Raw genomic sequence first — 72,089 nt, forward strand, 5'->3', positions numbered from 1 at the left:
AATGGAAGAGTTAGCATAATTTAGTTCGAGATAGCAGAAGATTTAGTCGATTAGACGTAAAACAAATTTATTTGTTTGTTCTCTTAATATTCTCATGATATGCTGGTCTTCAGCTTAGTGGATAATCGTTTGTTATTTTTAATATTATGAGAATATAATTAATTAACAAAAGATATAAATTAAAAATATTATGTCATATATACATATGTCATATATACATAACAAACTAAAATCATAAAAAAAAAAATGAAACATGGCCTAAATAGAGGCAAATCAAAATTTCAGTAGAGATAGAGGGGCTATATGCTATTTATCTTAGACAAAAATTTATGTGAGACAGTCTTACGTATTGTATTTTATGAGAAAGATATCTTATTTGAGTCATTCATAAATAAATATTATTTTTTATACTAAAAATATTAATTTTTATTATAAATTTCGAGTTGGCAGATAAAATTTGTGAGATGTTTCAAAATAACCTGCTAACTCCCCCCACAGCTGGGACAATAAAAAATATACGACTCATTTTAAATTTAATTAAATAAAAGGGATTTTGACTTCTATAAATCAAAGAAAGGGAGTTGACCGTTGTTAGTTAGGTGAGTTCATTTATTAAGTTAAGTGAGATCATTTATTAGTTTATTAATTAATTAGTTATTAATATTTTATTTTTTAAAAAAAAATTTTTTATTGATATCGGCGATTTCGATTCAGGGTTTGGTTTAGGGTTTAGGGTTTGGGTCGAGTTTGGGTCGCGTTTGGGTCGAGTGGTAGAGAGATTTTGAATTTTGATCATTTCATAATACATAAGTCATTCTATATATGATTAGAACGTAAATATATATAAAAAATTTATTTGTGTAAACATTTTATTATGAGTTATATATTATAATTTAAGTGTGTTGGTTAAAAATTCATAACAATATTAGACGAATGTATCTCTTATCGGGTTGAATTTATGCTCGACTAAAATTCTTAACAAATTTTTAATTTCAATAAAATTTTAACAAATTTCGTAATAATAGAACCTAAAAAACTCATAACATGTAAGACTCGATTCAAATTAAACTACTCTACCCAAAAATTGAGTATATTGTGTGGATTGACCCACGCAACCCAAAATACGCAACCCACTCAACTCAAAATTGGGTTGAGTGGGTTGCGCCACAGGGTTGTGGCGCAACCCACTCAGGCGCAACCCACTCAACCCAAATTTGGGTTGAGTGGGTCGCGCCACACATCAACCCAATTTTGGGTTGAGTGGGTCGCGCCTCAACCCAAAATTGGGTTGCGCCTGTGGCGCGACCCACTCAACCAAATTTTGGGTTGCGACCCAAAATTTGGTTGAGTGGGTCGCGCCTGGGTTGCGCCATAAGTTGTGTGACTAGAAACAATAATCCTAATACAATTCAAATCACAACTCGCTTTCATTTTTTATGATGTTATATAATTGATCAATTGATGAATCATTCTCTAAATATATTTTTTGTATGAGATCGTTATTAGATTGAATGTAGTAAAAAAATATCACATAAATTAACTAAAATCAATGCAAAATATCATATAAATGTTTTAATCCAACTATCATATAAATGTTTTAATCCAACAACTATAATTCATCACAAATACAACAACAACAATAATGCCTAAATTCTTCAATCTTCTGATAGTTCAATTGATAGGCATTTTCCCTGAACATGGTATAACCTGCTCTCGCTAAACAGTAAAGTCCACATTCACCGCTGCAATGAAAAAACAAACATAAATTATACATTGATGTACATTAAACAATAATGAAATAATATTTTTTTAAAAAAATTAACCTGATTTTTTGAGTAAAAAAATTATTTGGCTTAATTATTGGGTCGTGCTCTTCTTGAGTCAGCACGACCCAAACCCAATTGAGTCGTGCTTACTGATGAAAAAATTAGTTTTTAAACAAATTTTAAACAAAGGATAAAAAAGTAAATTACATTGACTCCCTTTCTCTTAATAAACTTTTCCGTGACTCCCTTTTCCCTCATCCCCCATCCGTAGATAAATTCACCGCGCGAACCGAAAATGGCGGAATTTCGGGAAGCAGCCACTTCCATGACCATGGCTTCTACTTTGCGAGGTAGAAAAGAGCTTAATTTCCTCTCGTCCTTAACCCATCCTCCGCCGCCGGAATATTTTCTCTCACCGACAAATTCAAGAACCCAAAATTTAAAATCGCGGAAACTCCTCAAGCGCTGCCTTTCAGCGTCTTGCAGTATTCGGGCAGCCGTTGGTGACAAAACACCTTTTCCTGGAAAAGCTTGGGAGAATGAAGCTTCGATTAGGAACGGTAATGGGAATTTGCGCGATAAGATATCGAGAAAGAGGAGGGTGTTTTTGTTGGATGTGAACCCGTTGTGTTACAGAGGAAGCACACCGAGTTTGGAGTCTTTTGCTCATTGGATTTCCCTTTTCTTCTCTCAAGTTAGCCTCAATGATCCTGTCATTGCTGTAAGCCTACTTTCTTCTCCCCTATTCTAAAATTCGAAATTTCTGCATAATTTTTCTGTAAATGTACATAAATGCTTGTGTATATGATTCTTTAATTTGCTGCTTTAGTCAATCTTTTTCATACAAGTATGTCACATATTGATCTTGTGAAGTAGATGCAAGAATTCTTGTGATTGTATTTCAATTGAACGGTGTATCGTCTATATATATACACAAAAGGCATCCAAAAATACAAAATATAAATAAAAAAGTTAGTAAAATAATAAATTCGAAAAATTAAATAATAAATGGTATTTGAAATTCTAAGTCAATAAATACATGGAATTTGAAATCCAATGCAAGACATGTATTAATCTCGAAAATCGAGGCTGAAATATCCATCAAATTTAGAATAAAATATTACATACAAACCAATTTTTCTCAACAAGAAAGCAACTCGAAATTATGGAAGAAGTATCTCGTCATTTATGGAAGGAGCATATCGAAATTATGGAATGAGCATATCGAAATTATGTAATGATTATCAACGAATTATGGTAAGATTAACTCACCCCTCTAAATACCATCACCTCATTCTCAAAAATCACACCTTCAAATTCATTCTATATTTCGAAAATCATCTCCAAAGTGCTGTAGGATTTTACGAAGTTTTTACAAGGCGAAATTTGTCCGTTTTTTGAGTGATACATTCAGGTCAAGATTTTGTCCAAATCCGATCTCCACTGTTCATAATACACTATCATATGTTTTGAACATCATATCCAAAATTCAGCCAAAACCAACGTTTAGTTTTTTGTATACATTCTGTATACAGTCTACGCAAAAAACTGCTCAGATTTTAAGCGAGAACAGCATACCTACGGTTTTTGGTCCATAAATAGGTCAAAACCACTTACAGACCAGATCTCCACCGATCATTATTTAATTGACGTAATTTTGAACGTAGTGTGAAAGTTTGAGCCCGATCCAACGTGAAATAAGTCACAAATAATTCTGCAAGACGACTGATTTTCCGGTCGAAGTGCTGCTGCGTTTTGGAAGCGTCGTTTGCATGATTTTTCTGCTATTTTCGAATTCTTCAAGAAATACTAACGTAAGTGGGCTTGTTTTAAAATATGTTGTATATAAATTATTTCTTTTTTTGAAATTTCGGTCGGGCGCCGTTATTCTGTTTCTATCCCTTCTTGATACGATTATCGAATGTTATATGTTTTGGTACTGTGAAGATTCAATTGGATATTGGTGAGACTCCCAAAACATGATAAGTACGGCCCTTACACGGTTGGATTGTAATCGTTATACGGCCTTGCCCCTTTAGAGGAGTACAAATTAGGGGCTGATATCAGTAAACCATGAAAAGTAGAGCAATCTCAGTGCCTAGGTCTAGCCATGCTTATGTTTATGATTATGATATATGTTATACGAAATATGTTATGCATGATATTTTATTTCGAAGATCATGTATATTTGTTATGTATGTGCTCGAACGGCCCTCACTTACCGAGTGACGATCATATCACTCACCCCTTACTCTACCCTCCCCAGATAAGTCAGAAGAAGAAATCGACGAATATGAGCAAGACCCGTTTTGAGGTCCATAATAAGATGAATCAAGAAGTTTATTTTATTTTTTGCTTATTTAAATATTTTATTTCCTTTGTAAACTATTCCGTATATTCTTATCGTTTTAAGAATCTACGTTGTAAAGACAATTTTATTATGGATTTTGAGTGATAAACTGGTTTTTAGTTTATATTGTACTACGAGGCTTGTTGTTTTCAATTATGTTGTTATAAAACAACGTCGTTGTCGACTAACCCTGGTCTCGGGACGTGACAAAATTTCCTTAGCATGCCCCCTCAAACTGGGTTGTGGAGGTGGCGAAACTCCCAGTTTGTTGCGAAGATTGATGAATGATTTCTTTGGCAAAGCCTTTGTGAAGATGTCAGCTGGTTGAGCTGAAGAAGTAATACATCTAGTAATCAAAGTGCCCATCACGACCTTTTCCCAGAAAAAATGTAATGAATTTCTATGTGTTTAGTTCTAGCATGAAACATCGGATATACAGACATATGAAGAGCGCTGATATTATCACAAAATAACTGTGGTGGTCGGGATAGAGAGATACCAATCTCAAGTAATAATGAGACTAACCATGTTAATTCGACGGTCGTAAATGCCATCGAGCGATATTAAGCCTGCGAACTTGAGCGTGAAGCTGTTGGTTGTTTCTTAGAAATCTAAGAAACACAGTTGTCACCCACAACTACACTACAACCAGTTGTGCTCCTTCTCGTTGTAGGACAACCACCCCAATCAGCGTCACTGAATCCATAGTGGGAAATCGGGCTTTGAGAAAGATAACGAATGCCAAGAAATTGGTTCCCCGGAGGTACCTTAGTATGCGTTTCACAGCCTTGAGATCAGCCATGGTTGGATTGCTAAAACTTTGACAAACCTTATTGACGGGGAGAATATTGTCCGGCCTAGTGAAGTAAGATTGAAGCTCACCAACGATACTTCGGTATGTGAAAGCATTTTTTTGCTCATCATCTTGATTAGTTGATTGAGCTTTGAGCACCATTGGAATTGAAGTTGGTAAGCTTCCAATAATTTTTGTGCATTGAAGTAAATGATGCAAATCTGATTACGAATGAAAGGCAAACACGATCTAAACTCAGTCGTGCCCTCAATTCAATAAACAATAAGATTTTTGTAAAGCATGATTTTTATTGAACAAGTAGCATGATATTCACCTCTAAACAATGTGGTTTACTAACAAATAAAAAAAGAAAACAATTTATCCAATCCTTGTGAAAAACAATCGACAAACGCCACAAAGTATTAAACTTTGATAAGTTTGATTTAAGGATCACACAAAGGTGTAAACAAAGCCAAAGCTTTTGGAGAAAAAATATTCTTCACGCTGCTCCGCGCATGGTTCTGTCCTATGCGCCTTGCTCTACATAACGCGCCCGGGTGCGCGAGGGCACATGCCTCACTGCCTCGGTGCGTGCTTGGATGCTTCCGGAAGCGCGGATTGAGCGTTCGTGCTGCGCGGGTGCGTGCAATTGCTATCTCCCGTGTCATTTTGCAATCAAATGCTTGGTTGCTCAATACAATTCCACTAAGTACTTCCTTGAACTCTTTTAATCACTTGAATATACTTGATACTTCATCTCCAATCACTATCAAGCTTGTACCTTCGAGACAACATATCTTCTTGAAATTCCTTCCAAATATTAGCATTTAATGCCCGGTCAGATTCATATCATACTCTCTTTCTTCAAAAAGATTTAACCTCAAATCTTCACTACTTACACAAAAACAAAACAAGTTAGTAACACAAAGAATTATATATTATCAACGTGCTTACTTTTCAACTCTAGTTTGTAGGCTCTGTGTTCCACCTGCTACATCAACCATAGAAATCCCAATTCCATGGTTTCTTTCGCCATGTCTTCATCAGTTACATCGCATGATAAATAACAAAAGACACCAAATGATAGTAATAAAACCTCATTAAGCATCATAAAAATTAAGTTCTTCTCCTTCTTAGACATAGTTAACTCCACAACAAAACCCATACAAGTGTACGACATTTGCTCTCTAGGATTAAGAATTAGTTCATGCAATATATAAGAATCTAACTTCCTTTCAATATCATTTTCATATATTCAATGCATGTTTCACCAACCCATTCAATATATCTCTTCGTATGTAGCCACAATAGAAATTCATGTAACCTATCCATGATCGTAGCTAGTCCATAGTTAAATATGAAACCACAATCATGTGTCTCAATAAGACGTCGCCCATATGATGGATGTAGAATGAAAATTTTATTCTCTTTAAACAAATACTCATTATGATCATAAAATTTTTCATATTCAACCATATACCTCTCAAAACCTTCACCAAACAAATATAGATCATGCAAATAGAATATGCCACATGTACTAGCCAAGCAATCCTTTGGTACATTACAAGACTTCAAATTGTTATTACCACTAAATCCCACCAATTTGGCAATGTGAGAAATTAAAAATCGCAATATTTACATGCAATTTCTCACTACTTTCAATCCCATAAAATTTAGACACACAAGTTAGAATTAACCCATATCTCCTAACTACCACATTCACACCGCTTCCTCCAAAATCTTGGAAACAAAATCTCATAGGATTAAGGTTTGGAAGTAAGACATACCTCATAGTCCTTGTGTTGGCAACTACTCTTACTTAACCTCGATTGCTTTCGAAACCATACGGATCAACGCATGGTATCCCTCCATCACCGAGACTCGTTCGCCTCCTCACACATCTCCAGAATCCTGTAAAGAAGAGATAACAATGCTTGAGATTGAACAAGCTGTATCATTTCAATGTGAACACATAAAGGGTTTATGGAAAAACTAGTATCTCTCAAATTCACTATTTTGGGTCATCGATTTATTTTTTTCCACCTCTTTATTGGGCTCTTTCCTCAAATCTTTTTCATAACATTCGGCCCCTTTTTTTCTTTTCTTTTTTCGGCTTCTCACATTTTTTTTACTCGCTTCATGAAATTCCAATTGATCCTCAAGAATTTTTCTTGGATTCAATTGAACAAGAGACATTTTTCTTCAAGATATGTATGAACCAAAGTTTCATTTTGTCTATTCTCCTCCTCCGTAACAAACATATTAGGAAGTTCTTCATTATCTACTGACTCACATTCCACCACATATTGTTCAACACTCACATCATCAACTGGTGGAGTATCATCATCCTCAGCTTTCTCAACTTCAACCTTGGGTTCAAGCTCAACTTCAAATTTTGATTCAAGCTCTAATTGAGAATCCGTCACTGTCATCGTCTCACTTGGACATTGGGTAACATCATATCCAAATTCTAGACACCAAATGCATCTAATATCACAAATACGAGTAATGAAAATTTCAGACGTACCTCGATATCCATGCTTAGGAGCTTCATGATTTGAATCCATCATTAGCCTAGCCATGATTTTCTCCTCCATGCTCGACCTCCATGTGGATGCCAACGACGTCTCATGCAAGCCACATTCATCTCTTCTATCAACTCTCATATCATAGTGATGAGGAACAAAACGTTTCCTCATCACCTTTTTCAGCTCATCCCACGTAACTATAGGGTTCTCTCCACATCTTTTCCTACCCAACACTAATTCATCACACCAAGTAGTAACATAGTCGACAAACTCGCTACAAGCTCGTTTTATTCCGGACCTCAAAGATACACTTCATCCTCTCCCCCAATCAAAATACTCCTTTGAATCGGCTGTCCCACGGAAAGAAGAAACTGTCATCTTTACACCATCACTCTGTACCACTCACTCTCTACTCTTCCCGATTTCTATATCTACTCCTCTTATCACACTGTATATCATCACCCCAATTCAGGTGTGATTCTCTATTCCTACTGATTCTATCATCCCTATTATCATCAACTTGCCTATCACATGTCTCCTTTTCTTCGCACCGCCTATACTTTTCACTTAGAGTGAGTATCATGTGAGACCGTCTCACGGGTCATAATTCGTGAGACGGTTCAACCCTACTCATATTCACAATAAAAAGTAATACTCTTAGCATAAAAGTAATACTTTTTAATGGGTCACCCAAATAAGAGATCCGTCTCACAAATACGACCCGTGAGACCGTCTCACACAAGTTTTTGCCTTTCACTTAAAGGCCTGAACTCCTTCTCCCACATTCTACCCAACTCTCAAACCAATGCTTGAAATTGTCGATCGTCAGACATGTTATACTTACAAGAAAATTAGTACAAATCAGAATAATAAGTATCTCACCCAAATCTTCACAGTCACTCCAAAGAAAATTTCACTCTCTCTCTTTCTTGATTTTTTTTGTCCTTACTACAAATACCTCACACGTCCCTCCAAGAAAGAAAACTTGCACTCTAGTATTTTCACTCAAATTTGAGGTCTCTCAATTAAGGGTACGCTTAGGCTTTGTAGCTTGTGTGCATCAAACTCACAAGTTCAAACTTCACGACACTTGCAAACTGACTCACTTGGACGGCACAAAAACAAATGACTTGGAAGACTCGCATATGTCTCAAACACTAAAAGGAAGAATTTTCGAAGCTAAGATGCTAGCAAGAAAATTTTAGCTTCGAAAATTCGACACACTTTCTCTTTTTTTGTACTGATCTATCTCATCTTTTTTTTTGTACTGATCGATCTTCTTTTTTGTTTTGATCGATTTGGTTTTTTGGACAATAACAAGAATAACAATTCTCAAGAACAATCAAAAATCTCAAAAACAATAATTAACAAATAAAGGAAACTTTCAATCCAAGAACGAAACTTGAATCGACAAGGAAGCATTCACTCTAAGATCCCTTTCTTGTAGTGCAAACTTCAAACTTTTCTCCCATTTTTTTTGTTCGAAAATTTTATTATTATTATTATTTTGTAAATTTCGTCCTTTTTTTTTACTTGCACAACAAGACACAAAGAAAAACTTGTGCTACAAGAAACAACGAATAGACCCGAGAAAATTCGAGAATCGCAAGATTCACGAACACAAGAAGACTAGAAAACAAGATTCCTAATAGAAATCTTGCGACACAAGAAAAACTAAGGACACAAACAATAGAATTAAGAAAACTCGTAAAAAAATAAAACATGAGAAAACTTACTTGTCTCAAAACCTTGCCATGATTATCAATTATATCAATCAGAGCAAGCCATGAATCGGATACAAAATGTTGCGAATTTGATTACGCATGAAAGACAAACACGATCTAGACTCAATCGCGCCATCAATTCAATGAACAAAAAGATTATCGTAAACCCCGATATTGATCTTTGAAACAAGTAGCGTGATATTCACCCCTAAACAACGTGGTTTAGTGACAAATAACACAAAGAAAACAATTGATATCAAGGGAACCTTCAAATAACTCGTCTTTGACAATCCTCGTGAAGAACAATCCACAATTGCCATAAAGTATTAAATTTGATAAGTTTGATTTTAAGGAATGCACAAAGGTATAAACAAAGCCAAATATTTTGGAGAGAATATTCTTCAAATATATGATCCAAGTTCTTAATTTTTGTGCATTACAAGATATATGTTAGAATTTACCAAAAGAACACAACAAAACTATGGAAAACTCTAATTCAGCCTAAAATCCGCGTCGCGGAGTGCCATGGCACTTTGAAAACGCGCTAAAGCACTCATGGTTCTCTCCTGTGCGCCTTGGTCTGCATAGCGCGTGCGGATGCGCTAGGGTGCGCGGTTGTGCACTGTGGGCACTGCTGCGCATGCCTTGCTGCCTCTGTGCGTGCTTGGATGCTTCCGGGCGCGCGGTTGTGCTGCGAGGCTGCGTGCAAATGCTGTCTCCCAGGTCATTTTGTACTCAAATGATTGGTAGCTCAATACGATTCCACTAAGTACTTCCTTGAACTCCTTTAACCGCTTGAATATGCTTGATGCTTCATCTTCAATCACTATCAAACTTTAACGTTCGAGACAACAAAGCTTCTTGAAATTCCTTCCAAATATTAACACGTAATGCGCGTCGGATTCATATCAATAAATCTGTAATGTATTTTGTTTGTGACAAAAACAAACCACCAGGAAATTGTCGAACTTCTACTCCAAGAAAGCAGTGTGAAGTACCTAAATCCTTTATTGCAAACTCATGTGCCAACTGATCAACTAGTGATTGAGTGAACTTAATCTCCTGCAGCAAGAATATCGTCAACATAGATAAAGATAAATAATTGTAACTGTGGTAGAGTGGAGGACAAATAAAGGAGAGTCCGAGTTGCTGCAATAAAATCCAAGGTGGAGAAGACATTGTGACGAGCGATCAAACCAAGCTCTAAGGGCTTGTTTGAGCCCATAAGAACATGATTTGGATACTCTTGATTAAGAAATCCATGTGGTTGTTCCATATATACTATCTCCTTAAGGTGCCCGTGCAAAAAAGCATTTTTTACATTAAGCTGCCGCATGTCCTGATTGAGAGAGATAGGAAAAGCTATGACAAGTCGAATGATGGTTGGTTTGACTACCAGACTTAAAGTGTCAGCATAATCAACCCCAGCCACTTGAGTGAAGCCCTTTGCTACTAATTGAGCTTTGTAATGATCAATCGACCCATCTTCATGAAATTTGATGCATTATACCCACTTTGAGCCTACAAAATTGACATTTGGTGGATGAGGAACATGTCTCATTTGAATGTAAAGCTTGCAACTCTCGTTCATTGCAGCAAGCCACTTTGGATCTTTTAGTGCACTTGTAAGAGTTTTTGGTTTAGAAGGATGATTAGTAGCAATAAAACATAATCTGTTAGATGTCTTGGAATATGACGATCACGATGCGGCCATATAGAAGTGGTATCATTTGATGACGGAGGATGAATTAAAATCTGCTCTTCATGCGGCGTCAAAGGTGAAACATTGCAAGCAGAATCTGTATGAGTGCTGGCATCGTTGGAACGTGATAGTTCAAGAGAGTTTATTTTGTCATTTTGATTCTTCGCAGCAGAATGTTGGAGAGATTGAGACTACAAAATTTTTGCCACATAATCATTAAATTGAGATGGACCTGCAAGAAAAAGAGGATCACCATAGTCTATATTTTGGTTAGGCAGAGAATTTTCCGAACCAGATTGCGGTACAATTTCTTCTGATATTTCTTCTTCATTAGATCTTATCCATTCATCAGTATATGGAAATTCGGACAAAATAAGCGCAGAAGTAGGAGGAGAAGAATTAGAAGGCTTGTAAGGGAACACCTCTTCATTAAAAATGACATGTCGTGTGATAAAAACTTGTCGAGTCTGTGGTTCTAAACAACGATTCTTCATTAGATAAATCGCTGCAAGAAAAGATTCAACCCAAAGAGAGAGAGGCATATTAGCATGAAAAATCATTGTTAACCCATTTCAACAACATGTCGATGTTTGTGTTCAGCAACACCATTATGTTTGGGAGCTCCGGGACATAAAACATGAAGTGCAATTCCACGTCTCGAGAGGTGAATTCAAAGATTTTGATTTTTCTCTTTGAATTTTGATTTTTCTCTCAAATTGGTTTTTGTAGATTAAAGTAATATACTTAGTCATAGGTTGTTAGTTTGTTACCTTATACTTAGGAACCTTTAGTTAGTTGTTATTTTGGATCCTATTTTCTAGCGTTTGTAACTCTATTTAAAGGTTTTTTACTGATTAATGAAATAAGCCATTTTTATTCTCTAAAACTACATGGTATCACAGCCAGCAAACTAGGGTTTCTATCCTATGGTTGACAAATCAGATTCTGGAACCACATCTATCTCTACATCTGTTCAGTCAAGTGTGACGAGTGAGTCTGTTCATTCATCTATGCAAGTCACTGTGCATAAATTGAATGGTCAGAATTATCTTGAATGGTCCCAGTCAGTGAAACTTGCCATTGATGGTAGAGGAAAATTAGGTTATTTAACAGGAGAAACCAAGAAGGCGGAGTCTAAAGATCTTGGCTACATATTATGGCGTTCAGAAAACTCCCTTGTTATGGCTTGGCTGCTCAATTCCATGGATACCTCAATTGCAAAGCCTCATCTATTTATGAAGTCCGCTCAGGAGGTATGAGACTCTGTCCGTGAAACTTACTCTGACTTGGAGAATTCCTCACAGATCTTCGAGTTGAAGACTCGACTGTGGCAATCCAAGCAAGGGAATCGTGACGTCACCAGCTACTATAATGAGATGGTGGCATGGTGGCAAGAACTGGATCCATATCATAATGATGTGTGGGAGAGCCAAGCGGATTTTCTCCGACAGAAGAAGCGTGAAGAGAATGATCGAATCTTCATGCTGCTCGCCGGGATTCATCGCAACCTAGATGATGTTAAGGGGAGAATTCTCGGCCGCCGTCCTCTTCCTTCCATCAGAGAGGTATTTTCTGAAGTTCGACTGGAGGAGAGTCGCAGAAAAATTATGAACAACAATGATCCTTCTGCAGCAGATCCCAGCTCCGATATGTGTAGGGTTTCTGGATCCGATATGTCTGCACTGTTTATCAAAAGAGGTGAAAAAGGGGCCGAGTCCAATGGTGACAAAAAAAAGAAGCCGTGGTGTGACTTCTGCAAAAAAATCTGGCATACTCGTGAAACTTGCTGGAAAATACATGGGAAACCACCTGGTGGGAAGTCACCTCGTCCTGAGCGAGCCCTTCAAACCATGGCTGACCCTTCTCAAGAGCACTTTATCAACTCTGGGCAGTCTCCATTCACGAAGGAACAAATAGAGCAATTGTTGAATTTATTGCCGTCATCTCAAGATAAATCTTCCTGTACTTTTGTTCACAATGGTAACACTAAGCTCTTGTCATCCTTTGTTTGTTCCCAATCTAAGACCACCTGGATTATTGATTCAGGGGCCTCTGACCACATGACTAGTTGTTCTAGTTTTTTCTTCTCATATAAACCCTGTGTAGGAAATCGCAAAGTTAGGATAGCAGATGGTTCTTTTTCTGCTATTGCTAGTATAGGCGATATAAAAATTTTTGATGTGCTAACCTTGTCTAATGTTCTGCATGTGCCTAAATTATCATATAATCTTGTCTCTATCAGTAAACTAACATCAACTCTTAATTGTTCTGCCATTTTTCTCTTCTCCCATTGTGAATTTCAGGATCTGGTCTCGGGAATGATGATTGGCAGTGCTAAGGAGTGTGATGGTCTTTACATTCTAGATGAGGGAATGTACTTGAAAGAGGCTCAAAAGAATTCTTGCCTGCAAATTGCTTCAGATTTCAGTAATGACGAGATTTATCTATGGCATTTTAGACTAGGTTATGCAAATTCCCTTATTTAAAACAACGGTTTCCTGCTTTATTTCGTCATAAAGATCCTTCTTCTTTTCAGTGTGAAATTTGTGTGTTATCCAAGCATCATCGCAGTACATATCCTTCACGGGTTTATACACCTTCAAAACCTTTTGCACTAGTACATAGTGATCTTTGGGGTCCTTCAAAAGTGCCTACTTGTCATGGAAAACGTTGGTTTATTACTCTAATCGATGATCACACTAGAGTTAGTTGGGTTTATTTACTCAAAGAAAAATCTGAAGTAAAAGTTGTTTTCAAAAAAATTTATCATATGGTTCAAAATCAATTTAATACGAGTATACAGATTTTAAAAGGTGATAATGGTCGTGAATATTTTTCCCAAGTCTTAGGAAAATTTTGTGACGAAAAAGGAATTGTTCAACAAAGTTCTTGTAATGACACTCCTCAACAAAATGGCGTTGCCGAGAGGAAGAATAGACACCTTCTTGAGATAAGTCGTGCTTTACTTTTCTCTAATAAGGTTCCTAAATATTTGTGGGGAGAGGCGGTTTTGCATGCCACTTATCTAATGAATAGATTGCCATCTAAAATCCTAAAGTTTCAAACACCAATCACTTGTCTTCAAAATCTGTGTCCACAATCTCGTTTGTTTAATAATACTATGTCCTTGAAAATATTTGGATGCACTGTATTTATTAGGAATGCAATCAGGAATACTAGTAAACTTGACCCAAAAGCTTGAAAATGTGTGTTTGTTGGGATTGCTCCGAATCAAAAAGGGTACAAGTGTTTTGACCCCACTTTTAAAAAAATGTTTGTCTCAATGGATGTTAAATTCTTTGAAAATATTCCTTTTTTTAATCCTAATCTTCAGGGGGAGAACTTGGTTGAAGATTCAAAGTTGAAAAATCTAGGAATATCAAATAATAGGTTTAATCTTCATCACAACCTCAGGAACATTGCAAATAACAAAAGTTGTGATCCCTTATTAAATTTATATTTTCTAGATTCTGATTCCAATAGAGAAAGTGAAAATATAAGGCAAACAGAAGAGATAAATGTGAAAGAAAATCTAAAGTTAGCTAACCAAAGTAACACTTCCTCAAGTCTAGATCATATTGAATCTCAACAGCTACTGGAAGCAGAATGCGATGATCAGAATAGAAAACTATTTGGGCAAAATATATGAAAGGAAGTTCCTTCATCGACAAATTGAAGCCGCTGCACCCTTGCCTTGTCAAGAATCTGAACCTGGACCGGAAAATGAAATTGGTAACTCTTCTGTCTCTTCTAACTCTGAGTTTGATCTACCAATAGCTCTTAGAAAAGAAAAAAGGTCTTGTGTTAAATATCCTATGTCTCAGTTTGTATCTAACTCAAAACTCTCATCTTCATTTGCTGTTTTCACAACAAATGTCTCAAGTGTTCAGATTCCAAACAACCTACAGGAAGCTCTAAATGTTCCAGAGTGGAGACAGGCTGTTCTTGAGGAGATGAATGCTCTTGAGAAAAATCAGACATGGAAACTTAAAGAACTTCCAAAGAATACACCCACAGTTGGCTGCAAATGGGTTTTCACACCAAAATTCAATGTCGACGGAACAGACACAAAGCTCGACTAGTAGCCAAGGGATTTACACAAACCTATGGCATTGACTACACGGAGACTTTTGCTCCGGTAGCCGAACTTAACACCATTCGAATATTGTTATCTATTGCAGCAAATTTAGACTGGCCTTTACGACAGTTAGACGTAAAAAATGCATTCTTGAATGGTAGATTGGAGGAAGAAGTCTACATGCTTCCACCACCAGGTTTCGAAAACAAATTTGGAGCTAAAGTATGCAAATTGGAGAAGGCGTTGTACGGACTCAAGCAGTCTCCGCGCGCGTGGTTTGAAAGATACTTTGTTCACTCGCTACTCGAACAATGGACAGATTGCAATCTTGATTGTTTATGTAGATGATATACTTCTCACTGGAAGTGATCAAAAAGAATTGGAAGCAATGAAGAACAAACTCTCCAAAGAATTTGAGATCAAATATCTAGGAGAAATGAAGTATTTTCTGGCTATGGAGGTTGCACGGTCTAAACAGGGAATTGTTGTTTCTCAACGGAAGTACATTATGGATCTCTTAAAAGACACAGGAATGAGTGATTGTCGTCCTATATATACTCCTATAGATCCGAACAAGAAGCTTGGTAATGTCAACCAAGGCAACTTGGTGAATATTCAGCAATACCAGCGACTTGTTGGAAGACTTATATACCTCTCTCACACAAGACCTGATATTGCATTTGCTGTGAGCATGGTGAGTCAGTTTATACACTGTCTTTATAAAGAACACCTTGAGGCTGTATATCGAATTTTGAGGTATTTAAAGAGTAGTCCTGGTAAAGGTCTTTTTTCAGAAAAGGAGATAATAGGAGCATCGAAGTCTTTACGGATGCAGATTGGGTTGGTTCCATCACAGACAGAAAGTCAACTTCGGGATATTGTACCTACGTATGGGGAAACTTGGTAACCTGGACGAGTAAAAAACAAGATGTGGTTGCTCGGAGTAGTGCAGAGGCTGAATACAGAGCAATGACTAATGGAATTTGTGAGATTCTATGGATAAAACGAGTTCTCAAGGAGCTGAAACTGGAAACCAATCTCCCTATTAAAGTTTTTTGCGACAACAAGGCTGCAATAAGCATTGCACACAACCCAGTTCAACATGACAGGACCAAACATATAGAGGTTGATCGACATTTCATAAAGGAGAAGTTGGAAGCAGGAGTCATTTGTATTCCTTTCTTGTAGTCTGAAGATCAGACCGCAGACATCTTAACAAAGGGTTTATTCAAACCTACATTTGATTTTCTTGTAAACAAGTTGGGCATGTATGATATTTATGAACCAACTTGAGGAGGAGTGTAGATTAAAGTAATATACTTAGTCATAGGTTATTAGTTTGTTACCTTATACTTAGGAACATTTAGTTAGTTGTTATTTTGGATCCTATTTTCTAGCATTTATAACTCTATTTAAAGGTTTTTTACTGATTAATGAAATAAGCCATTTTTATTCTCTAAAACTACAGTTTTCAACCAATTTTTTGAACTTTATGAAACAATCAAAAAATTCTGATTTTTTCTTCAGGGATAGAGCCACGTGAATCTTGAAAAATCATCCACAAAAAGCACATAATAACTGCAATTCTGATTTGATGGCAAAGACAGGACCTCATAAATCTCAATGAACTTTCTCAAGAGGATGATTCAAAGTTTTATTTAATTGTTGGAAAGGAAATTTATAGCTATTTCCCATTTGACAACTAACACATACTATAGGTTTAGCTATCCAATGGGTAATGTCAATGTTTTTGTTTTTATTTGAAGAACCTAAGGGGGGGTGAATAGGTTCTTTAAGGCCCTTTAGCGTTTTTAAAACGAGTTTGCGAAAATTGCAAGCGGAAGACTTGAGGGACAAGCACAAATAAGTACGATAAATGAATGCGTAAAGTAAGTGCGTAAAATAAATGTGTAATTTAAATGCAATAAAGTAAATGCGTAAAGTAAAGAGGGATAGAGATGTTTATGGAAGTTCAACGAAGAATCGTCTACGTCTCCCCTTCTCGATGAGGATCGAGGTATCACTATAACGACTTGGCTTTAGGAGCTCCAAGCTAGCTTTTACAACCACGCCTCGATGCGTCTACTTGGCCTTGAGGGCTCCAAGGATAGCCACGAACTTTACAACCCACTCGAGAGTATTACTTTCACTCTTTTTCTACAACTCTTTTGATATTACAACTCTTTTAATCAACGCACACAAGAGATAGTAGAAAGCTTTGTAAGAGACAAGAGAGAATGGAGTGGGATGATTGAGAATGCATCCTCAAAGGCCTGTTTATACTAGTCTTGGACGCCAAGGTTCGGATCTTCTGTTTATGCTTCGGAACTTCCGATCAATTTGCGTAATTTCTGGAATGACTTCGGATCTTCCGTTCTTGACTTCGTAGGGTCCGAACATATGCTTCGGAGGGACCGATCAAACTTCGTTTCTTCCGAACAATTCTTTCAGACAGTGTATGAACAACTTCGGAAGGTCCGAACTCCAGTTCGTATCGTCCGAACATTCCCGCGTTCCGGAGATTTGAAATCTTCAACACTTCGTAGCTTCCGATCATGTCCATCGTAGCGTCCGAAATCTACTCAATCAATAGTCAGATCAAATTATCTCCGGATTGAAGCGATTTGATTGCTTGTGTTCGGAACGTCCGATCCATTCTTCGGAACGTCCGAACTTGCTCCTCGCAGCGTCCGAACAGCTTCTATTTTGCTTCTGATTGGCATAATTTCGGAACGTCCGAACCAAATTTCGGAGCTTCCGAACGTAACCTTGATCTTAATTTCCTGCATGCCTCAATATAAAACATTAGTACATTTTTAAGCCAAGTTTTGGTATCATCAAAACAAAAACTTTGGGATATGTTACAGCATTAAAAACATTAATCTCATCCTCGAGATTTGTATGCGTTTAAGGCGTAACAATCTCCCCCTTTTTGATGATCACAAAACTTGGTTAAAAATTGAGAAACAATAATCAACATGAAACAATAATCAACATAATCTAAATGTTATTAAATAGCTCCCCCTTAATCAAATAACAAATCTAAGAGGTTGAATTAAGGCGAATTTATTTAATAACCATTTAATAGCAATTTTAACCAAATAAATTCTCCCTCTTTTTGCGATAATCAAAAAGACATAAGCATAAAGAGAGACAAATAAACAGGTAAAATATCCACTAATAAATGCAAGTCTTTTATACAATGATGCATAAAGATAAAATAAACAAAAATAACAAAAACATAAGCTAAGAATCCGCATCCTCGGACGATCCGAACACGTTCGGTGGATCCGAAGTGAAACGAAGCATCCGAATAAGGAACGGTGATTCCGAAGTAGCCAAGATGAGGAACACCTAAAATTTAAAATATTTAACACATAAATGAATGTTGAGCCATAATTATGGATAAATACAATTAATTTGTATTATCCGACATTATAATGCTCACATTAATAATACTCCCCCTCAATTTAACAAATATGTACGAGAGTATTTGACCAATGTTTACAACTCAATCATGCCAAGTTCACCACGCAAACGAGTAAAAGTAGATTCATATAGTGGTTTTGTAAAAATATCAGCAATTTGATTCTTGGTGTCAACATAGTGAAGTTCAACATCATTTTGCTCAATGTGATCACGAATAAAATGATGTCGAATGTCAATATGTTTAGTACGAGAATGTTGAACTGGATTCTTTGTTAGACATATGGTGCTTGTATTATCACAAAAGATTGGAATTTTTGAAAAAGTAACACCATAGTCGAGTAATTGATACTTCATCCAAAGAATTTGTGCACAACAACTACCGGCAGCCATATACTCGGCCTCGGTCGTTGAAAGTGCAACACAGTTTTGCTTTTTAGAAAACCATGACACCAAGCAATTTCCCAAAAAGAAACAAGTACCACTAGTGCTCTTTCTATCCACCTTATATCCTCCAAAGTCGGCATCACAGTAAGCTTTTAAATCGAAAAATGAGTTCTTAGAATACCATAATCCGAGATTTGGAGTATTTGAAAGATATTTGAAAATGCGTTTTAAGGCGAATAAGTGTGATTCCTTTGGACATGATTGAAATCGTGCACACAAGCAAACACTAAACATAATGTCAGGTCTACTAGCAGTCGCATAGAGTAGGGAGCCAATCATGCTACGAAATAACTTTTGGTCAACAGGTTTACCTCCCTCATCTTTGTCGAGTCTGACTGTCGTGCTCATAGGTGTGGATGAGGCTTTGGAAGACTCCATCCCAAACTTTTTGAGCATCTCCTTGATGTACTTCCCTTGGTTGACAAAGAAACCATCCTTGCATTGCTTGATTTGGAGACCAAGGAAGTAGTTGAGCTCGCCCATCATGCTCATCTCAAAGTGATCCTGCATAAGCTTAGAAAAATCTCTACACAAGTGTTCATTAGTAGCACCAAATATAATATCATCTACATATATTTGTACTATCAGCAAATCATTATCTTTAGTCAAGGTAAACAAGGTAATATCAACTTTACCCCTACAAAAACCATTAGACAGCAAGAAAGTAGACAATTTCTCATACCAAGCTCTAGGAGCTTGTTTCAAACCATACAAAGCCTTATCAAGTTTATACACATAATCAGATAAGTGCACATCTTCAAAACCAACAGGTTGCTCAACATACACTTCTTCTTTCAAATCACCATTAAGAAAAGCACTTTTAACATCCATTTGAAACAATTTAAAGTCTCTAGAGCAAGCAAAAGCAAGTAGCATGCGAATGGATTCTAGTCTAGCAACAGGGGCATAAGTTTCATCATAATCAATTCCCTCTTCTTGACTATATCCTTTAGCTACTAGCCTAGCTTTATTTCTAGTGATTGTACCATGCTCATCTAACTTGTTCCTAAATACCCATTTAGTTCCTATGACAGGTCTATCAGTGGGTCTAGGTACAAGATTCCAAACTTTATTCCTTCTAAATTCATTTAGTTCATCTTGCATAGCAATAATCCAAGAATCATCAAGTAAAGCTTCTTCTATGTTCTTAGGCTCTATGTGAGAAAGAAAAGCAAGATAATTGCACATATTAGAATAGCGAGTAGATACTCCCTTCGATGGGCTACCAATGATGAGGTCCATGGGATGATCCTTGTGCGTAGTCCACTCCTTCGGAAGAGATGCGTCCTCTTGATCTTTAGGAACATCATCTAGGCTTGTGGACTCAAACTCTTCGCCAAGGATATCTATATCATCATCATCAGAAACAACAGGTCTAGGCAAGCAAGGGTTAGTTTCATCAAATATGACATGAATAGATTCTTCAACTAGTAAAGTGCGTTTATTAAAGACTCTATATGCTTTGCTAGAAGTAGAGTAACCAAGAAAGATACCTTTGTCCGATTTAGCATCGAACTTACCCAGGTTGTCCTTACCATTGTTGTGGATGAAGCATTTTGATCCAAAAGCGCGGAAGTAAGAAATGTTAGGCTTTCTCCCTCTCCATAGTTCGTATGGAGTTTTCTTGAGAATTGGCCTTATTGATACGCGATTGATGATGTAACAAGCAGAACTCATCGCTTCAGCCCAAAAATATTTTGGTAGAGAATGCTCACATAGCATGGTCCTTGCAATCTCTACTAGGGTCCTATTCTTCCTCTCAACGACACCGTTTTGTTGAGGAGTTCTAGGACAAGAAAAGTTGTGACCAATGCCTTTGTTTTGACAAAAAAATGAAAAATTTTCATTTTGAAATTCCGTTCCGTGGTCACTACGGATTTGTTTGATCAAAAGATTTTTCTCATTTTCAACCTTTTTGACAAAAATTTTGAAATGATCAAAGGCATCACTTTTATGGGCTAAAAACAATGTCCAAGTAAAACGTGAAAAATCATCCACAATGACAAAAGCATAGGATTTACCTCCTAGACTAGTTGTCCTCGAGGGGCCACATAAATCTAGGTGAAGTAATTCAAGGGGCATAGAAGTGGATACAAAATTTTTATTTTTGAAAGATTCCTTTGTGTGTTTACCAAGTTGACAAGCATCACAAAAAGAATCTAATTTTAAATTCAGCTTTGGCATTCCGGAAACTAGGTCAAGTTTTAAAAGTTTTTCTATGGTGCTCATCCCAACATGACCAAGTCGTCTATGCCAAAGAATGTTGTCATCAACATTTAATGTTACAAGGCTTTTTATTTTTGAAAAAGATGAAATCTTTAAATCGACCTTGTAAACATTTTCACTTCTATAACCTTTGAAACTAATGGATTTGTCAGTTGTGAGTGATACAGTGCAATCGTGTGGTGTGAATTTGACTTCATAACCCCTATCGCACAATTGACTAATGCTTAGGAGGTTATGTTTAAGTCCTTTCACAAGAAGTACATCATCAATAATAGTAGAGTTAGATATACCTATTGAGCCGATGCCTTCTATGATCCCTTTGCTGTTGTCTCCAAAGGTCACCGATCCCTTTTCTTTTGGTCGAATGGATTGTAGCAGCTTCTTTTCTCCCGTCATGTGTCGAGAGCATCCACTGTCAAGATACCAAGTACTCGATGACTTGTCTCCCCTTTGTCCTTACAAGATTGAGATACAGTTTGATAGTTGGTACCCGTTTCTTTGGGTCCTTTGAGGTTAGTAGTAGTTGGGGATTTGGGGATCCATTTCCAATAACTATTCTTATTGTGTTGGTGTCTAAGTTTCTTGCATTTAGGTCTTATGTGGCCTATCTTACAACAGTAAGTGCATGTTGGTGGTGTTCTTAATTTTGCCTTTGCGATAAGACTAGCGAAGTTGACTGATTTCTTTTCATATCCTAGACCTCCTTTGTCGAAGTTACACCTTTGCATGCTCAAGAGGTTTTCTAGTTTACCGCTACTCACATTGAACTTGTTGAAGGCTTTCTCTAAGTCTCTTAGGTTTGTCTTGAGGCTAGTGTTGTCATGCATCCTAGCTTCTAGTTCAGTTTTAAGTTGCTTATTCTCATTTCTAAGTGACTTAGCCTTATTGTACATGCTAGTGTAAGCGGAGAGTAATTCATCGTAAGAGGGTACCTCGTCGTCATCCGAGTCGGTCAGATGATCTTCCTTTGCCATGAAGCATAGGGTGGACTCCTCTTCGTTGTCGCTGTCGCTCCACGTGGCTAGAAGGGCCTTCTTCTTGTCTTTGCCGGCCTTCTTCTTGGAGGGACACTCGTTTGCATAGTGACCCTTTTGTTGACAGTTGTAGCAGGTCACTTCCTTCTCAATCTTTTTGTCCTTCTTGTTGAAGTTGGAACTCCGCATGAATCTTTTGAACTTTCTAGTGAGGAGTGCCATTTCTTCATCGTCGCTATCTTCAAGTTGACTGGTCAAGGCGATCCCTTTCGCCTTTACTTTGTCGTCATCTTTCTTTGTCTCCTTCCGGGTAGATACTTCAAGTTCATGGGTCTTTAGTGTCCCATGAAGTTGATCAAGGTCGTAGGATGCCACATCTCCCTTGTTGGATTCAATGATAGCCGTGCGCTTTGCATCCCATTCCGTCGGTAGTGCTCGAAAGGCTCTCCTCCACACTTGTTTAGTTGGGTAGTTCTCACCAAGTTGGGCAAGCTCATTGATGATTTGGGTGAGCCGCCGGAACATGGTGTCGATATCCTCCTTGGGTTCCATCTCAAAGGTCTCGTACTTGAGTTGGAGAAGATCTATCTTCGTTTCTTTGACTTGATTGGTTCCCTCGTGGCAAATCTCCAATTTGTCCCAAATCTCTTTGGCGGAGGTGCAAGCCGAGATTCGGTTGTATTCATTCATATCTAGGGAACAATGAAGAATATTCATAGCTTTAGCATTTTGAGAGATAAGTTTCATAACGTCCTTGGTGAGGTCATCCATTCCCTTAGGAATTTCCTTATCATCCACCGTTATCATGGGGATATAGGGACCTTTCACCGTTATTTTCCAAAGGTCGTAATCGACGGATTGAATGTATAGAGATATTCTATTCTTCCAATATCCGTAATTAGTACCATTGAAAAGAGGGGGACGATTTGTAGATTGTCCTTGGGCATACTCGCTTGCTAGATTGGCCATTTTTAAAAGATTTTGAAAAACCTGGCTCTGATACCACTTGAAGAACCTAAGGGGGGGTGAATAGGTTCTTTAAGGCCCTTTAGCGTTTTTAAAACGAGTTTGCGAAAATTGCAAGCGGAAGACTTGAGGGACAATCACAAATAAGTACGATAAATGAATGCGTAAAGTAAGTGCGTAAAATAAATGCGTAATTTAAATGCAATAAAGTAAATGCGTAAAGTAAAGAGGGATAGAGATGTTTATGGAAGTTCGACGAAGAATCGTCTACGTCTCCCCTTCTCGATGAGGATCGAGGTATCACTATAACGACTTGGCTTTAGGAGCTCCAAGCTAGCTTTTACAACCACGCCTCGATGCGTCTACTTGGCCTTGAAGGCTCCAAGGATAGCCACGAACTTTACAACCCACTCGAGAGTATTACTTTCACTCTTTTTCTACAACTCTTTTGATATTACAACTCTTTTAATCAACGCACACAAGAGATAGTAGAAAACTTTGTAAGAGACAAGAGAGAATGGAGTGGGATGATTGAGAATGCATCCTCAAAGGCCTATTTATACTAGTCTTGGACGCCAAGGTTCGGATCTTCTGTTTATGCTTCGGAACTTCCGATCAATTTGCGTAATTTCTGGAATGACTTCGGATCTTCCGTTCTTGACTTCGTAGGGTCCGAACATATGCTTCGGAGGGACCGATCAAACTTCGTTTCTTCCGAACAATTCTTTCAGACAGTGTATGAACAACTTCGGAAGGTCCGAACTCCAGTTCGTATCGTCCGAACATTCCCGCGTTCCGGAGATTTGAAATCTTCAACACTTCGTAGCTTCCGATCATGTCCATCGTAGCGTCCGAAATCTACTCAATCAACAGTCAGATCAAATTATCTCCGGATTGAAGCGATTTGATTGCTTGTGTTCGGAACGTCCGATCCATTCTTCGGAACGTCCGAACTTGCTCCTCGCAGCGTCTGAACAGCTTCTATTTTGCTTCTGATTGGCACAATTTCGGAACGTCCGAACCAAATTTCGGAGCTTCCGAACGTAACCTTGATCTTAATTTCCTGCATGCCTCAATATAAAACATTAGTACATTTTTAAGCCAAGTTTTGGTATCATCAAAACAAAAACTTTGGGATATGTTACAGCATTAAAAACATTAATCTCATCCTCGAGATTTGTATGCGTTTAAGACGTAACATTATTCAATATAGATAGAATCTTAGCATTAGGGTGTTCAAGATGTTGATACCATATGTTTGCTGAAGAGCCTCATTTTTCTATTGCACTTAAAACCTCTTGAGAAGTTTCCTCCAAGGCCTCTGCCCCTTCTTATGGCCTCTCGCTATTGTCCTTTGGAATCGGTCCTTAACAACAAAATCAGATGCAGTTGATTAAAGAGTACACAAATTATCTGACGTAAGCTTACCAAATGACAATAAATTCTTTTTCAGTTCCGGGACAACTAGAATATCTTTTAGCTTTATCTTACCCATGTCGGAATCAACACATATATCCCCTATATGAGTAATAGGCAAACTTTCTCCGTTTCCAACATAAATGACATTACTTCTTTTATATGGTTTTATACATGAGAGTTTACCTGGATCGTTAGTCATGTGAGATGTGGCTCCCGAATCAACATAGAAAGTTTCATCATTTGAACCATTAATAGCCATGTCAGCAAGAGCTTGTGAGAGATCATCAAATTGATAGGAGTTATCAAATCTTTGCCAACAATAAATAGCAATATGGTTGTATTTACCACAAATTTGGCATGGTTCTTTTTCATAATTGGAGTTGTTTGGCCTTTGTGTTGGCTGTGCAGTTTGGTTTTTACCCTTGACTTGATTATTGTTGAAATATCCTACTTGTCTCCGGTTGTTATTTCGTCCATCTTGTAGATTTAACGACCAGCTGGAGTAAAGCCTCTTCCTCTAGAATTGAACTGGCCTCTACCACCTCTTCTGTTTCGTCCTCGTCCACGTTGGCCAAAATAAGTTTTAGCATGTTCAAGAAAACTCTCTTCTTCCTTTTGAGCATTCAAGGCCTGTTCATGTCCTTGAAGTGCAAGCACAAACTGACTAAAAGAGGGATATGGTGGCTTCGTGAGTGTCGCCAAGCGTAAGTTCTCATACCCTGGTCCCAAGCCTCTAGCAAATTTAAACACTTTTTCCAGGTCATCAACTGATTTTTTGATAGCAGCAAGCATGTCACAGATTTACTCGAACTCCTTCAATTACTCGTTCACAGATTGTGAACCTTTCTTCAGTGTCTTTAATAATTTTTTTTAGATGTCCCTCCTTTCAATAGTTACTGGCAGAAAATGTATGTTCTTCAAGGGAATACCATAATTCATATGATGTTTCATTATCAAGATTTAGGCCAAGGTATCTTCTCTCATCGTGCCAAGAAGCCAAGAGAGAAAAAGACCGTCATTGATAATGCATGGAGAATAGTCGAATTTACCACTTTATCTATCTCCTTTTTCATTTTCAAGTTCAACTGATGGTTTTTCATCAGAGAAGAGATGATGAAGTATTCCTAAGCTTCAAACAAGAGGGATGATTTGGGAACGCCGAAACAAATAATTGCTGGAGGTTAATTTGTGGCTGAAACTAAGCTAGAGCATTGGTGAAATGCTTGGACGCTCAATTGTGGCTCTGAGTTTTGACTAAGCTACACGTTTTTGTTTTGGTTGAATAATATCATAGCCTGCAGGTATATGGCTTTTATACCATGCAAGAATTCTTGGGAAATATAATGCTTGATTGTATTTCAATTGAAAGGTAGATAATCTATACATACAAAAGGCTTCCAAAAATACAAAATACAAATAAAGAAGTTATCTATAATTCGGCCAATATAGATGGCACCAAGTTTTCCATAAACAGCAGAAGATAGGCTCGTGAATCAAGGCAAGATATCATTGACAAAACTTTTGCTTTTGATTATGAAATTTCCTTAACAGTCTCTGGAATTACTTTAATTTCCAACTTCTCAAAGTTAATAATATTTCTGGGTTATGATATTGTCCTTATGTTCCATTCATCTTTACATGTAATATTATGAATTTTGTTGGTAATTACTTGAATATGATGAAAGGAGCTACCTTTTTTTTTTTTTTTTACATTTCGTGTTCGGGAGTATGTTGTATGGGGTAGTGGGTATGAAGAAGAAATGTAGAGTATATGGTTGTGCCTAGTGCTATCAATTTTTTCTTGGGAAGATTAATGCTTATCAATTTTGTTTTAACTGTCAATATCGAAATATAATGTAAATAATTTATAGGTTTTGGATGGGGAAAGTGGCAATGAGCACCGCAGGCTGCTATTACCAACATATAAAGCCAATAGAAGAAGATCATCGCGGCAGTTTCCTGGGTTGAGAAGTCCAAGGAACACATATAGACGCTCAGAAAAGCTTGTCATAGACGTTCTTGAGAAATGCAATGTGCCGGTGAATAAATCTTTATGCTTTTGAAATTTTTGATGCCGTGAAACTATTATCGATGGTTATTTGTACCGCTTTCAATGTGTAAAAACTAAGGCTGTTACCAAGTATTCAGCTTTATGATCTCAGCTTGCAGGTTGTGAAGATCGAAGGGTACGAAGCAGACGATGTTGTTGCAACACTTGTGGAAGAAGTTCTGAAAATGGGATATCGAGTTGCTATTGCTTCACCTGACAAAGATTTCAAGCAACTGATATCAGAAGATGTCCAGATTGTTCTGCCTGTACCAGAGTTTGATCGATGGTCCTTTTACACTATAAAGCACTACGTAGCTCAACACAATTGTGATCCACAGTCTGATTTGAGCTTAAGTAAGCATTTTCATTGCATCTTGATTTCGTATTCATGTGTGGCTAAAACATTTTATTTGGTGAAGTAAGATGAGGTATAGATGGGATTGCAAACTAATTGAATTGAGCATATTACTACTTATTGTTTCATATTCAAGGTGAAGCCCGAAGTTTGGTTGAACCTGATTTGGTTGGTTTGAGATTAATTAGCGAGCTCTACCATGCAAATGTTCGAATTATGGCTCGAGCTTATGGCTTCTTGTTATTTTAAATGTATTTAATAAATACTAATAAATATTTAAAGTTCCCGAGCTATTCGGAAAAAATATATGCTAAAAAAAATTTGGCGCGTTTTACTTTGTTTGATAATTGAATTTTAAAGTGACGATATTCAAGTCAGCTTGCAAAGCTCGCTAGTTTGTTTGATTCATTTGAACATAAATAATTCTAAGGCAATACCAGTAGCGACTGTATTTCACTTGTCAACATTGAAACTCTGAAGGAAAGATTTTTATAATATATGCAAAGCTTAGGAAAGAATGGCATTATGATCGAACTATTTTCTTTAAGATATTTTTAGCTGAGCCAAGCTATATTTGACAGGATGCATTTTAGGCGATGAAATAGATGGTGTACCTGGAATCCAACATGTTGTTCCAGGTTTTGGTCGGAGGACTGCTTTAAAGCTCTTGAAAAAGCACGGTTCCTTGGAAAATTTACTCAGTGCTGCCGCTGTAAGAACTGTGGGCAGACAATATGCACAAGAAGCCCTCACGAACCATGCTGATTTTTTGCGGAGGAATTATGAAGTCCTTTCCTTAAAAAGGTAGTTCTTGATTCTTTCCCATTGCATTTCACTTCAAAGCAGGGCTGTGAACGTGCCTGACTTTGAAAATTTTCACTCCTGAATTTTTTTTGAGCTTGGTAGTTTATTGTTGATTTGACTCAAAATCGAGTATGCATCAAGACATTAACGATTGTATCATAAAGAGACGGTTGGATCAGTTTTTTAATGATAAATACAGTCATATTTGAAATTAGTTTGATTGATTTGTAATTTACATAGTATAATATAACTAATTACGTATAATCATATTATATATATATATATATATATATCAGTACAGAAATGAATAATTGTAGTAATAACACGCTCACGTATGGTCGTGTTAATGTTCATGCTCGATGATAATAAAGCTCGAGTCTGACGGATCACGAGCCAACTCGGTTCATCTCATTCCCAGGCTTTGAAATAAATGTTTCAATTTAGCATTTCCCATTTCTGTTATTTCGTTCTATTTCTATTCCTATCTTTGAGTTTTCGTATTGCAGAGATATTGATGTCCATGTTGACGAGAGGTGGCTGTCTTGGAGGGATGCACAGAGTGATCCCACTATTTTATCAAATTTTCTGCATCTTTTGGCGCAAACTCAGAGGCTTGCGCAAAACAACTCCCATTCAAATGGCGAGTCTTGCTAGCGCTTTGGAAACATCCCTCCATTCGATAATATCTACAACATTAGTTCAATCATGTGCGTGCCTTTAAAAGTCGATAATTGCAATTATCATCCATTTTTGTCAGTTTTGATGGAGTCATCTTGTTTGCCTTACAGGCTTGAAAGCAATCACAAGGTAGATATATGGTGAAATGCTGTCTACATTGGCTACGGCTATATGGAATTCGAAAAATCTCGGCAGGCAGTGAAACAGGGATGCATGTGCATTCGTGCGACATAAAACCAGGAGGTGTCGAATCATATACGAGCATGAAGTTTGCGACCGAAGGTGCTTTTCTCTTAGAGCAGATTATCTGCAAGAATTTTGTAGCTTTTGTTGTGTCTTTGTGGTTCAGTAGAAATTTATGTGGAGACAACCTTCGTTGGGAAAACAAGAAAGTGATGTGATTTTGACATCATGATGGTATTTTATTACTGAAATTTCAAAAACGACATGGAAAATGGAAGAAATGTAATTTTGACTCCATCGCCATTGTTTGAATACGCAATTAATTAAGAAATATATATAAATATTTATGTAGATTATACGAATAAATAAGATGTTTTCTGATGTTATTTTATAAAAAAATAAATTACAAATAATACGGTATTTTGATATTTTATCTTATTATTATTTTTTCTTTAAGGATATATTATTTATATTCAGATGATTTGGTTAAATAGTAGGTCTTTTGTGAGACGGTCTCACGAATCTTTATCCGTGAGACGGATCAACTTTACCGATATTCATAATAAAAAGTAATATTCTTAACATAAAAAGTAATATTTTTTTATTAATGACACAAATGAGAGATTTGTCTTACAAAATATGACCGTAAGATCGTCTCACACAAGTTTTTGTCTTGATTAAATTAACAAAATTGTGGAAGGTCAAACTCATTAGTCATTCCTTCTTGTTTGAGGTCATGCATGATGTCAACACAACTGAAGAAGAAAAAACTAAATTGGGCACTCCACGTACCTTTAGCTACAACATTTAATCGGTAAACATTAGATTTGACTTGAATTTAATAAAAAAAAAATATTTGATTTGGAAATGTGTCCACCATTAATATATATAACCATTTTTAAAAAAAAAGATATCTAACCAGTTCGATTAATATTTGAATCTATAAGATTTAGAATTTACTTGAATTCAACTTAAAAACATTTTTATACTCACAAGAAATTTGAGGTCCGATTCGTGTCACTAATCCAGACGCAGGTTTCAAAATTGCCCTGAGCCTGAAATCACGAATAAGACCGTTAGAAGGGGGCTAGGAGGGTGTCCCGACGTAGCCCCTCCGACGCTCAAGTCAGAGACTGAGGATATAAGAGGAGCAGCTAGGGGTGCTGCTGAATAGTAAAATATTGAATGTTTGAATCATATATTCAAACTTAGTATTTATAGGAGAATACATGGACCTGTCATAGACCATCTACCTGTGTTAGGGATGGGCCGAGAGTTTGGACCAGATTTTGATGCGTCCATTCCTGGGATATTACATTCGATTCAGATAATATACGAACATCTTCATTAAATAACTGATCAAAAAATATAAAAATATATATAATTATTACATGCATAATTTTTTTTTTATCACAACCATCTCTAAAACCCTTTCAAAACTAATATTTTTATCTCTCAAAACCTCATTTTATTACTTCAAAAATGAAATAACATCAGCGCTTGTTAAATGGTGAAATTGACATGTTTCCATTGTTCATGTGGCATGCTTGCTGTTTGCCACTAATGACTAAAAAGTACTTGTTTTTTTTTAAATCTCTTGAATTTATATATATCGAAATATAAAAATATACGCATATGATGTCACTCTTATAAAAAAAATTATTTTCAGAGGATAATATTTTTTCTTACCGTCGTGTAGATATGCTTTTATTTGAAGGATGGGTTTCTTTCAGGAAAATTCGTATATAAATATGACCTATACGAGGAGCACACATTTATAAAAATATCTAATGATAATAGTAATATGTGTGTCGCATAACAGCAGTTTAAATTATATATCCGGAATGGGTTCACGAGGTTCAACAATTTGGTGGACTTTGGAATTGGGGTTCACAAGTCCACTTTAATATTTAAAGTATAGGTGTATTGTGAGACGATCACACGAATTTATATATGTGAGACGGGTCAACTATACCGATATTCACAATAAAAAATAATATTCTTAGTATAAAATGTAATATTTTTCATGTACGACCCAAATAAAATATATGTCTCACAAAATATAACCCGTAAGACCGTCTCACACAAGTTTTTGTCATATTTAAATTATTGCACTTTTGTATTATTAATATTAATATTGCACAAGATCTATTATTATTAATAATATTAATATTAATATTTAATATTCGGTACACAATCTTGCCTCAAGCCTTTATATTTGTCCAATTTGTTTTATACATAAAAGCAATAAATTATAATCATCTCCAAAAAGCCACATTATTTTCTTTAAAAAATTACGTAGTAGAAGCCATAAATAAGGGCGAATTTTCTTAATTTTTTTTAAAAAAAATAATAATATGAGTCACATGACAAGTTTATTCACGACCTTCCCCAAACAAAGTCCAAAGAAGAAATAAATAAATAATTAAAAGCTAGACACGATTGAAAAAGAGACATTTACCATGATATTATACAATTTAGTGGTCCCCTTCAATTGGGGAAAATCCCGTTTAGTCCTAAATGTTTTGTCGCGTTTTCGGTTCAGTTCTAAATATTTCAATTTCCCGGTTGCGTACTCTCACATGTTATGGAGAAAAACCTTGTGTGAAACGGTGTCACAAGTTATATTTTGTGATACGGATTCTTATTTGGGTTATCCATGAAAAATTATTATTTTTTATGCTAAGAATATTATTTTTTTATTGCGAATATCGGTAGACACGTCTCACAGATAAAGATTCATGAGACCGTCTCACAAGAGTTAGTTACGAGGGTGACGAGGATTAAAGAATGTAACTAATTCCCCACTGTTCTGGAATTGGATTGAATGTGGTTGTAGTGTCCGATTAATGATTTGGACAACTCTTTCCTGTATTTTGCGGATGATTAATATCTCTTAATGAATATGGACTTAAAGAATTGAGCAATGCAGCATGAGAAATGTCTCTGCAGAAAATGGCATTGCAGAAATTCAAAAATGACTAATTCACTTTCTTAGCATTTTAGTTAACCAAAATGCAAAATACCAACAAGAATGACCATTACCAACAACAACCATTTTCTTTTCTGCAGCCAAAATCAAATTACAAATGCATAAAACTTCGGATTCATACCTAGGGATGGCAATGGGCCGGGGCGAGGGCGAGTTTGCCATTACCATCCTCATCCCCGAATTCCATCCCCACCCCCATCCCCGCCCCGATCCCTACTTTTTCGGGTTCGGGGAATCCCCAAACCCGAAACTTCGGGGATCAACTTCACATCCCCGTCCACATCCCCGTTTCAAAAATATTAATATGGCAAGACGACGACGAATTCGAAGATTTTCTCAAAACAAAAGTTATTATTATCTATAATTATTAGAGATAATATTAATATTAATATTAATATCAATATCAATATTAATAATAATAAGATTATTAATATTTTAAAAAATAATATTATTATTATTATATTATTAATGTTAATAATAATATTATTTTATTATTGATATTATTTCCGGGGCCGTTCGGGGATTTCGGGGATGGGGATAGTAATCTCATACCCGCCCCGAAATACATCGGGGATTTAAAAAAATCCCCATCCCCGAATCCAAACCCGAAAAAATCGGAGATCCCCATCCCCGTTTCGGGTTTTCTCCGCGGGGCCTCAAACCCGTAGGGAAAGTTGCCATCCTTATTCATACCATCAAAAAGTATCATTACAAACAATATACCCACAAAAATCAACAAAAGCATAATCCCTAAAAAATTTCAACTATTATTTTGCGTTACCCCTCAAAATCATTTCTTGTTAATAGATTCAATGGGGATCGAAGAGCTTAATTAATTGTCCCATTCCACTTGGATCATTTCCGCTTTGACAAAATCAGGCTTGTGAATATCAACCGACTGATTCAGTACCTATGACGGTAAATTTATACAGAAATCATGGCATGAATATTATCTTGTACTATAGACGTACAAGAAATAATAATAATAGAAATTAAAGTTTGTTTATTTATTTTGTGGTTGATACTGTGCTCGAGTAAGTTTCACTATGACTGCGTCTCTTCACCTACATGAATTAAATACATATATTAGTCAACAAAAATGTCTTTTTTTGAATTTACAGGTAGTTTTCCCTTTGTGTTTGGTGTCATTGTACTATCTACGGTACTTGTTTTCTTCGTAACCTTTAAATAAGTAAATTTAAACAGAAAGCAATAGAAAACAGTGCCAAAGAAAAATTAAATGATTCCTGCATTTGATTTTTTCAGGATTACCAGATCTTTCCTTGTTGTAGCTTTTGAAGTCTCCTCTAGAAAAATACTGCTTTGTTGTGTTTCCATATGTTGTTGCACCTCTACATTTACCTTGCAAAACCTTTGCTTGTGGACTGATGCTCCACATCTTCACCAGTTTCCGAACATCGAAAATTTTCATCTTTTCCAAATTTATGCCAAATTTTCATAGAATTTTTTCCCTTATGTTGTGTCCAAAAAATATTCCTTGAAGCCCATAATCAGAAGCCCAAACATTTTGGCCTAAGAAGAGTTGCAGTTCGGTCCAAGAAAGCACGATGACAGAAGTTGAGCCATGACCCAACGTGAGTGGTTGTGAAATGTGGTTGAAACTTCCATGTGGAGCGTTACAGCAGGAAGGATCAGAAAGAAGCCCCGACAAAATCAATTCACAAAAATCTACAGCATAATTTCTGCTGAATTCCATCAATTCTATGTTCATTTATTTCGATTTCCAGTAGTTAAGTATTTGAATTTTTATGTATTCCTTCGACTTTCTTGTAAGAATGTTGATCAAATTTCATAACACCACATTTAAGTTTGATGTTGTTTATGGATTTCCTGTATAATTTCTTTATTTCCACAGTTTATGTGTTTTAGTTTGGAGCCATTTCGAAGGAATTATAACTAACGGTCGAATCGAGATTCGCAACACTTGGTAAACGAAGTCAGATTATTTCACAAATTTGGCACGAACACGTGCCTGGCACGCTAGCAAATTTCGTGACAAACAAGTTGGCACGCCCGGTGGGACGTAATGCCTCCAAAGCGTACTAAGAAGAACGAGGGAATTCCTCCATCGCAGGGGAAAGGTCATCGCTCACAGGAAGAGGAAATTGATGCAGATGGAAGAACTGTTGAAAGACTTGTTCACTAGTTTGAAGAGGAAACTATGAAGGAAGGAGTTGTCGTTTCTGGTGGTGATGGACCTTCAACAAACTTCATGTTGACTATGGAAAATAATATCCGCAGTGATCTCAGAGAAATGACCCAAGCTTTCGCTACTGTTATGATGGAATTTGTGGCAGAGATGAAGGAATGGATGAAGTCTGCAGAGGGAGAGATTGTCACATCAGAAAATGATAAACTTCAAGAAGCGGACACTAAACTATTTAAAGACCAAGGCCAAAGATCAGGGATTCCTCAAGCAAACGAAAATCGCCGCTTGGAAGAAGTAGTGATTCCTGAATCTGCTAGGGAAGGAAGGTACACTCCTCCGCACAAAAGAGAAGATGAGTTGGGGTTGAAATACCAAAATTGCAGCAAGAGTAAACAAATGGTTGGTGACGTGTTCTCTGTGACGTCTCCTAACTTACATCCAAGGATGTATGTTGATGGGGGAATGAAAGGATATTCAGCGCCAGGTTTGGAGAATAACACTCGGGGGGCAATCTATCCTCCTGACCAGTTAAGACAAACTCCAACGTTGGATTTTGAGATGGTACGTGATGTGATTCAAGAGTTGTATGGCCCAGGAGTGAGGCCAATCAACCGACCAGAATTCCATAAACCGTATCCTGATGTTGTGGATCGTGACAACCCTTATCCAAAAGGATACCGCATTCGAGACTTCACGTTATATTCCGGGGAAGACGGTCAATCCAGCCTGGAACATGTGGCCAGGTTTACAATTCAGTGTGGGGAATTGGCAAATTTGGAGAACTTTTCTAATTATAAGTTACGTTTATTCCCCAATTCCCTGACCGGTACTGCTTTCACATGGTATGCAACACTACCTCGAAACTCTATTATGAATTGGCACGATATGGAACGTCAATTCCATACACAATTCTTCCGGAAAGTACCTGAGATTAGTATAGCGGAATTGTCAAGGGTGGTCCAAAAACCGGGGGAATCTGCCAATGATTTCATTTGTAAGTTCAAGAAGGTGAGAAGCAGATGTCGAGTTTTCCTCCCTGAATCAGAATACGTGAAGATGGCACAGCGAGGACTCGATTTTGAACTTAGAAAGAAGTTCCAAGGGATGGAATTCTGTGATTTTTATGAACTTGCTGCCAAAGTATCAGAGTATGAGGAATTGTTATGAGAAGAGAGTCATAAAAGAAAGTCTACAGTGGGCTCTTATTTCCAGGAAATGGAGGAAGTTGCACTGACAGAAGTAGCGAATTTCGGATCACGCACTATCCCTTTATTGAAGCGCAAGAGTGAAGAACTTTCCAAGAAAAACATTCCTCCAATGCAAACTCCTTACACTTTCGATGCATCAAAGACGGAGGAAATCTTCGATCACTTAGTGAGGGAGAAGTTTGTAACATTCCCCTCAGATCACAAGCTGCCCACTAGGGAGGAATTGAAAGGAAGAGATTACTATAAGTATCACAATTCCTTCAATCATAATACTAATGCTTGTTGGGCTTTCAAGAATGTCTTGCAGGAAAGAATTAACAAGGGAATCCTGAAATTTCCAGAGAAGAAAGAAACAATGACAGTGGATGAAGATCCATTTCCCCCGGTGGCCAATGTGAATGTGAACAACAATGACTTACGTTTCTTGATCAACGAGAGGAGAAGGAATGGGAGTGGAGACATGTCCATTAAACCAAGACTTGCCACAAAGAAGTGTTGGGTGCCTCAAAAAATGATATTTGAGGCCAAAGAGGAGAAGACAGAGAATGCTCATGGAAGAAACAGCTATTATAGTGGGGGCGGTTTGTATTATACTGGGAGGAATATAAGGTATAACAGGGAATCCACGGCCAAAAGGCCGGAGAACCAATACCTCAGAAGGAGCTCACATTCTTGGTCGGTTAATGGCGAGAGAAGAAATGACTCGCAATTGGTCCAGAAAATAATCCAGAGGCCAGCACCTCTAAGTGCTGATAGAAAATATGAAAGGAAACCTCGTTTTATTGTTCCTCCCAGAGCAATCCCTGGTGTAGAACATCCAAAGTTCCCAAAACCTCTTTCTAGGACCCAAAAACGACGTGTGTTGAGAGAAAAAGCTGTTGAGCGCAGATCTAAGATGGAGGATTCTTTCAAAGAGGACAAAAAATTTGGGAGGAAGGTTACTGAAGATAATGAGGAAGAAGGTGATGACTTGCTGTTGGTGGAAGACAGTAACATGGTCAAGAAAGCTACCTTCAAGGTAGGGCAGATTCTTGTCTCATTTGAGTGTGTCACAAGATCATTAATGTTACTAGATAAGTTCAAATGCAAAAGAATGTTTGGGTCTGGTGGATTTATAGGAAATAAAATTGCTTCAGATTCCGTCCAGAATAATGTATCAAAATATTGTACTGGAGTTCTCGTTGATGAAGAGAAAAGAGTGGTTATGACGAAACCTACCAATGAAATGACTAAACATATCAAACCACTTTATATAACAGTGCATGTTAATGGAAAACATATATCTAGAGTATTGATAGATAGTGGATCTGCTATCAATATTCTACCCCACAGAATTCTGCAGAAGTTGAGGAAAGGTGTGGAAGAATTGATTCCAACAGAAGTCTCTATGATAGCTTTTACTGGAGAATCCACCAAAACCTTGGGAGTTTTACCAGCAAATGTTACTGTAGTGTATCGATCCTCTATGTCAGCCCTTTTCGTAGTCAATTCCAGTGCTAGCTTCCATGCTTTGTTAGAGAGGGATTGGATTCATTCCAATCACTGTGTACCATCATCCATGCATCAATTATTGTTAATGTGGAAAGGAGATGAGGTGGAGTGATACAGGCTGATTCACAGCCGTATCAATCTAATTCCAATGCTGTGGAAGCTAGATATTATGATGGAGCTTTTGGTCCAATTAAGTTTCGTAACTACAAGGTGCATGGACAACCAAGAGCATTGTATATGGAAACTCAAAAGGTTAAAGAAGCAGTTGATAAGGTTCTCAAACCTACTGCCATGGTCTCTCCTAGACTCATGGTCCGACCTATTATCGAGGAGGTCGATGACTAAGTTCACTAAAGAAGAGATGGAAGTAGCTGCAACTTCCGAGAAGAAAGCCAAAATGCAGCAGCTAGTGAACGAAGTGCAGTCTCAAGAATTGTGGGATATCGATTGGGCTGGAGTAATATTTGAGGAGGAATATGGAGGTAGCGAAGAAGAAGAGTTACAAATGGAGGATTTAATCTTAGCTCCTGCTCAGATGAATGATCGACAGTCGGAGACATATGGTTCATAAAGCTGAAATAGATGAGAAGTATTGTACAAAGTAGGCTGGATGGCCACTTTGGTTAGTTTTGTCATATGGCCTATAAGAAGTTTATGGAAATATGTGAGGAATAGGCTTTTAAGTCATTCCTTACTGAACTTGTTCGTAAATAATGTCGGAGTATTTGTGAATAAATAAAAATAAGTGCTCATGGAATCCACTGTATTTGATAAATTTTGGGGAGGAATATTTGTTGTGTTAGTTGGTCAAATTGATGACAAAATGAATTTCGTTCGGTGCATATCTTGAAACCGTGGAGAGTATTATTTGAAAAATTTTGTTTAACAGTTGATTGGTAACAAGGAGTGTTGACCTACCATGTTTGCATCAATGTTGAAGATAACAGACTTTTTGCCGTTCGTTTAGTTTTTAGAAAATTTTGGCAGAGTTTCCATTATAAATTTGAAATGCAAAAAATAAAAATACATGCAAACAAATCCCAAACAACATATATAAGGTAAACAACATGTTTCCAACAAAAAAGTTTGGCTTTCAGGCCACTTTCTCAAATCTACACATCAAAAAAGACACTTGCCAAATCATGGCAAACAAGTGTAAAAACGTACACCTACTGTCCCTAGCTGATGTATTTTATTTCCTTTCAATGTATATGACACTCTATACATATATGATCAGCCCTGTCAGATATATTCATCAAAGCTTGGTGATTTTCTTTTGGATTGGCCAGCGGCACTACCATGAGGATTTTTCATCTCCGTTGATCTTTAAGGTACCTTTTTGCATTGGGCTTTGAGATTCTCAAATAATTGATTTCTCTAACCATGTTTCCTGAAAAATAAATGAGAACCACATGAGATATAATGGAGTGTTATTCAACAAAACTATGCTTTGTGTGCGCTATATGTTGTCATTGATGTGGCACTTGTCATTTCTTTGTGAGATTGAATGAATCTTGCCATTTATGAGTTTATGGCTTGCCAAAATTTCAAAAAATGGGATCTCATCCTCAGTGAATTTGGTGGAGCATTACAATTCCTTGTGCTGGTGCATTTCTTATAAGCACATGGAGATTACATAAGTTGCATAAGCTATAGACTAAGCTCTAAATATGCACACCAAGGAAGTTGCTATGTTGAGGTGGAAGCAGTGAGTGTTGCTAGGTGTCGCTCTTAAAAAAAAACTCATTCAGACATATGCACAAACACCTTGAGTGCATCATGAAATTTAACATATTCTACAATGTTTTTGTCATGAAGCAGTAGAAAAAATGTAAAAATCTACCTACTCTTTTGAGATGATACGGCTGAATGCAAATGAGTTTGAGGGTGTCAATTTAATTGAAAGTTGAATGGTGTCCATGTCACTCCACGATCCGGTGACTGGTAAGTGAGAACACGGAGAGGGAATCAAAGTTTGTTTATGTGAATGTGAAATTTTGAGGATTGATGTGGGTTTGAGCTTGTCTATTTGAAGAAAGAATGAAAGGAGTAGAAAATAAGAATTCACGTTAAGGGTTGTTACTAGACAAACTCTATAGGGTACTGTGATACAAAATATGGCATCCATGCCAAGTTTTGAATATGGGCCAAAATGGGCTAAATATATAATTAGTCAAATTGGCCCACTGGCCAAATTGACTATGGGGAACAATTGGTGTGTCCAAAAAATATTCCTTGAAGCCCATAATCAGAAGCCCAAACATTTTGGCCCAAGAAGAGTTGCAGTTCGGTCCAAGAAAGCACGATGACAGAAGTTGAGGCATGACCCAACATGAGTGGTTGTGGAATGTGGTTGAAACTTCCATGTGGAGCGTTGCAAAAGCAGCAGAAAGGATCAAAAAGAAGCCCCGACAAAATCAATTCACAAAAATCTAAAGCATAATTTCTGCAGAATTCCATCAATTCTATGTTCATTTATTTCGATTTCCAGTAGTCAAGTATTTGAATTTTTATGTATTCCTCCGACTTTCTTGTAAGAATGTTGATCAAATTTCATAACAACACATTTAAGTTTGATGTTGTTTATGGATTTCCTGTATAATTTATTTATTTTCACAGTTTATGTGTTTTAGTTTAGAGCCATTTCGAAAGAATTATAACTAACGGTCGAATCGAGATTCGCAACGCTTGGTAAACGAAGTCAGATTATTTCACAAATTTGGCACGAACACGTGCCTGGCACACCCTCAAATTTCGTGACAAACACCTTCAAATCCAATTTCCTTTGCAAATACCCATAATTTGATCGGTTCTAACTTATCAATGTCAACAAAGTTGAAATACTCTACGCTTCCATCAACATATTCATTGTGTGTACCACGAAGTTGGAATTTTCCGGAATTTTCCATTGTAATACAACTTTATGGTAATCTGATAAAATTCTCTCATCATCACTAAATATAAAAAATAGAATAATCATTGCTCAAAAACATGCATTATAGATTCATGAGTATGTATTTCTGCATCATAAATTAACAAAAACAATAAATTATCATTATTTGGAGTCTTTTCTAGTGAAAATTTAATTCACATGACCATTAGTATGTTGAAAAATGAGTTTTGTACTCATTTAGAATCGATAAAACAATTTGAACGTAATGAACATAATTATTTCTCAATTACCAATTAGAGTGAATGAAAAATTAATTGAGTTAGAATTGTATTGAGTGAAAAGATTGAATAAAAAATATTAGGTGTGTGTGCATATATTTATTTTTTAAAAAAATTGGCAATCAATTGGTGGTTGAAGAGACACAATTCAATTGATTTGGCCGAATATGTGTCATGACTTGACCGAAAAAATGTCTTTTTTATTAGTAAAATGATTGTGTGTCTTTTGATTTAAGACTTTTCATCTTCTATAAATAAGACTTCTTCATTTACATTCAACACATCAATTTCTCTTTTTCCCATTTCTATCTAAGTTTAGTTCTATATACGAATTTTTAAGCATTAGCGCTTAAAGTTTAAATTTTCAATATATAAAATTTTGATTTTGGATTTTCTAAGCTTATACGCTTAATTCGATTGTTGGAATTAAATTCGAGAATTGTCCTCTAGTTTTGAGTTTTTTTAAATCATTTGCGCTTAAATCCAAGTTTTGCAAGATTTAAACTTTTGAAATTGTATTTTTAAGTTTAACTCTTAGAATTCGAAATTGGAAAGTTTTCATATCATCTTGATAGCGTTATAAACATTTTCAAGTTCGTATGGTTTTAAAATTTGTAGTGCTACTATTTTGAAGCCGTAGCCATTGTATCTTAGGAAACGAATTGTCAACGACCGTGAGCACTGAGACGATGCAATATCGTTTTAAGGAAAAATAGTCAAACTCTTACCTCGACCATTTTCTCGTAGCCATTTGGTTCAGCCATTTATATCCCGATCTTTCCTAAGACATAAAAAAAATACCTACCAACATAGGCTTCAGCTGAAACACAAAATATATCTGTTACAAACCAAAACACATGGAATTATGGACATATGCATAAGCATTAGTTAAAGAAAATTCATAATTAGGTAATCTAATTAAGTCACAATAAAAAATATACTTCATTAATTGACCCGTTATTTCGATGAAGTCACCATAAAATATGTATTAATGGTCATTCGGACTTGCCATACTACACATGATATCTTTCTTAAATTTTTCCTACACACCGTATCTTGGTACCATTGCATTCAAACAAGAAATGGTTGTTTTTGGTTAGCAAAGTTTACAAAAAATATCTACATTTTGTGCAGTAGTTATATGTAAATGTACATAAACAAAAATGGCAATGGAAAAGAGAAATATAATCAATCAACAAAAACACAAATACAACAAAGAATAACAACATATATCCATAAAAAAACAATTTTTTTTTCAATAAAACCCAATGTAAATTTTATACAGAGTTTTCTCATCCCAAAAGAAAAGAAAATATACAAAATGTCGACAAATGGATGTATTAATTGTAAGGAAAAGACATGGTTATCTATGGCAGCGGAAAGTCGGGGTCATCTATCACAGCGGAAATCATTAATGAGGGAACACATTTTGTTAATTCAAAGAACACATACGAATTTCACACAAACGAGGAGCTCTATAAATAAAGCTTCATCTTTTCATTTTGAAATCGTCCCTTCATCGATTCTCTCATCTGATAGCATTTGAGTGCTTAGATATATAATATTTGTGAGGAGTTTGTTATCATGTATTAAGAAATTGTGTGTTTTATTTGAAAACACAGTGAGCGACTGTACATCATAAAATATTATAGTGTAATTCTTTTTCATTTTGCCTTTCATTTTTACCGTTAGGACCAATGGAATCTGGATATCTCCACACTTGTATGATATTGTCCACTTTGGGTTTTAACTGTAGTAGCCCGAATTCCAAATTGGGTAATTAACGGATTAATGGTGATTAAGAAGGTTTAATGTGTAATTTTGACCGTGGTCATGATCGGACGGACCGAAGATGGTTCGGTAGCACCGAAGAGTTCGGACGATCTGAAGTAGGTTCGGTGGATCCGATCCTGAGGTGTCAAGAGCCGATGGACACGTGGGAGTTCGGACGTTCCGAAGTGTAGGTTCGGTGGATCCGATCATGAGGTGTCAAGAGCCGATGGACACGTGGGAGTTCGGACGTTTCGAAGTGTAGGTTCGGTGGATCCGATCGTGAGGTGTCAAGAGCTGATGGACACGTAGGAGTTCGGACGTTCCGAAGTGGGTTCGGTGGATCCGAACATAGCCTATAAATAGTGCTCGGAATTCCTCATTTTGGATGGCAAGTTCTTGAAGTTGTGTCTCATTTTGAGAGGTTTGGAAGGTTTCTAGGGTTAGTTGTCGGTCGAGCGATAGCCAAGAGCTGCCAGGATTGGTAGTGTAGCGACGCCTGAAGTACGAGGCAATCGACATCAAAGGGCTGTCGACGGACGAAGGTAAACCCTAAACCTTTGGTAGTATTGGTTTTGCTAGTCGAGCATGGTAGTATTGTTCATTGGGTATGCTTTTGATGCGTAGGCTTGTTCTAGACCTGATTAGCGGTGTTGCGTAAGGCTAGGCTTGCTGTGATAGAGGTACGAAAGTACTATCCGAGATATCCTGGTTGAGTATACATTCTTATATGTGTTGCATGATTATGTGGTGCATTGATATATGTCATATGATGCATGCTATTATGTCACGTTTATTACTGCATGTTGCATTTCATGTTGAGCCGTATCTCCTTCGAGATAGCCTTTACTGTTGAGCTGTATCTCTTTCGAGATAAGCTATATCTTGTGGGGCCGCTCAGCCCTGTCTTGTCTTGTGGACGCATGGACACCGAGAGTACACAGTGGCCGACGGGTCGGGAGGGCTTCGGTGATCCGGGACATTTTAGGTCCACGTCTGTTCTTGTAGTGGATGCAGTGACCCAGAGGAGTACCGCGCGGCACTATCCACTTGGCGCCTCTAGACTGAGCATTTTGAGATCCTTTGTTACTCCTGTTTCTTGACTACCCTGGTATCATATCATAGCATGTGCATTTCATATAGGCTTGTATACTCATGCTTTTGTACTGGGCGTTCTTATCGCTCACGTCCTCGGTTTTGTTTATCTTGGACACCCCATTCCCACGGGGCAGGCCTCAGGTTGGACAGCTCAGGAGGAGGAGGAGGAGGACGTTGAGTAGCTGGTTGGTTTAGTTTTCAGTACTATTCTATTTCGTTATGGTTGTACTGAATATATTTGTGAGTTGTTCTGATTTCGATTGGGTTGTATAACTATTTGTCGTTGGCCATATTTCCGCTGTTATCTCTGATTATTATTAATTAAGTTAATTGCATGCTTAGTTCTTGATTAGTAGGTGATTCTGGAACGGGTCACTACATTTATGGTATCAGAGCATGCTTACGATTTTGGGATATAGATTCTGTTTTGGGATTTTCGTGGACCATTTTACCATTTTCCCTATTCTATCTTGTAGCGATGGCTGACCACTTTGGTGATGAGAGTAGTCAGGGAAGTGTAGGTCGTTGGGGTGACCAGGACGATCGTAGGCGTCATCGTGAACATCGTCATCGTCGGGATGGTCCTAGGCGTTTTGATTTGCACCGTTTCATTCAGATGGGGCCTAAGCCTTTAGTCGGCGGTGAGACTCCCGATGATGCTGAGGATTGGATTGAGCGCATGGAGAGTTGTTTCCGTGCATTCCAGTGCACCGAGGAGCAGAAGATAGAGACCCTTAGTTTTCTTCTCGAGGGCCGTGCGCGCAAGTGGTGGCGATCGACTTCTGCGCCGATAGTCCAGTCCCAAGGTAGGGTGACTTTGGCCGACTTCCGTGCAGCTTTCATGCAGCTGTATTTTCCTCCAGCCCTTCGCCAGGCAAAGACGATTGAGCTCCTGAATCTTAAGCAGGGGAGTATGTCTGTTGATGAATATCAGCAGAAGTTCTTCGAGTTGTTACCCTTTGCTCCTCATATCAGTGGCAGTTCTGAGGCCAAGTATGACCATTTCCTCCAGGGTCTTAACCAGGAGATTTTTGATCGAGTCACTGTCTGTGATAATCCTACTTCGTATGATGGATTAGTGAACCGGTGTCGCCAGGCAGAGATCAGTCTCCAGCGTGGTAGGGCTATTCTTTCTTCTCGACCGAGTACTTTGAGCCCTCGATCTCAGTCCTTCAAGAAGTCAGGTTCTTCTTCTTCTGGATCTGGATCACGGTCTAGCGGTGTTTTCCGCTTTGATAAGATAAGGTTTCTTGTGTGCATTGTGGGAAGAACCATCCATCGGAGCAATGCCGATCAGCCGCGGGAGCTTGTTTTCAGTGCGGAGAGATGGGTCATCTCAAGAAGAATTGTCCTCAGTTGCGAGGTGGAGCAGGATCTGGTTCCGAATCTCAGACGACTGTTCAGCAGAGGAGGCAGGGTCAGGCAGTGGGTAGTTCAAATCTTCGACCTCGTGCCCAAGGTCAGGTTTTTGCGTTGAACCAGGATCAGGCTGCAGATGAGACAGAGAGAGAGTCATAGCAGGTACTTTTCATTTATGCGGTATTCCTGCTTTTGTTCTTATTGACAGCGGAGCATCACATTCATTTCTGCACGATTTGTTAAGCGTCATAAGTTACCGTATGTTTCTCTAGACGTCATTCTTTCCGTTTCTACCCCGATGGGTCATTCGGTGTTAGCAAAGCGTCTAGTGATGGGTTGTCCCTTAGATTTTGAGGGTAACGAATTGATTGCGAATCTTATGATCTTGGAGATGGAAGATTTTGATTGTATTCTAGGTATAGACCTATTGACTACCTACCAGCTACCGTGGATTGTTACCAGAAGCTTGTTCAGTTTCGTACGACTGAGAGCTCTAGTTGGTTTTTCTATGGTGAGGGAGCGCGACCTCCGATGCCAGTGGTATCTGCTCTGAAAGCCTGTCGTGCTTTAGAGGCGGGCGGGGAAGGCTACCTCATCTATGCGATTGATTCTTCCTCAGGTAGTGTTGGTATAGATGATATTCCAGTGGTTTGTGAATCTCCTGATGTTTTTCCAGATAAGATTCCTGGTTTTCCTCCAGTTAGGGAGGTGGAATTTGGCATTGAGTTAATGCCAGGGACTGCACCGATTTCTCGTGCCCCTATCGTCTTGCTCCGTCAGAGATGAGAGAATTGAAGCAGCAATTACAGGATCTTCTTGATAAAGGTTACATTCGCCCGAGTGTTTCACCTTGGGGAGCCCCAGTCTTGTTTGTCAAGAAGAAAGATGGATCTATGCGATTGTGCATTGATTATCGCCAGCTGAATCGTGTGACGATCAAAAACAAGTATCCATTACCTCGTATCGATGATTTGTTCGATCAGCTTCAGGGTACCTCTGTTTACTCTAAGATTGACTTGCGATCGGGTTATCATCAGATGAGAGTTAGGGATGATGATATTTCCAAGACTGCATTTCGTACTCGATATGGGCATTACGAGTTTCTAGTTATGCCATTTGGATTGACGAATGCGCCAGCAGTGTTCATGGATCTGATGAATCGAGTCTTTCGGGATTTTCTAGATCAGTTGTGTTCAACAACAATTGAGATGTAATAACGATGTTGTTATTTCGTTTTGTTCATCCTCTAAGCCTGATTTCGAGGACGAAATCTTTTAAGGAGGGGAGAATGTAGTAGCCCGAATTCCAAATTGGGTAATTAACGGATTAATGGTGATTAAGAAGGTTTAATGTGTAATTTTGACCGTGGTCATGATCGGACGGACCGAAGATGGTTCGGTAGCACCGAAGAGTTCGGACGATCCGAAGTAGGTTCGGTGGATCCGATCATGAGGTGTCAAGAGCCGATGGACACGTGGGAGTTCGGACGTTCCGAAGTGTAGGTTCGGTGGATCCGATCATGAGGTGTCAAGAGCCGTTGGACACGTGGGAGTTCGGACGTTCCGAAGTGTAGGTTCGGTGGATCCGATCGTGAGGTGTCAAGAGCTGATGGACACGTAGGAGTTCGGACGTTCCGAAGTGGGTTCGGTGGATCCGATCGTGAGGTGTCAAGAGCTGATGGACACGTAGGAGTTCGGACGTTCCGAAGTGGGTTCGGTGGATCCGAACATAGCCTATAAATAGTGCTCGGAATTCCTCATTTTGGATGGCAAGTTCTTGAAGTTGTGTCTCATTTTGAGAGGTTTGGAAGGTTTCTAGGGTTAGTTGTCGGTCGAGCGATAGCCAAGAGCTGCCAGGATTGGTAGTGTAGCGACGCCTGAAGTACGAGGCAATCGACATCAAAAGGCTGTCGACGGACGAAGGTAAACCCTAAACCTTTGGTAGTATTGGTTTTGCTAGTCGAGCATGGTAGTATTGTTCATTGGGTATGCTTTTGATGCGTAGGCTTGTTCTAGACCTGATTAGCGGTGTTGCGTAAGGCTAGGCTTGCTGTGATAGAGGTACGAAAGTACTATCCGAGATATCCTGGTTGAGTATACATTCTTATATGTGTTGCATGATTATGTGGTGCATTGATATATGTCATATGATGCATGCTATTATGTCACGTTTATTACTGCATGTTGCATTTCATGTTGAGCCGTATCTCCTTCGAGATAGCCTTTACTGTTGAGCTGTATCTCTTTCGAGATAAGCTATATCTTGTGGGGCCGCTCAGCCCTGTCTTGTCTTGTGGACGCATGGACACCGAGAGTACACAGTGGCCGACGGGTCGGGAGGGCTTCGGTGATCCGGGACATTTTAGGTCCACGTCTGTTCTTGTAGTGGATGCAGTGACCCAGAGGAGTACCGCGCGGCACTATCCACTTGGCGCCTCTAGACTGAGCATTTTGAGATCCTTTGTTACTCCTGTTTCTTGACTACCCTGGTATCATATCATAGCATGTGCATTTCATATAGGCTTGTATACTCATGCTTTTGTACTGGGCGTTCTTATCGCTCACGTCCTCGATTTTGTTTATCTTGGACACCCCATTCCCACGGGGCAGGCCTCAGGTTGGACAGCTCAGGAGGAGGAGGAGGAGGACGTTGAGTAGCTGGTTGGTTTAGTTTTCAGTACTATTCTATTTCGTTATGGTTGTACTGAATATATTTGTGAGTTGTTCTGATTTCGATTGGGTTGTATAACTATTTGTCGTTGGCCATATTTCCGCTGTTATCTCTGATTATTATTAATTAAGTTAATTGCATGCTTAGTTCTTGATTAGTAGGTGATTCTGGAACGGGTCACTACATTTATGGTATCAGAGCATGCTTACGATTTTGGGATATAGATTCTGTTTTGGGATTTTCGTGGACCATTTTACCATTTTCCCTATTCTATCTTGTAGCGATGGCTGACCACTTTGGTGATGAGAGTAGTCAGGGAAGTGTAGGTCGTTGGGGTGACCAGGACGATCGTAGGCGTCATCGTGAACATCGTCATCGTCGGGATGGTCCTAGGCGTTTTGATTTGCACCGTTTCATTCAGATGGGGCCTAAGCCTTTAGTCGGCGGTGAGACTCCCGATGATGCTGAGGATTGGATTGAGCGCATGGAGAGTTGTTTCCGTGCATTCCAGTGCACCGAGGAGCAGAAGATAGAGACCCTTAGTTTTCTTCTCGAGGGCCGTGCGCGCAAGTGGTGGCGATCGACTTCTGCGCCGATAGTCCAGTCCCAAGGTAGGGTGACTTTGGCCGACTTCCGTGCAGCTTTCATGCAGCTGTATTTTCCTCCAGCCCTTCGCCAGGCAAAGACGATTGAGCTCCTGAATCTTAAGCAGGGGAGTATGTCTGTTGATGAATATCAGCAGAAGTTCTTCGAGTTGTTACCCTTTGCTCCTCATATCAGTGGCAGTTCTGAGGCCAAGTATGACCATTTCCTCCAGGGTCTTAACCAGGAGATTTTTGATCGAGTCACTGTCTGTGATAATCCTACTTCGTATGATGGATTAGTGAACCGGTGTCGCCAGGCAGAGATCAGTCTCCAGCGTGGTAGGGCTATTCTTTCTTCTCGACCGAGTACTTTGAGCCCTCGATCTCAGTCCTTCAAGAAGTCAGGTTCTTCTTCTTCTGGATCTGGATCACGGTCTAGCGGTGTTTTCCGCTTTGATAAGATAAGGTTTCTTGTGTGCATTGTGGGAAGAACCATCCATCGGAGCAATGCCGATCAGCCGCGGGAGCTTGTTTTCAGTGCGGAGAGATGGGTCATCTCAAGAAGAATTGTCCTCAGTTGCGAGGTGGAGCAGGATCTGGTTCCGAATCTCAGACGACTGTTCAGCAGAGGAGGCAGGGTCAGGCAGTGGGTAGTTCAAATCTTCGACCTCGTGCCCAAGGTCAGGTTTTTGCGTTGAACCAGGATCAGGCTGCAGATGAGACAGAGAGAGAGTCATAGCAGGTACTTTTCATTTATGCGGTATTCCTGCTTTTGTTCTTATTGACAGCGGAGCATCACATTCATTTCTGCACGATTTGTTAAGCGTCATAAGTTACCGTATGTTTCTCTAGACGTCATTCTTTCCGTTTCTACCCCGATGGGTCATTCGGTGTTAGCAAAGCGTCTAGTGATGGGTTGTCCCTTAGATTTTGAGGGTAACGAATTGATTGCGAATCTTATGATCTTGGAGATGGAAGATTTTGATTGTATTCTAGGTATAGACCTATTGACTACCTACCAGCTACCGTGGATTGTTACCAGAAGCTTGTTCAGTTTCGTACGACTGAGAGCTCTAGTTGGTTTTTCTATGGTGAGGGAGCGCGACCTCCGATGCCAGTGGTATCTGCTCTGAAAGCCTGTCGTGCTTTAGAGGCGGGCGGGGAAGGCTACCTCATCTATGCGATTGATTCTTCCTCAGGTAGTGTTGGTATAGATGATATTCCAGTGGTTTGTGAATCTCCTGATGTTTTTCCAGATAAGATTCCTGGTTTTCCTCCAGTTAGGGAGGTGGAATTTGGCATTGAGTTAATGCCAGGGACTGCACCGATTTCTCGTGCCCCTATCGTCTTGCTCCGTCAGAGATGAGAGAATTGAAGCAGCAATTACAGGATCTTCTTGATAAAGGTTACATTCGCCCGAGTGTTTCACCTTGGGGAGCCCCAGTCTTGTTTGTCAAGAAGAAAGATGGATCTATGCGATTGTGCATTGATTATCGCCAGCTGAATCGTGTGACGATCAAAAACAAGTATCCATTACCTCGTATCGATGATTTGTTCGATCAGCTTCAGGGTACCTCTGTTTACTCTAAGATTGACTTGCGATCGGGTTATCATCAGATGAGAGTTAGGGATGATGATATTTCCAAGACTGCATTTCGTACTCGATATGGGCATTACGAGTTTCTAGTTATGCCATTTGGATTGACGAATGCGCCAGCAGTGTTCATGGATCTGATGAATCGAGTCTTTCGGGATTTTCTAGATCAGTTGTGTTCAACAACAATTGAGATGTAATAACGATGTTGTTATTTCGTTTTGTTCATCCTCTAAGCCTGATTTCGAGGACGAAATCTTTTAAGGAGGGGAGAATGTAGTAGCCCGAATTCCAAATTGGGTAATTAACGGATTAATGGTGATTAAGAAGGTTTAATGTGTAATTTTGACCGTGGTCATGATCGGACGGACCGAAGATGGTTCGGTAGCACCGAAGAGTTCGGACGATCCGAAGTAGGTTCGGTGGATCCGATCATGAGGTGTCAAGAGCCGATGGACACGTGGGAGTTCGGACGTTCCGAAGTGTAGGTTCGGTGGATCCGATCATGAGGTGTCAAGAGCCGTTGGACACGTGGGAGTTCGGACGTTCCGAAGTGTAGGTTCGGTGGATCTGATCGTGAGGTGTCAAGAGCTGATGGACACGTAGGAGTTCGGACGTTCCGAAGTGGGTTCGGTGGATCCGATCGTGAGGTGTCAAGAGCTGATGGACACGTAGGAGTTCGGACGTTCCGAAGTGGGTTCGGTGGATCCGAACATAGCCTATAAATAGTGCTCGGAATTCCTCATTTTGGATGGCAAGTTCTTGAAGTTGTGTCTCATTTTGAGAGGTTTGGAAGGTTTCTAGGGTTAGTTGTCGGTCGAGCGATAGCCAAGAGCTGCCAGGATTGGTAGTGTAGCGACGCCTGAAGTACGAGGCAATCGACATCAAAGGGCTGTCGACGGACGAAGGTAAACCCTAAACCTTTGGTAGTATTGGTTTTGCTAGTCGAGCATGGTAGTATTGTTCATTGGGTATGCTTTTGATGCGTAGGCTTGTTCTAGACCTGATTAGCGGTGTTGCGTAAGGCTAGGCTTGCTGTGATAGAGGTACGAAAGTACTATCCGAGATATCCTGGTTGAGTATACATTCTTATATGTGTTGCATGATTATGTGGTGCATTGATATATGTCATATGATGCATGCTATTATGTCACGTTTATTACTGCATGTTGCATTTCATGTTGAGCCGTATCTCCTTCGAGATAGCCTTTACTGTTGAGCTGTATCTCTTTCGAGATAAGCTATATCTTGTGGGGCCGCTCAGCCCTGTCTTGTCTTGTGGACGCATGGACACCGAGAGTACACAGTGGCCGACGGGTCGGGAGGGCTTCGGTGATCCGGGACATTTTAGGTCCACGTCTGTTCTTGTAGTGGATGCAGTGACCCAGAGGAGTACCGCGCGGCACTATCCACTTGGCGCCTCTAGACTGAGCATTTTGAGATCCTTTGTTACTCCTGTTTCTTGACTACCCTGGTATCATATCATAGCATGTGCATTTCATATAGGCTTGTATACTCATGCTTTTGTACTGGGCGTTCTTATCGCTCACGTCCTCGGTTTTGTTTATCTTGGACACCCCATTCCCACGGGGCAGGCCTCAGGTTGGACAGCTCAGGAGGAGGAGGAGGAGGAGGACGTTGAGTAGCTGGTTGGTTTAGTTTTCAGTACTATTCTATTTCGTTATGGTTGTACTGAATATATTTGTGAGTTGTTCTGATTTCGATTGGGTTGTATAACTATTTGTCGTTGGCCATATTTCCGCTGTTATCTCTGATTATTATTAATTAAGTTAATTGCATGCTTAGTTCTTGATTAGTAGGTGATTCTGGAACGGGTCACTACATTAACCTTCATGGTTTTGCTTTTGGAAGCACCCAAAAGGTCTCATACCAATGGAGATATGATTCCATCTTTATTAACCCATGATATTTCTCTAGATCTTCCAATGTGGGACTTTGGTTGCATCCCAACAATCCTCCCCTCAAACGAAGTTCCACTATTACTTTCATATTCCGAGCCTCCCAAAAAGCCTCATACCAATGGAGATATCATTCCATCTTTATTAACACATGATCTTTCTCTATATCTTTCAATGTGGGACTTTGGTTGCATCCCAACATTTACCCTAATAATTCTAGAGATTTTCTCGGTCTCCAATTTTATTTTTATATTATTATCTCAAATTGCTGCACGTGGGATCAATACGATAGAAGAAGATGTGGGTACATAATTACTAGAACACCGCCGTAAATTTCACTCCGGAATTGCACTTGTATTCATTCCAGTTGTCTTTGGTTGAGAAAGAAAGAAGAACGATGGAAAAATTGAATGAAAGTTACGGATTAATTTTTGGGCCTTTGGGGTTTAGAACGTATGACTGGCACGTGACATATATTCCGTTAGATAGACAGAATGACCAATTCGGGTATATTTCAGAAATATTGGGGACGAAATTGAGAACATTAAAAAATTTAGGACTGAACCGAGAACGTATGGAAATATTTAGGACTGAATTGATATTTTACCCAATTGCCCAATTATATAAAATGAAATGAAAAGATAATAATTAATCGGTCTCCTTCGGCTACAGCAGACAGGACTCGGCTTCTTGGATGTTGGAACGACGTTTTTTCATTGACCATGAAATTCGAGAAAAATATACCGATGAATTATATTATAATTTATTATTATTAATTTGTCAACAGTATTAAAGGGATGCTGATATATATGGATTGACTTTGAGTTGAGTTTCACTTCTCGTTTTCCTTCTTCCATTTTCTTGCCATGCTTTCCATCAGCTGAATCTCTCAGCGAAATGGTATCTGGGATATCTTTATTCTGGTCAGTTTTTATCAGTTTTACTCGATTCTTGCTTGGATCGATGATGTAACTGTTGTTTTTTTTTCTCTGGTCCTTTGATATTTCTTGATTATATTTTTGGTGTGTGCTTTGTGATATCGAATCTTGAGGTTAATATATGCTTAAATTATTGGTTTTTGATTTTTAGTTATGAGACCTTGTGGCTTTTATCTGAGGACTAATTAAAGGGTTTGACGCTTGGCTGAGTTTTTAAAAATTTGTAGGGTACGAAGGAGGAAGTGTAAAAAGTTGGGGAAAGACTGTTTCCTTTTTATAATTGGACTTTTGATTTGTTCTTGGATGTTACTTTTGTTTCATAAGAATATGGAGGGAGTTTTAGGATCTTACATCCCATCAGTTCCGATGGATAAGAGAGGATTTGTCTGATTTGTTTCACTTTTTTGTGTCATACCTAGATGAATTTATTGGGTGTGGCTTGGAGATATGAGTTCTTTTGATGGGTTTTATAGTCATCAGCTGATAATCTTAAGTTCAAACCTCTTGTTGCCTGGTAGGTGCATGACCTCTAGTATATGAACTTTTATCCTCATCGTCTTGATTATACAAAAATTTGTAGTATGAGTTTAGTTTGTGTTTTGATGGATGTATTTCGTTCAGACGGAGGTATTTGATTCGAGAAAAGATTTTTAACTTAGCCATCTTGAATCCATTTGAAATCCATCACATAGCACTTACCAGTGCAAAATATTTAGTTTGATAGGTGATGAATTTGAGATTCACCTATGTATGTCCAAACAAGTGATTCTGAAACATATCTTCAGTAAATTTATACCAAATTCGTTTTGATGTTTCTGATGTAGGAACTAGAGAGATGTGGTTCAGTTTTAGCAAGAATTTATGCATCTCATTTCCTTTTCCTCTGAGATTGCTCTTTGAAGATTGTTGAAACCCCACCCCAATTGAATCTATTCATGACCATGTATAGTTGAAAATTTAAATGGCATGTACGGTTGTAAAGAAAGATTATTAACTGACAAACCTTACAATAACATCAATATATCAAATCTGTTTTTTCTTTGCGATGTCAGATAATTACCTTGTAGCGAAGTAGTTTAATGTGTGTTGCAAGCTGCTTTCTATTTTGGTCAACATGTTTCGAATCTTGCTCTGACATTTTCCCGATATTGGCATAATTTTTTGTACCTCCGACTGGTAACTTATGTTTGACAGTTTTGATGCCACAGGGTTTGGTAGTTAAGAAAAAATTTAACCCAAGATGGATCCTGAAAAGAGGATGCTTGCAGATACATGGACCGAGCCTTCATCAAGCCGTGAAACACACATACCACCAAATAATCAATCATTTGCTAATTTTGATCCAGATCGACAGAAGTGGGAAGAATCATCGTTTCTTGATTTTGGTACGAGGATTGACTCTCGAAACTCCCTTGCTTGCGACACTGGTAACCAAAACCGAACAAGTGATCCACAAGGTAATCATACAAGCAAGGCCAGTGAACCAAATAACATCCAGGAGTGGGATCCAAGAGCGATGCTAAACAATCTATGTTTCCTGGAGAAAAAGATTCATCAGCTTCAAGATTTGATACATTCATTCGTGGGACGCAGAGGCCAATCTGGGGGTCGACCAGACGAGATTTTGGTTCAACAGCAACAACTTGTCACTGTTGATTTAACCTCAATCATAGTCCAGCTGATATCAACAGCAGGCAGCCTTCTTCCATCTCTGAATCATAACCTTTCATCAGTTAATCCTATAAACCAGTTGGGGGACTTCAGTGGTGTTGCTAATCCTTCAAATGGAGTTCCAAGAAACATCATTTTCCCAAAGAATACGAATTTAAACAAGTTGGAAGATCACTCAAACCTGATTGATGCAACAGGTCTTTGTGGTACTGAACAAAATTCCAACATGGAAGATCAAGAAACAAAAAGTGATGATGATGCTGAGGAAGGGGAGAACCTGCCCCCAGGCTCGTACGAAATTCTGCAACTTGAGAAAGAAGAAATCCTGGCGCCTCACACCCATTTTTGCACCATATGTGGAAAAGGATTCAAGAGAGATGCTAATTTAAGAATGCACATGAGAGGCCATGGAGACGAGTACAAAACCCCAGCTGCTCTCGCAAAGCCCAGTAAGGAATCCACCTCTGAGCAAATTCTTGTCAAGAGATACTCGTGCCCATACATTGGCTGCAAAAGGAACAGGGATAACAAGAAGTTCGAGCCTCTCAAAACGATCTTATGTGTGAAAAATCATTACAAGAGAACCCATTGTGACAAGACTTACACTTGTAGCCGTTGCAACACAAAGAAATTTTCAGTTCTTGCAGACCTCAAAACCCATGAAAAACACTGTGGGAGAGACAAATGGCTTTGCTCGTGTGGCACAACCTTTTCAAGGAAAGATAAGCTCTTTGGTCATATTGCTCTTTTCCAAGGCCATACTCCAGCTATTCCACTGGAGGATTCTAAAGGGTTTTCAATGCCAGCCAATGAACGGAAGAATAATGAAGCCACTGACAAGGTTGGACATAAGAATTTTGACTATCAGTCGAATGCTCCAACCCCTGTTTCATTTCAAAACATGGTGGATGTAAAAGGGTTGGCTGGAGAGGATCTTGCGAATTTTTTCTCGCCTTTTGAAACAAACAGCATCAGTGGATTCCATGAATTTGCTCGACCTCCATTTGAAGATTCCGAAAATTCGTTCTCATTCCTGCTTTCAGATTACCCCACGAAGAACGGATGATTTTCTGGTTCAAATGATATGTTGGACTAAAATTAGTGATATGATGTGGCCTTGTACTAATGCTTTATTGATACAATAAATAAATTTCTACGTTTTCCGGCTTATCTTTAAATAGCATTGTATCTTTATTTACACTACCATGATGCTGTAATTTTTTTCTTTAATTAATGAAAATGCCAGTTATCAACTGTGTTGGTACTTCGTTTCTCTCTTTCATATACTTCTTGCAATGCTTCCGAGGATCGTTTTCCAGAAATAAGATGAGGTGCTTTGGCAAATACATTCACATGAAATGGTATTGTAGTAATGCAAGTGTTAAATTAGACAACCTAAAGCAACTTCCCAACAAACTACTTCATGAAATTTGACGAAGATTCTTGTAGTTGAGTAGCTGAGAGAAGGCTCAGCCATCGAACCATTCACGATGTTGATCCATAAAACAGTAAAATGGTCGTTCCACGTGAAGGGCGGCGAACATCAGTTTACTTAAGTTCCATGCAGTCTGGAACATGATACAAAATCAAAGTCAATAACGAAATGAGTTAATTCAAGAAAATCTCCCATTTGATCTGTCTGCGAGTTCATCAAATGCATATTTTCACTGCTTGAACCTGTTGTCTGAAAACGAAAGGTTTTGCGAAAGAGAATCAAAATGCAAAAGTTTTTATGCTCCTTAAAGTGTCGGATTGGTGATGGACATGAACTAAGTTCTTATACCGCGAGTTTTCATTTCACCAAATTTTCCAGATACAGTTGCTTTGCCCTTTGTCTGGTGCATACCCAGGATTATTGGGGAGGAGGAAGGACATTACAAATACAGTTTCTGTTTTTTATGTAGGAAATGTCTTTTTTTTTTAAAAAAAAAGCAATACATTTTTAAAATCTTGAATATAGGATGTTAAATTTTAGCTTTAATAAATCAGAGCCAGTACCCAAGCAAAGCTTTGGATGTGATTGATAGAGTGAACATGATACGAGGCAATCACAATTTTTATTTTATCGTGCACAGATTTTTATTATGCGACCAAACTCGTGTTTTGAAGTCAGTGCTCTTAGAGCATCTCCAACCCATCTCTATTTTGAAGAAATCTCCAAAATAGGGTACGGGTTGGTGTTTTAAACCCAACTCCAAGTGCAATCTCCATTTTAGATATTGCAATAGTTATCCTCCATATTTGGATCACTATTAATTTTAAAAATAAATATGGAGATTCCACCAATTACTGAAATACCATTATAACAATTACAAAATAGTTCTTTTGTTTTTTTTTTTATGTATTTGTTTTGCTCCATTTTATATTATTATATTTCAAATTATTTAATTAATTAATTTTAATGTTAAATAATTTTTATACTTAGTTAATTTATTTTAATTGTTTTATTATTTTCATGAATTAATTATAAGTCTATGGTTTTAAGTCGGCTCACTATGCACTTCGAGATGGTTTTATTGACCATTTGTGGGAGGAGTACAGTACTTCGGAATCTTAGTATTTTTAATGGTCAATTTATGTGTTATTCTTTAAACCATATGTTTCGTTTGTGTTTGTCGTGATTTATATTTTATGTTTATATTATGAATGTTGTATCTTGTTGTTTATGTTTTTCGTGTCAAAAAAATGTATTATTTTAAGTAAATTGAGTTTAATACATGTTTTATTATAACATATTTATCGAATTAATTTTCGGTTATATAATATATTATGTAATTATATAATTATATGTGTGTGTTTTTGAAAATAAAAAAAACTGGAGTATTTTGTAATATTTTTAGAGAATATGGGTTGGAAAAGGTTTTTAAAAATAGAGATCATTGATCTCTATCTTGGAGGATAGATGATGAAAAATAGAGTATATGGGTTGGAGATGACCTTAATGGATATAACAAATAGCATCTATCACATATCATGAATGACAATTTTAACTGAACTCGGACTGATAATTAGATTATCTAACCTGAATGAAGGAGTGTATAAATGAGATTTTTTATCCGATTAAATAAATGAATAATCCAGTACGATGATTTTCTTGCGTGGGGATGAAAAGTGAATTTTCAAGAATCATACTAATACTCGACCCGAATGTCCGATTGAATTCAATCCTCCGACGATATGTGGACGATGATAAAATTGAATACCCGTTAAATATGAATATAATAAATGAGGATGAAGATAGATGTTGTAAAATCTTACCTAAATCGGATCGTATGGAGTTTAATTTAAATACATAACTTTCAAATAAGAATTCAAGTATTATTCAAGTATAAATGTATCTTAGAAAGTGGATCACAGTCCAGTTCATGCAGTTACGTACGTCAAACTTATTCAGTTATCATTATCCAAATTTGATTTACATAATATAATAAAATATAAAATCAACAGAATAAGAAAACTACCAAACAAAAAATATAAAATCTAAAACTATAAAAGCTTCATCAATCGGATTGTTCTTTTGTGAGCATCTCATTTTCTTCCGTCACCAGCTTTATCTCTCTCTCTTTTTTGAGCATCAGACGGTGATATACAATAAGTAACACATTAACCTGCAATCGATAGGTAAGCAAAATATTATATTAATTTTTCTCATCTGAGACTGTCTCACGGATCATAATCTGTGAGACGGGTCAACCCTACCCATATTCACAATAAAAAATAATACTCTTAGCATAAAAAGTAATACTTTTTCATGAGTGACCCAAATAAAAGATCCGTCTCACAAATACGACCCGTGAGACCGTCTCACACAAGTTTTTGCCATTTTTCAAAGAGAAAAAAACACACACAACCGTGTGTGTGTGTATACATATATACATATATAAAAGAGATATGATAATTATATATATATATATATATATATATATATATATATATATATATATATATATATATATATATAAAAGAGATATGAGAATTACCAAGAAAGCAAAAGAAATAAGCCATAGTGATCGAGAAAAAATTGAGACAGATGTTTCCTTCGAGTCTCGGAGTTCGTGGACAATAAAATCCCACACAAGACAAATTCCTGTAGCTGAAAACACACAAAAAGTTTTATATATTGCACTTATCTATTTATATATAATCAAATTCAATTTGCAAAATTAATAAAAAAATAAAATTGTTTAATAAATACAAAATTTTGACAAATTATAAAGATTACAATTTTATCTAAGATAACTTACTTATTGGATGATATTCGGAATTTTTCCATTAGATCTTATAATCATTCAAACTTTATAACATTATTGTATATTTTTTTTGGGACTCCGCGTTATCAACTATTCGTAAAAACTAATTTATTATGAAAAAATAAACGTCGAATTTATCCAAGACAAACCAAACCCCCTCGCGGTGGCATAGCATGGTACCAAAGTTATATACCAAGTTTTTACCGATATCGCATATCGATTATATCAAAATTATACGATATATCGAGATTTCGATACAATATCGGTATATAACGTTTTATATCGAAAAATCTTACATTTTAAATTTTTATAAATTTATATACTTTTTCGGTATTCCGGTATATATCTAAATTTTCAAATTTCATATCATTTTCGTACCAAAAAAATCGATATCATTACCGTATACCGTACCGAAATCTTCGGTATACCAAAAATATGGTAAATTCGATATTTTTTCATTACAATAATATCGGTATATCGAATAGTCGATATTTTTTCTCACTCTAAAATCCACAAGTAATTGATGAATATATCTATATTAAATTTCATATTAATTATAAATAAAGATTTTGTTTTCCTAAATGAATAATGACAAAAACTTTTGTGAGACGATCTCACGGGTCGTATTTTGTGAGACATATATTTTATTTGGGTCATCAATGAAAAAATATTACTTTTTATGCTAAGAGTATTATTTTTGAGAGTGAGTCTTATGTGAGACCGTCTCACGGATCATAATCTGTGAGACGGGTCAACCCTGTCCATATTCACAATAAAAAGTAATACTCTTAGCATAAAAAGTAATACTTTTGTATGAGTGACCCAAATAAGAGATCCGTCTCACAAATACGACCCGTGAGACCGTCTCACACAAGTTTTTGTCTATTTTTTATTGTGAATATCGATAAGTTTTGTAAGGCCCGAGAATTTGATTACCGTAATCTGAAATGATTTGGGTATATTTACCGTAATCTGAGATTAATTTGGGATGATTTCTTGATTAATTGAAGTGATTATAGACGGAACGGAGTGGACTGGGAAAGACGAGAAAAGACGCGAATTACGTGCGAAGGAAATGCCATGCACGCACATGCGCGATCTAGTGTGCGCACATGCGTGGTTTTGGCAGAAGACCCCGTGCATATGCGCGATGTCAGTGTGCGCATATGCGCGAGTAGTCCAGTAGCCCGGACAGTACTTCCGGCGCATATGCGCGGATCTTGGGCGCGCATATGCGCATGGCATGCAGAACAAGAACAAGCCACTTGCCCTTACATGTGCAACGTGTGTGTGTGTGTATATATATATATATATATATATATATATATATATATACAAACGTGATCCAGTACTGAAGAAAGAAAGAAACGAGCAAAGGTCGAGGAGGTTTACCAGAAATCCTTACGCCTTTTTATTTTGATCCGTCCGTTTGATTTTCAATCTGAGTACAATACTGAGTTCCTGTCAACGCAGACTACAACTGGACGTAAGTGTTGTTACGTTTAGATATGATTTGAAATTATGATATTGTCATAATTGAATACGAATCATATATGATGTTCTTGACATAATAGATATCGTATAATTGAAGTCAGACTGAAGAGCAGATTGTGTATGTAATTGTTATGATTTTCAGAATCGATTTGACTGAGATTTCATATCAGATTTGTATTGTTATTGAGATTATGAGTTGAACTGATACTGATTATGAGTTCTGGTATTATATCTGTGATGTTGGGACTGATGGGATTATCGAGACTGTATTGTTATGCCGTCAAAACAGCAGTTGATTGATATTGATCAGATTCGGTATTGATTTAGATTGTATTGTGTACCGTATGTTGATTGACATCGATTAGAGTGTATTTTGATTTAAATATTTATCAGAACATGTTCCGAACTGAGTCATATATTGATATTGTGTCTGTTCGGTATTAGTATTACCAGATTGGGAATGGACAGAGTTGGATTCAGGACTTCTTCTTCTTCTGAGCGAGAAGATAAATGTATAAATTAATGTTGGGTTGGGATTGCACAACTCGAGTGAGGCTTGACTCGAGTCTTCCTAAATCACATACTCTAATTATTGCATTGATATTTGCGATTGATGAGATTGATGTTTGTAGACTATTGATTCATAGACCATGTATGTATTGACTACTGATTCGCTAGTCATCGGCTGATTCGCCTAGTTACTGTAGTTATGTATTGACTGCTGATTCGTTAGTCATTGGCTGATTCGCCAAGTTACCGGCTGATTATTCTGGTTATCGGCTGATTTGCCTAGTCCCTGACTGATTCGTCTAATTATTGGCTGATTCGCTTAATCCTTGACTGATTCGTCAATTCTGTAGCTGTTTCGCCCAGACACTGGATATAGGAATTATATCGATGCCGTTTAGGGTTGAGTCATTCCTATCGACTGAGATTCGATATAATTCTCAATATTCAAAACCGGGATTCCTAGATTAGGAATGAGTCGAGTCTGAGACGACGCGTTGTTTGAGTCAAGTCTGATACGACTAGTTGATTTACAGTTTTGATATCATACATGTTTGTTGATTGTCTACATGTGAATGATATTTGTTATATGCTTTTGTATATGTTTTTATATGATTGCAAGTTTACATTGTTTATACTGAGATATATTTCTCAGCAGAGTTATCCGGCTGTTGTCTTGTTTTGTATGTGTGCATGACAACAGGTGGGGCTGGACCAGGGTCAAGAAGAGGATGAGAGAAGACAGTTAGCGTGGAGATCCGGACTTAGGAGTATATCTGTTACATCACCTGAGCTGTAGTGAAGAAACAGTAGATATTATGATTTACATTTGTACAGGACTTGTACTTAATCTGGATAGTGATCTTGTAAATGAGATAAGACTTATTTCATATGTTGCGTACTCTAGTATTTTTAAAAAAATTTAGACCCTGTTTATTTTAATTGATTAATTATTCCCAGAAAGTGATTAAGAATTGAATTAAGTTCGGGTCCCCACAAGTTTGATTCGTCTCACAAATAAAATTCGTGAGACTGTCTCACAAGAGACCTACTCATGAATAATATATAGTTACCTCTGTTTGTAACACGTGGTGAAATTGGGGAAAAGGTTTGCTTCCATATATTGACCAAAACTAGAATCGCAATTGTAGTGACCCGTTCCAGAATCACCTACTAGTTGAGAACTAAGCATGCAATTAACTTAATTAATAAAAATCAGAGATAACAGCGGAAATATGTTTAACAACAATAGTTTATACAACCCAATCGAAATCCAAAATACTCAACTAACTGAAAGTATCTGCTACAATCATATCAAATCAAATGGAAAACACTGAAAACTAAACCAACCAGCTACTCAATGTCCTCCTCCTGCTCCTCCTGAGCCATCCAACCTGAGGCCTGCCCCGTGGAAATGGGGTGTCCAAGATAAACAAAACCGAGGACGTGAGCGATAAGAACGCCCAGTACAAAAGCATGAGTATACAAACCTATATGAAATGCACATGCTATGATATGATACCAGGGTAGTCAAGAAACAGGAGTCACAAAAGATCTCAAAATGCTCAGTCTAGAGGCGCCAAGTGGATAGTGCCGCGCGGTCTACCTCTGGGTCACTGCATCCACTGCAAGAACAGACGTGGACCTAAAATGTCCCGGATCACCGAAGCCCTCCCGACCCGTCGGCCACTGTGTACTCTCGGTGTCCATGCGTCCACAAGACAAGACAGGGCTGAGCGGCCCCACAAGATATAGCTTATCTCGAAAGAGATACAGCTCAACAGTAAAGGCTATCTCGAAGGAGATACGGCTCAACATGAAATGCAACATGCATCATAAATCGTGACATAATAGCATGCATCATATGACATATAACAATGCACCACATAATCATGCAACACATATAAGAATGTATACTCGACCAGGATATCTCGGATAGTACTTTCGTACCTCTATCACAGCAATCCTAATCCACTGGAATAACCAGACAACAGGTCTAGTCCAAGCCTATTCATCAAGTGAAAACCATCACTAAAACTTATCTACCAGACTTAACTAGATAATCCTGAGATAATACTGATACAATTCCAAACCTTCGTCCGTCGCTAGCCCACTGATGCCGCTAGCTCCCAACTAGAGCACAGCTCCGCTACAAGACCAGCAGCTCCCCGCTAGTGCCCGAACCTCGGAAAAAGACTAGAATCTCACAGAAACGACTGAAATGCTATGGAACTCTCTGAATTGGCGAGTCACAAATGAAGCCTCGCGCCTCTATTTATAGCCAATGTTCGGACGATCCGAACCATTTCGGAAGCTCCGATCCGGCACACTTCGGACGGTCCGAACTCTGATCGGACGATCCGATCCTTGCATGACTTCCACGAGTACAGCCACCTGTCTCGGACGATCCGAACCCCAATCGGATGATCCGAACCTTACCACGTGTCCAGAACCCTTCCACGTGTCCAGCCACCTGTCTCGGACGGTCCGACACCTGGCTCGGACGATCCGAACTCATCGGACGATCCGAACTCATCGAACGATCCGAACTTGTTCGGTCCTTCCGATCCCACCGAAAATATAATTAATCCGATAATTAACTCAAATTAGGAATCGGGTTACTACATTCTCCCCCCCTTAAAAGATTTCGTCCTCGAAATCAAGTTTATAGGATGAACAAAACTGAAATAACAACATTGTTATTACATCTCAATTGTTGCCAAACACAACTGATAATTGGATTACAACGGAAAACATACATACATCCATAGTACAACTACAGTACAACTCAAAAGAGCTCTGGATGCTCCGAACGCATACGACTCTCTAGCTCCCAAGTGGCTTCTTCAGTGCCTCTACGCTGCCACTGAACTAAGACAAGAGGAATGATCTTATTCCGCAACACCTTATCTTTGCGATCGAGAATCTGAACTGGTCGCTCCACGTAAGACAAATCCGATTCAAGTTGAACTTCAGATGGATGTAAAATGTGTGATTCATCTGCCACATATCGTCGCAAAAGGGATACGTGAAACACGTCATGAATCCCAGACAGATACGGAGGTAATGCTAACCTGTAAGCCAAATCTCCCACACATTCCAGAATCTCAAAAGGATCAATAAATCTCGGAGATAGCTTACCCTTGAGACCAAATCTCAAAATCCTGCGAAAAGGCGAAACTCGGAGAAACACTTTCTCACCTGGCTGAAAATAAAGAGGTCGCCGCTTGGTGTTCGCATAACTAGCCTGTCGATCCTGGGCAATCTTAATCCGCTTCTTGATTACTGCAACTTTATCAATAGCCTGCTGGACTAACTCCGGTCCCTCAACATATCGTTCCCCAACTTCATCCCAGAATAATGGAGTACGACAATGTTGCCCATACAACGCCTCAAATGGTGCCATACCAATACTACGATGGTAGCTGTTGTTGTACGCGAACTCAATCAAAGGCAAATGATCCTGCCAAGCGGGTCCGAAATCCATAACACAGGCTCGCAACATATCCTCAAGCGTACGGATAGTCCTCTCTGACTGACCGTCAGTCTCCGGATGATAAGCAGTACTCAGACTCAGTGAAGTGCCCAATGCTGACTGGAAACTACCCCAAAATCGTGAGGTAAAACGAGGATCCCTGTCACTAACAATACTGACTGGCACTCCATGCAAACGTACAATCTCTTGAATGTACAAGCGAGCCATCCGATCGAAAGTGAAGTCACGGTTATAAGGCAGAAAATGAGCAGACTTGGTGAGTCGATCCACCACTACCCAAATAGCATCACTATTCCTCGAAGACAATGGCAAGTGAGTAATGAAATCCATCGTGATATGCTCCCACTTCCATTCAGGAATAGGTAGATTCAACAATAATCCTCCAGGTCGACGGTGCTCTGCCTTAACCTGCTGACAAACAAGACACTTGGAAACAAACTGATAAACACTGCGCTTCATCCCTTTCCACCAAAATCGTGTCCTCAAGTCTTTATACATCTTATTGCTTCCTGGATGGACACTCAACTTGCTTCGATGAGCCTGAGACAAGATCTCTTCCCTCAAATTATCATCCTCTGGTACTACAACCCGATTAGACAAACATAGAAGACCATTAGACTGATAATGGAAACCGCTATCTCCACCCGCTAACCGAGCTAATCTCTGAGTCTTCAGATCAGACATCTGAGCATCTCGAATCCGAGCGAACAAAGCTGGCTCAGATAAAATGGTAGCAACACGAATGCTCTCCATACCTTTCCGATGTTTGAAGTTAAATCCCAACGAACAACAATCCTGAATAGTACTAATCATAGCACTGGTCTGAAGTGCAGAGGCTCTCACCTTACGACTAAGAGCATCGGCTGTGAGATTCGCAGAGCCTGGATGGTACTTGATCTCGCAGTCATAATCTTTCAGTAGATCCATCCAACGACGTTGTCTCATGTTCAACTCAGCCTGAGTGAACAGATACTTCAGACTCTTGTGATCAGTAAAGATTTCAAACTTAACCCCGTACAAGTAATGACGCCAGATCTTCAGTGCGAACACTATAGCTGCCAACTCTAGATCATGAATAGGGTACTTCTCCTCGTGAGATTTCAGCTGCCTGGAAGCGTAAGCGATCACATGACCATTCTGTGTCAACACACACCCTAAGCCTTGAAAAGAGGCATCGGTGTAAACACTGAAACCATCAGATCCTGACGGTAACGCCAAAACAGGTGCAGAAGTCAGAAGTCGACGAAGCTCTCTGAAACTATCTTCGCACTCAGATGACCACTCAAATGGAACATCCTTCCGAGTAAGTTGCGTCAAAGGTCTAGCTACCTGGGAGAAATTCACGATGAAGCGACGATAATACCCTGCCAGACCTAGAAAACTACGGATCTCGGCCACCGTCGTAGGACGTGACCAATTCAGCACTGCTTCAATCTTGCTGGGATCCACAGAAATTCCTTCCTTGGAAATCACATGACCAAGGAATACTACACGATCAATCCAGAACTCGCACTTACTCAGCTTAGCATACAATTGCTTCTCGCGAAGAATCTGCAACACAATCCTCAAGTGCTGGACATGCTCCTCCACACTGTGAGAATAAATCAAGATATCGTCGATGAAAACCACAACGAACTGATCTAGAAAATCACGAAAGACTCGGTTCATCAGATCCATGAACACCGCTGGCGCATTCGTCAATCCGAATGGCATAACTAGAAACTCGTAATGCCCGTAACGAGTACGAAATGCAGTCTTGGAAATATCATCATCTCTGACTCTCATCTGATGATAACCCGATCGCAAGTCAATCTTGGAGTAAACAGAGGTACCCTGAAGCTGATCGAACAAGTCATCGATACGAGGTAATGGATACTTGTTTTTGATCGTCACACGATTCAGCTGGCGATAATCAATACACAATCGCATCGATCCATCCTTCTTCTTGACAAACAAAACTGGAGCTCCCCAAGGTGAAACACTCGGGCGAATATAACCTTTATCAAGAAGATCCTGCAATTGCTGCTTCAGTTCCCTCATCTCTGACGGCGCAAGACGATAAGGGGCACGAGAAATCGGTGCAGTCCCTGGCATTAACTCAATGCCAAACTCCACCTCTCTAACCGGAGGAAAACCAGGAATCTCATCTGGAAAAACATCAGGAAATTCACAAACCACTGGAATATCCTCTATACCAACACTACCTGTGGACGTATCAATCGCATAGATGAGGTAGCCTTCCCCGCCCGCCTCTAAAGCACGACAGGCTTTCAGAGCAGATACCACTGGCATCGGAGGTCGCGCTCCCTCACCATAGAAAAACCAACTAGAGCTCTCAGTCGTACGGAACTGAACAAGCTTCTGGTAACAATCCACAGTAGCTCGGTAGGTAGTCAAAATGTCTATACCCAAAATACAATCAAAGTCTTCCATTTCCAGAATCATAAGATTCGCAGTCAACTCGTTACCCTCAAAATCTAAAGGACAACCCATCACTAGACGCTTGGCTAAAACCGAATGACCCATCGGGGTAGAAACAGAAAGAATAACGTCTAGAGAAACATACGGTAACTTATGACGCTTAACAAATCGTGCAGAAATGAATGAATGGGATGCTCTGGTATCTATAAGAACAAAAGCAGGAATACCGCATAAACAAAAAGTACCTGCTATGACTCTCCCGGTCTCATCTGCAGCCTGATCCTGGTTCAGCGCAAACACCTGACCTTGGGCACGAGGTCGAAGATTCGAACTACCCACTGCCTGACCCTGCCTCCTCTGCTGAACAGTCGTCTGAGATCCAGAACCGGATCCTGCTCCACCTCGCAACTGAGGACAATTCTTCTTAATATGCCCCATCTCTCCGCACTGATAACAAGCTCCTGCGGCTGCTCGGCATTGCTCCGATGGATGGTTCTTCCCACAATGCGCACAAGATTCCTTCTTCTTACCAAAACGGAAAACACCGCTAGATCGAGATCCAGATCCAGAAGAAGACGAACCAGATTTCTTGAACGACTGAGATCGAGGCCTCAAAGTACTCGGAGGTCTAGAAGAAAGAATAGCCCTACCACGCTGGAGACTGATCTCTGCCTGGCGACACCGGTTCACTAACCCATCATAAGAAGTAGGATTATCACAGACAGTGACTCGGTCAAAGATCTCCTGGTTAAGACCCTGGAGGAAATGGTCATACTTGGCCTCAGAACTGCCACTGATATGAGGAGCGAAGGGTAACAACTCGAAGAATTTCTGCTGATACTCATCAACAGACATACTCCCCTGCTTAAGGTTCAGGAGCTCAATCGTCTTCGCCTGGCGAAGGGCTGGAGGAAAATACAGCTGCATGAAAGCTGTACGGAAATCGGCCCAAGTCACCCTACCCTGGGACTGGACTATCGGCGCAGAAGTCGATCGCCACCACTTGCGCGCACGGCCCTCGAGAAGAAAGCTAAGGGTCTCTATCTTCTGCTCCTCGGTGCACTGAAATGCACGGAAACAACTCTCCATGCGCTCTAACCAGTCCTCAGCATCATCGGGAGTCTCCCCACCGACTAGAGGCTTAGGCCCCATCTGAATAAAACGATGCAACTCAAAACGCCTAGGACCATCCCGACGATGACGATGCTCACGATGACGCCTATGATCATCCTGGTCGCCCCAACGACCTACACTCCCCTGACTACTCTCGTCATCAAAGTGGTCAGCCATCGCTACAAGATAGAATGGGGTAAAATGGTCAACGAAAATCCCAAAACAGAAATCTATATCCCAAAATCGTAAGCATGCTCTGATACCATAAATGTAGTGACCCGTTCCAGAATCACCTACTAGTTGAGAACTAAGCATGCAATTAACTTAATTAATAAAAATCATAGATAACAGCGGAAATATGTTTAACAACAATAGTTTATACAACCCAATCGAAATCCAAAATACTCAACTAACTGAAAGTATCTGCTACAATCATATCAAATCAAATGGAAAACACTGAAAACTAAACCAACCAGCTACTCAATGTCCTCCTCCTGCTCCTCCTGAGCCATCCAACCTGAGGCCTGCCCCGTGGAAATGGGGTGTCCAAGATAAACAAAACCGAGGACGTGAGCGATAAGAACGCCCAGTACAAAAGCATGAGTATACAAACCTATATGAAATGCACATGCTATGATATGATACCAGGGTAGTCAAGAAACAGGAGTCACAAAAGATCTCAAAATGCTCAGTCTAGAGGCGCCAAGTGGATAGTGCCGCGCGGTACTACCTCTGGATCACTGCATCCACTGCAAGAACAGACGTGGACCTAAAATGTCCCGGATCACCGAAGCCCTCCCGACCCGTCGGCCACTGTGTACTCTCGGTGTCCATGCGTCCACAAGACAAGACAGGGCTGAGCGGCCCCACAAGATATAGCTTATCTCGAAAGAGATACAGCTCAACAGTAAAGGCTATCTCGAAGGAGATACGGCTCAACATGAAATGCAACATGCATCATAAATCGTGACATAATAGCATGCATCATATGACATATAACAATGCACCACATAATCATGCAACACATATAAGAATGTATACTCGACCAGGATATCTCGGATAGTACTTTCGTACCTCTATCACAGCAATCCTAATCCACTGGAATAACCAGACAACAGGTCTAGTCCAAGCCTATTCATCAAGTGAAAACCATCACTAAAACTTATCTACCAGACTTAACTAGATAATCCTGAGATAATACTGATACAATTCCAAACCTTCGTCCGTCGCTAGCCCACTGATGCCGCTAGCTCCCAACTAGAGCACAGCTCCGCTACAAGACCAGCAGCTCCCCGCTAGTGCCCGAACCTCGGAAAAAGACTAGAATCTCACAGAAACGACTGAAATGCTATGGAACTCTCTGAATTGGCGAGTCACAAATGAAGCCTCGCGCCTCTATTTATAGCCAATGTTCGGACGATCCGAACCATTTCGGAAGCTCCGATCCGGCACACTTCGGACGGTCCGAACTCTGATCGGACGATCCGATCCTTGCATGACTTCCACGAGTACAGCCACCTGTCTCGGACGATCCGAACCCCAATCGGATGATCCGAACCTTACCACGTGTCCAGAACCCTTCCACGTGTCCAGCCACCTGTCTCGGACGGTCCGACACCTGGCTCGGACGATCCGAACTCATCGGACGATCCGAACTCATCGAACGATCCGAACTTGTTCGGTCCTTCCGATCCCACCGAAAATATAATTAATCCGATAATTAACTCAAATTAGGAATCGGGTTACTACAGCAATCGACACATAATAAAGAGAAAAAGATATCAACCGAGGCTCCTGCACCAAGCAAACCAAAAAATAATCAAATATCATAGAAGTAATTACGTATTAAACCTCTAATTGCTTGTAATAAAACATTATAAATGTTAGACATGAATTTTATTGTGGCGATGATTAACTAAAACCAGCAGACCAGGACAGTAGACTAACTTATCAGAAGCTACTGGTCTCATAAAACTAAACCAGTAGAAATGATAGTAATACAAAACCAGTAGATGACGTTTCCTAACGTTGCTACCTTTATTGTTATCGTTAAAGAGTTCCTAGTACTAGTATTAATTGCAGCATTAAATACTATACGGAGTCATTTAATGCATTTTACCCAATTAAGTATGAAATAAGACTGATTGTTTTATAGCTTTTCTGTAGGAACTTCTTTTGGTAATAAAGCTGATTGTATCAGTTATCTGGAGACATCCTCTGATTGTGAACGTTGAACTCAGTCGATTATATATACATGGATCAAATCCTTATACGACACGACACTTCGCATAATATCATCTTTCAAGGAACAAAAGCTATTATCTCTCATCAGACAAATCTCGAAATTCCTTGAGTACTTAAAGTTCAACACAAAGAAAAGTAGCACACGTTTCATAGCTAATATCTGATCTTTTGAAGATCATCTTGTGCTACTGATTCTTACACTCTTCACAATCTTTACATCACTTATACTTTATCTAGAAGAGTTTGTAATCTGAAAAGAGTCTTTTCAGAACTTTGTGTTTTGCATTTTTGTGAGTTGAGAAACTAAGAGTTTCAGTAGGCCGAGGTATAAGTTCTTCTGAAGTAGGTGTGTACAAGAGTTGTACTGTAATATCCAAAGTCTTTTAGTTATACCTTCTGGAAACAGGAGAAGGGGAGACATAGAAGAGTTTATCTTCGAACTTCCATAAACAACTGCTGCCTACTGTTTTATTGTCTTTCAACTACTTCATCAGATTGTTTCCGCACGTTTTATTGTAATCAGGTGAAAGTATTCGCACAAGAAAAACTACTATCCCTAACATGATTTTAGTACCTCATCAGAAAAGAAAGAAAAACGAGTAGAGTTTATTCACCCCTCCCCCTCTAAACTCAACTTCGATCCTCAAAAATAAACACAAGTTGAAATTAAAATAATATTAACTTTTTAAGTCATACTTGTGGATTAGAGTTTTGAAAAAACAAATTCTAATTTATTGAGTGATTTGAAAATTAAAACATTTACAAATTGAGTAGGTCGTGTATAAAACATGTGGGGACCCGGACGCTAATCATCTTTTAATCATGATTGGGACTAATTAATCAATTATAATAAACAGGGTCTAAATTTTTTTTTTAAAATGCGGAAGGTAATGGAATCAAACTCCTATACATATCAGTATAAAAGTACAAATCTGATAAAATATAAAATCATACATACTCAGGTTCAACAACTACTATCAAGTGTTTACACCCTAGCTCTAGTCCAAGTCCGGTATCACCACTCTAATCTCAGTCTGTCTTCACCTCTGTGACCCTGTACCTGTCCCACCTGTTGTCATCCACACATACAAACAAGACAACAGCCGGATAACTCCGGTGAGATATAAATATCCCAGTATAAATAATGTATTAAATGCAATCATATAAAACATATATAAAAGCATAAACAAACATCGAAGCATGTATCTAATCTGACTACATGAATCAATGACTCGTGATCTAATCTTATCTTATCTCAATTCTAGGGATCCCAATCTAATTTAGACTTTGGTATGCTGTATCGAATGTGTCTGAGATAGACGTCGATCTACATCTGAAGCTCTTCGATACACCGTAAGTCTAGAGTCTTATCAGTTCTGAGAAAGACTCGGCGGTTCTGCCCTAGCTAGGCTGATCTGCCCTAGACTCGGACTCTGACCCTGTTCTAAGTCAATAGATTAACATATCAATCTGATTAACATATCAATCTGATCATCTGCAAATATCAATGCAATAAAATAAAGTATGTGATTTAGGGAAACTCACGTCAAACCTAACTCGAGTTGTGCAATCCTGAATCAACATTTATTTATACCTTTCTTGCTGTCACTCTGATACAATCGAAGTCTGTCACTGTTCAATCTGGCAATGACAATATCAATATTCTGTATCAATATTCTAATCAAATCACAACATCTCTGTTTTATCAAATTCTGACAGTACAGTCGTACAATCTTGCGATACTGATAATACTATATCAGTCTATATCAATTCCAAACGTTTACAATCAACCACCATCCAAATCTGATGTCAACTCTAGTCAATTTCATTCTGAAATTCATAACAATTCCATATTCAGTCCGTTTCTTAATCTGACTTCAATTCTACGCTTTCTAACATGTCAAGAACCACATATATGACGTGTATTCAATTCTAACAACATCATAATATCAAAACATGTCAAAACGTAGTAAAACTTACGTCCAGTTGAAGCCTGCGTTGCTAGGAACACAACACCGAAGTCGGATTTAAAATCTAACGGACGGATTGAAATATAAAGGCGTAAGGATTTTCAACAAAGTTTCCCCAACTCCTCTAATATTCTGAGGTATTTTCGTTGCTGTATATATATATATATATACATGCACGAACATGCGACAACATACACGAACATGCGACAAGCCAAATGTCATTTTTCCCGTCTGCATGTCTCGCTCTCGGGCGGACATAAAGTTCCGCCCGGGCGCGGAACTCTCGGCCCTCACAATCCATACAAGCGCGCTCGAGCGGTAATAATTTACCGCTCGGGCGCGGCCTTCTCTGTCCGAATAATTTCGAAGCGCATCCTTGGCGCTCGGGCGGTCAAAATCTACCGCCCGTGCGCCGAACCTTCTGCCCGTGACGTGAATTACCGAAACATTGGCGCTCGGGCGGTTGTTTTCTACCGCTCGGGCGCCACTAGTTCTGTCCCCACATTATGTAATTCATAAGTTTGGCTTAATTCGATCTCGTAATGGCCCGGTTATAATCACATTAGTTTATACTCAATAATCTCCACTTAACATGATATAAAATCTAGGGCATTACATTTCTCCCCCCCTAAGATACGATTTCGTCCTCGAAATCACAAGCATTTCATTCGTATCAACAAGGAGTATATATACAAAACTGTATAAGAATTTTACATCATCGAAACAACTCTGGAAATTCTTGTCTCATAGCTGATTCAGTTTCCCAAGTTGCTTCTTCTACACCATGACGAGTCCATTGCACTTTCACAAGTGGAATCATCTTCGTTCGGAGCTGTTTTTCCTTACGATCAATGATCTGAATCGGTTTTTCAACATAGCTCAATGTCTCATCCAGCTCGGCCTCGTCTGGTTGTATAGCATGTGAAGCATCAGGCAGGTACTTCTTCAATAATGATACATGAAAGACATCATGTATCCCGGATAATGAAGGCGGTAAGGCAAGTCGATAGGCACGATCTCCTATCTTTTCGAGGATCTCATAAGGCCCAATGTATCGTGGAGATAATTTTCCTTTCTTGCCAAATCTGACAACTCCTCTGAAAGGTAAAATCTTCAAAAATACTCGGTCTCCTATTTCAAATACCAACGGTCTACGTCGAACATTGGCATATTTAGCCTGTCTGTCTTGTGCTGCCTTCATTTTCTTTCGAATTAGCTTCACTTTTTCTGTCATATCTCTGATCATATCTGGTCCAATCTCAGGAACTTCAGAGATATCATCCCAATATAGAGGGGATCTACACTTCTTTCCGTACAACGCTTCAAAAGGAGCCATCTCAATACTCGTCTGATAGCTGTTGTTGTACGAAAATTCACAAAGCGGCAATGCATCTTGCCAATTAGTGCCAAAATCTAGCACTACTGCTCTCAGCATATCCTCCAGTGTCTGGATAGTCCGCTCTGACTGTCCGTCGGTCTGTGGATGATAT

At 38.6% G+C, this 72,089-nt stretch overlaps 2 protein-coding genes across 4 annotated transcripts; both read left to right on the forward strand.

Moving 5' to 3' along the window:
- The first annotated feature begins 2,034 nt into the window (after positions 1-2,034).
- Positions 2,035-28,766, forward strand: LOC140837407 (uncharacterized). The gene is made up of 6 exons (XM_073203543.1): positions 2,035-2,487; positions 26,271-26,438; positions 26,569-26,803; positions 27,386-27,608; positions 28,115-28,315; positions 28,397-28,766. The coding sequence occupies exons 1-5, from the start codon at positions 2,062-2,064 to the stop codon at positions 28,260-28,262; spliced, it is 1,200 nt and encodes a 399-aa protein (XP_073059644.1). The 5' UTR covers positions 2,035-2,061; the 3' UTR covers positions 28,263-28,315; positions 28,397-28,766.
- Positions 28,767-51,164: 22,398 nt separating this feature from the next.
- Positions 51,165-54,368, forward strand: LOC140837408 (protein SENSITIVE TO PROTON RHIZOTOXICITY 1). 3 transcript variants are annotated; one of them, XM_073203546.1, is made up of 2 exons: positions 51,165-51,319; positions 52,642-54,368. In XM_073203546.1, exon 2 carries the CDS (start codon positions 52,674-52,676, stop codon positions 54,168-54,170), a length of 1,497 nt encoding a protein of 498 aa, XP_073059647.1. In that variant the 5' UTR covers positions 51,165-51,319; positions 52,642-52,673; the 3' UTR covers positions 54,171-54,368. The 3 variants fall into 3 exon arrangements, with proteins under 3 accessions (XP_073059647.1, XP_073059646.1, XP_073059645.1); XM_073203545.1 differs by having other exon boundaries at positions 51,166-51,418; positions 52,628-54,368; XM_073203544.1 differs by having other exon boundaries at positions 51,167-51,418.
- Positions 54,369-72,089: the final 17,721 nt, after the last annotated feature.

This window comes from Primulina eburnea, chromosome 7 (assembly GCF_022965805.1).
Source record: "Primulina eburnea isolate SZY01 chromosome 7, ASM2296580v1, whole genome shotgun sequence".
Classification (NCBI taxonomy): domain Eukaryota; kingdom Viridiplantae; phylum Streptophyta; class Magnoliopsida; order Lamiales; family Gesneriaceae; genus Primulina; species Primulina eburnea.

Coding starts and splice junctions, on each gene's coding strand:
- LOC140837407 (XM_073203543.1), top strand. CDS start 2,062: ATGGCGGAATTTCGGGAAGCAGCCACTTCCATGACCATGGCTTCTACT. Junction 2,488..26,270: donor TCAATGATCCTGTCATTGCT/GTAAGCCTACTT, acceptor AATAATTTATAG/GTTTTGGATGGGGAAAGTGG. Junction 27,609..28,114: donor GAAGTCCTTTCCTTAAAAAG/GTAGTTCTTGAT, acceptor TTCGTATTGCAG/AGATATTGATGTCCATGTTG.
- LOC140837408 (XM_073203546.1), top strand. CDS start 52,674: ATGGATCCTGAAAAGAGGATGCTTGCAGATACATGGACCGAGCCTTCA.